The 72,089-nt window shown below is 36.3% G+C and overlaps 1 protein-coding gene across 1 annotated transcript; it reads right to left on the bottom strand.

Annotated features, from left to right (window-relative positions):
• Positions 1-12,853: 12,853 nt before the first annotated feature.
• On the bottom strand, positions 12,854-56,583 carry LOC145684946 (uncharacterized). Its single transcript, XM_081757299.1, has 2 exons — positions 56,043-56,583; positions 12,854-14,221 (listed from the first exon to the last, which is right to left on the bottom strand). Exons 1-2 carry the CDS (start codon positions 56,396-56,398, stop codon positions 13,399-13,401), a joined length of 1,179 nt encoding a protein of 392 aa, XP_081613425.1. The 5' UTR covers positions 56,399-56,583; the 3' UTR covers positions 12,854-13,398.
• Positions 56,584-72,089: the final 15,506 nt, after the last annotated feature.

Raw genomic sequence — 72,089 nt, 5'->3', positions numbered from 1 at the left:
GATAAACAATTATTCAACGTATAAGCATCCGCCCATGCAATCAAACTTGCGGTCACATGTATTAAGTTTTTTCAATGTCATGAAAATGTTATTTTGATATTAATTTTATGAGCACACATTAAAAATTCCCAACGGATGCTTGAGTCTGGGAGCCAAGGCCATACCCATGTAGTCGACACCTATGGTGTACCGTATTACCAATGTTCAATACTACATTTCAATTTAGTTTTGGAAGAAAAAAAACTACTAATATGTTTTGAAACGAAACGAAATATCTAGTTTAACGTCCCACGATTATGCATCGGGGCTAAGGGAGACGGTATTCATGAGAAATGAATGAAATAGTGGATTGAAGAAAGTAGGGGGGAACATCAAAACACCGAGAAATAGAGACCTGCACGGGCCTAAGTTTTCGGCCCGAGCCCAATCCAGCCCGAATGTACGTAGGCCCGGTCCAGCCCGGACCCGAAACGTTTTGGAGATTTTCGGCCCGAGCCCGGCCCGGCCCTATAAGTCTTTTTAAAATTCTTGGCCCAAGCCCGGCCCGGGCCCGATAAATTTTCTAAGTTTCATTTCGTAACATTTTTCACGGGCACACTTCTTCAACGTTTGCCTTTATTCTAATTATCGTTTAACGAATGTCAATAATTATTAAAGAATTGCAATTAATCGGCCCCAGCGCGGCCCGACCTGAAAAGAAATCAGTGTCGGACCGCCAAGCCCGGCCCGACCCAAAGAAATAATAGAATCTGCCCGCCCAAGCCGGGCGGGGCCGGGCTTCGGGTCTCGGGCAAGGCCCGGCCCATGCAGGTCTCTACCGAGAAAACCCACGCACACGGTGTTTGCCCACTAAAAGGTTTCCATGGCGCATGCTAGAATCCAACCAGGGACCCGTATAACCACATGTGACTGCTCTACCACCGAACCGGTACTTGTGCAAGACTCTTGCGCAAGAGTCTTGGTCTTGGTCTTGGTCTTGCAGGTGTGGTCTTGGTCTTGCACCCCTTGGTCTTGGTCTTGCACCCCTTGGTCTTGGTCTTGGTCTTGCATCGGGATTCCTTGTCTTGGTCTTGCATGCAAGACTCTTGCAACAACTGCAAGACCAAGACTCTTGCGCTCATCACTAGTTTTGTTTGATCTTTTGTTTTGAGACCGTTAATGTTTTCCACCGTAAATGAAATTCCATCATACATTTGTGCAGTTAACTTCTTGTGGATTGCGTTCGTAAAATGTTAATTTTTACCAATGTCACTTCCCTCAAGAGTCGCCTCTGTTACTGACGTTGGTTGTCATTCCGTACCAGTATACACAAAAAATATGCAGACATCATTATAATTGTTATGTTTATTATCGCTGTCTAAATCTCAAATTTTTGCGTTGTGTTAACAAACGATTCTCGCTCCCTTTTCTTGCGGAGACATTCCGACCCGGGCCCTTTTGATGAGGGGCGTTTTGATTCGGGCCTTCATTCTCGGCCCCGTTTGTTGAGGAAATATTTCGACCCGGGCCCTTTTGACGCGGGCCCGTTTGACTCCGGCTTTATTTGACCCGGGTCCGTTTGACGCAGGGCCTTTTGACTCGGGTCCCTTTGTCGTGGAACACTTTTGACTTGGGTTCTTTTTATGAGGGGCGTTTTGATTCGGCCCCTTTTGACTCCAACCCTTTAAACCAGCACCCTTTTGACGCACGGCCGTTTGACTCAGGCACTTTAGTAGGGGGACCCCTTTGGACTCGGCTCCTTTTTATGAGGGGCGTTATGATTCGGGCCCTTTTGTTGTGGAGACCTTTTGAACAGGTACCTTTTGATGTGGGGCCGATTTCACTCGGGCCCTTTTGTAGCGGGGCCCATTTCGACGCAGGCGCGTTTAATGCAGGTCCTTTTGACTCGGGTCTTTTGTCGTGAGACTCTTTTGACTATGGCCCTTTTGATGAGGGGTGTTTTGATTCGGGCCTTCTGGCTCGGGCCCTTTTGTTGAGGAGACCTTTCGACCCAGGCCCTTTAGACGCGGGGCCGTTTGACTCCGGCTTTATTTGACCCGGGTCCGTTTGACGCAGGGTCTTTTGACTCAGGTAACTTTGTCGTGGAACCCTTTTGACCCGTGCTCTTTTTATGAGGTGCGTTTTGATTTGGCCTCTTTTGACTAAGGCCTTTTTAATCCGTGACCTTTTGACTTACGGCCGTTTGACTCGGGCCATTTCGTAGCGGGGCCCCTTTTGACTCTGCTCCTTTTTATGAAGGCGTTTTGATTCGGGCCCTTTTGACTCGGGACTTATGTTGTGGAGACCTTTTGACCCGGGCCCTTTTGATGTGGGGTCGTTTTACTCGGACCCTTTTGTAGCAGAGCCCCTTTTGACCCGGGATCATTTGACGCAGGGCCTTTTGACTCGGATCCTTTTTTCGTGGGCTCCTTGTGACTATGGCTCTTTTTATGAGGGGCGTTTTGATTTGGCCACTTTTGACTCGGTCCCTTTTGTTGCGGAGACCTTTCGACCCGGGTCCTTTTTATGAGGGGTGTTTTGATTCGGGCCCTTTTCACCCGAGCCCGTTTGACGCAGGGCCTTTTGACTCGTGCTCTTTTGTTACGGAGATCTTTTGACTCGGGCCCTTTTGTAGCGGGGCCCCTCTCGACCCGGGCCCATTTGACGCAGGGCCCTTTTGACTCGGGTCTTTCTGTCTTTGCCCTTTTGTTTGGCCCTTCTGACATGGAACCATACATATAACGCAGCAGCTGAAATACCTGTGGCCTGGGGGAGTATGAGTAAATCGATGATCGATCGATCCAGGGCGCAGTAAAATTAATTACACCACTGTTCATATCTATTTCTTTCTATTCTCTCGACATCATGTCTGGAGATGAATGTTCTGACTAATAGGCTACAGTGGCGAAAGACGATATACGCTATCAATGATAAATGTTATGACTGTTAATATATATAGGGAATAAAACGAAAAATTCTATATCGGACTTCCCCTCCACCCGTTGGAAAAAATCCTGCGGGCGTTAGTGATTATGATGTTGCTTAGTTACTGTATTATATTGTTCTATACACGGAATAAATACTTATGTGTTTTATATAATAATGAGAACCTTATTTACATTTATTACGGCCCTTGCTTTACGAGAAACATTTTCACGTTCAGCGTAATCAGTTTCCATTCTAAAATAATTACAGTGAGGCGAATGAAATAATTCACGCACAGATTTAGGACTTAGAATAATGTCTTGCAAACATGTAGTAAATCCCTGAAGATTAAAAAGCGCTAGTAGCAGTAATTAGCTTAGTCGTTTCCTATAGTCCCTTAGTGAATTACATAAATCTTGCAGATGTTGTATCTCTTTCTTTCTCCTCTCTATACATCATGTCTGGAGATTAATGTATGGACAAAAATAGGCTACAGAGGCAATTTTAAAAAGTAAGATGATCTACGCTATCAGTGACAGTTGTGGTGTTTAACTTAACATATAAGGCAATAATACGAATCTTTTCAGAGATGACAGTGCACTGATGCTTCAAATCTGTGCCTTTACTCCCTATACCTACGTTATTTTCCTAGTCAAAATAAAAACTCTTCAAAATTAATCACAAATTCTTATGCAACCATCCCTTCTTTAGAGTACTGCGCCGTCACATACCCGTCACGGCGATGTAAAGGCACTTTTGGCGACGAGGATACAATGGCTGAAGGCACAGCAATGGCGGAAATAGCACTTTTTGGTACTGCTCTACAAAACACTTAATTTTACAGAACCTTCTTACTTTCGAAAACGCCTTAATTTTTAAGCGATTTTCATGACAGGGCCACAAGATCACGTTTTAATAGCCAGCTTGCAATTTCTGTTTATAGATCTACTTATTTCTAGAAGTCATACATAATTGGCGTGTCGTGATTGGAATACTTTGCAAACCTCGGTACGTGAGTCAAAGTCTCTAGCACCTTTCAAAACAGCAGTTTACAATTTATTGTTACCGAACCAGTGTTTAATCAAAACAGACAGAAGGGGCAATAGAGAAGTGCGACATAAGGAAATAAAAATCTAACATTTATTATATACTGTAACGCTACGTATTCTAGTGTAGCACTATAATAGTTGTGTGTGTGTTATGTGCGTTCACTTTTTTTTTTTTTTTTGCTATTGTAAACTATATTCTCTGAATTTTGTATGAAGTTTAGGTGGTAGATAAGGCTTCTTATAGTCTTAACCTCGACACATTAAGCAAGTCGAAATAAATAAATAAATAAAAAGTGGTTACCGATAATTGTTCTAAATATATGAATAGAAACGAGATGAGCTAAGCATGTTGATGCTAGAGCTAGTCCTCCAAATCACAAATGGAAACCATCCGTGTAAGCAGAATCCACATTTTAATTTCACTGAACTAACAAGGAGGGCATGACACGGGTAATTCTTTTTTAGGCTTCGCCACAGTTTGCGTGACGAAGAACTTTAAAAAGAAAATAATATTCTTACCATTGAATGAGAAAACAATATTAACTTATGTATCTCATTGTTTTCGTTCTTAGCAGCTTTAAAATGATATACGTATGCATTCTATGAAAAATAAGATTGTAAGAACGGAATGGCATTATATACGGGATAAAAAATACATTTGTATTTAGGGTTGTAACAGTATTAGTACACCATATAATTTCCGGTGAACTAATTTCTTAATTTTTAACATATGTTCATGTTTTCCAGGAATATTGCGTCGCTTCGAGAGAAGTTCCTTCTGCTCCTATATTTTCACAGCCAACCTTACAAAATTCAGTATGTGCTTGCAGATAATATAGAAAGGAGAATTAAATCGGGACATACGTTAACAGTTTAGGTGTTAAACAACTTTTAAGGAGACGGTATCCATCAGTAGCTTTTTGACTGATCTCTGTGATGCTAGAATAAAATGTTCTCCAGATGAAATTAATTGCTCATAAAAGGTATCTATCTATCTATATATCTATGTTTGTCTTATGTGTATACATACGAGTATATAAATAGTTATTGATTTCCGAAATGTATTGTGAAATCCGCTCTCTTACATTTTGTCTTTAAATGTGTCTTGTGAAATGTGATTTTCAACAGAACTTCTTCCACAAGTAAGACGGATAAGAGACTTCTTCTGTATGTGTACACATATGGTCCATTAATCGTGGTTTGTATTTGTATTGGTTATCAGTATTCTCGCCCGTATGTGTTAAACTGGATATTGACGACGTGATTTTTCAGTAAGTCCCTTCCCGCATTCCCCACACGGCAAATGTCTGTTACCTATACACGCTTTGTGTATTCCTACTTCTGAGCTTTTACTAATTCCCTACCTATAATCTTAACACAAATTATGTGTATCAGTTGTGTCTCTTAACATATGTGTTGTCAAATTAAAACTTTAGACTAAATTGTTTCCTTCACTCTTGGCTTCTGTGAAGTTTATCAGCTAAATGTGTTAACACCATGCAGCCAACTCTGACATTTCACTAAACGCTTTCCCTAACTATTGGTACATATGATGCTTCTAACAAGTTACACCAATGTGTTATAAAAAAATGATTCTTAAATCCTTTCGCTCATTCTTGCCGGATAATTTGTCATCTGTATTGAACTGTGGTGCTGCATGTAAACTACTTCTAAATGCATTTGCATACTCTTGGCATATAGAATATTTCTGATTTGTATGTCAACATTTGTCTTAACAAACTTGTTTTTTGAGCACATTTTCTCCCACTCTTTGGACAGCTAGGATGTTTCGCACTTGTATGTGATGCTACGTGTGCAACTCGAATACATCCTTTTCCACACTCTTGGCGCCTATGGTGTTTATCAGCTGTATATGTGTAAACATGTGTCTTGCAATAATGTAACTTCGATTTAATCCTTTTTAGCCCTCTTGGGACATATGAGGTCTCACCTAAAGAATATCATGTGTTCCCAAACATGATTTTTGAATTAAATCAAAGCCACATTAATGATATTTTAGATGTTTCTCTTCTGCATGTCTTAAAGGGCCTTGACAAATATGAAGATCGAATAAATTCAGCATATATGTTTCATTTCACGTGTATGTGTCAACATGTGCCTTGCCAAGGCTCAACTTTGACTAAATCACCTTTCACACTCTTGGCTAGTGTAAGTATTCCAACAGCATATATTGATGTGTGCTCAAAATGACTTTTCAAGAAATCCTTCCCTAAATTCATCAGTGTCGTAATATGTCTTTCCTTGTGAAATTTCACTTAATATTTTCTCACTTTTGGCAGGTATGATATTTTCACCAGTATGTGTTAACTGCGCTGCCAAACTTTGATTTTCGACTAAGTTCTTTCGCACACTCTTTTAACTGTTATGTTTTTTTGTGTGTGTGTGTGTGTGTGTGTGTATGTATGTAGTAATATCTGTGGTGCGAAATATGATTTTGCAGTAAATTTTCCCTGTCTTGGAATGTCTCCCTTTTGGAAATATAAAATTCGACCAAACTCTTTTCGACACTTAGCACACATCTCTTTCATCTGTATGGATTTACAAGTGTCTTCCTGAAATGAAACCCCTCTTCATACTCATGGAACGTGAGGTTTCTCACCTTATGTATTAATATGTGTGTTCCCAAATGTTGATTAAATTTCTTTCTACACACACATAATACGTCTTAGATTTTCCATTCATATGTAGTAATATGCTGTTCCAACGTTAGTTTTCAATACCCCTATCACCAGATGTGATACTTTTCACCTGCGTATTGACATGTTTTTCCCCAACGTACAACTTCAGCCACACCGTGCAACACGAAATCTGTCCTTTTGAAGAAAATATGTTCCTCTTTTGTATATGTATAACATACCATTTGTTTTGAAAAATTGAGAAATTTGAAGGTTTGTGTTGCGAAATACTGTGTTTTTGCGGGTGGTGATACAACACGATTAATATTTTGTTTGGTTATTGAAATTCTCAGCGATATGAGACGTGGCTCTGAAGTTTAAGGCACAATCCGAACCACCGTGTCGTTCAATGGGATTTCACCGGTTCTACTGGGAATCGAACCCGAAACCCCATGAAGCCAAGGCTTGCTGGTAAATATTACACTAGCAGAAAGGGCAGAAATGTCCTTAACATAAAAAATGTTGCATACGTAATGTGCCTTAAAAAATACGCTCATTTACACATAAAAAGTTTTTCTTTATTACACAAGGAATACCTTGTTTAAAGAGGGATACTTCTAGTTTCAGGCCCAACTTTCTCCTACTGCATGGGACTTTTTCTGCGTTATAACAGAGAACACTTGTCATATTTCTCCTCACTGTTTATATTCATTTCAGGTGGTAGCTCATTAACATCTAGTGATAAGCAAGTTCACATTTGTGTTGCCTGTTATGCCATGCTTTATAGCATTTTTGTAATTTTTTTTTCGATTTTACTACTACTTGCTAAGTGGTGTTTCGTTAGGTGTGATAGGGTTTGCCGTGTTGTGTCTTTTTCGGGTAGAGAGTGCTCTGCATGTGGGTTTCAAGAAAGTACTGAATAAGCGTTTAGTTACGTGCAACGAAATGTAATGTTCCGTGCTTCTTAAAACAAACCTGACTTATTTTGTTATGTGCGTAGTGAACTTACGTTTAAAACTCAAAAAAGCAGCATTACAAGTTTAGTTAAAAAGCTGTCCTTTTACTATAGAGTTGAGACCAAGACAAGCCTTGAACTCCATATATATATATATATATAGCACTATTTGTTCTAGGAATTTGAGAAACTGGCTACAAACATGGAAAGCGTAGTTCTATGAAATGTGCTCTTAATATGATTTGGCACTAACTAATAGATGATGTAATTGACTGCTACTTTTGCTTGACATACGTATAGGGCCTTCTCTAAACATCAGATTTAGTACCCTAATTTAAAGTTAGCTATTCGAATCATTTCACACACTGAGAATCTTCCACTACATAAAGACGAGAACATTACACTATTGATTCAGAAGAAGATACCTCACATGTTCCAGGGACAGGGAAGATTTAGTGCTTCAGCCATCCACATTCCAGTTAACGTCACCTATTTTGTGACGTAAGAGCTTAACGATCTTGTACGAGACTTAAATCTTCTTAAAGTAAACGTGGTTAAAATCTTATAACTCAAGGTGTTATAATAGTTTGTTTAGAAAATGGCAAAATTATATTGAGGACAATTTAGTTGAAAATTGAGGCGTTGTTATCTGCAAAGTTGTAGGTGCCTTATGTCAGACTTTGGGAGACATAATCTCAGTCGCATTTCTCATGGTAGCTCTAAACTAAGTACGAAGGCAGTGCTTCTCCATATTTGAAATGTTTACCTATGTGTTCCTGTAACATATACGGCTCATACAAAGGAGACGTATTAAGTTATGAGTGTGAAATTGGAATCCATTTAATTTTAAAAAAAATATGTGGAACATTTTTGCGGGAACTTGAAATGTATTGGTATTCTCACAGGAATGCAACAAGGGTATACTAAGTATTTTTGTTTTCAGTGTGAGTGGGACAGGCGTGACCAAGCAAACCACTAGTCGCGTAACTACTGGCCTTAATGAAAACATGTCATTCCTTTTAACAAGTACATATCTCGTAAACCAATTGTAAAGTCTCAAGATGTATTTTGCAACCATTACATATCAAGCCTGGGATGATGAAAATTTTTGTTAAAGAACTAGATAGAGGCATTGGTTTCACCGAAATTAAGAAGAAATTCCCAAACTTAAGTCAGGCAAAAATTAAAGAAGGAATATTTGTTGGTTCATAAATTAAAAGAGTCATGCAGGAGGAAGTCTTATAAAGTAAACTCACTGAAAATTAAAAAGGAATTATTAGTGACGTAGTAAGCACTTTTCAACCCATGGGATGCAATAAGTTATTAAGGTTACACGTCTTGCACCCATATCCTGATATTTTCCTCAAACCAAGGCGCAGTAAGTGATGAATAAGTAAATCGGTTCCATGAGGTATTGACACATTTTAAAGCATTACGGTGCAAAATGCTGAAAGTATACTTGCTGACTATTGCTAGACTATCATCAGAGATATTCTATAAGATATCTGCAAGCGTACGGGACCAAAGAAAGTAATTTAATGCGTAAGTCAACAAAATGTAATATTAGTATAATATGCCTTACTATGAAACATAAGATTATAAGTATATGTAAATATTTACGTTTTATGTGGTCTGTGCAACAAGAGTGATACGATAGATAATTTTGATTTTCACCTTGAATTCAGCATCTCATTTAGTAAAAATCATTCATTTGGGGACAAAAAAAAAAAGTGTGTATGTTGTACACTCTGTTCACTTGTTACTTTTGGAACGTGTTTCGCTTTTCAGCTCTAAGTACCAATATGTGATTTGCTATCTGTGTGCGTACGAATTCTCAATAAATAATTTGTACGCACGTTGCACTTATGAATTTTCTCATCTGTTTCTGCTAGCATGTGCATTGAGAAATGTGAAATTCGGCTAAAATCTTTTCAACATCCTTGGTATGTATGACTTTTCAAGTTTATGTATCATTCTATGTAAAGCCTGGATTCGATGGCAAAATGCCATAAGTACCATTTTGCAATTTTTTCTCTTCCACTACTCTTTATTTACTTATGAATGACAGCATACTACAGATAGGAGTCGCTCTTATCTGGCCAAGTGATCTCGGTGTCTGATAGTAACTGGTCTATTCTTGTTGGAATGTGACAAGTAAAGGGGCGGGGATGCTAGTCCGTATTCAGTTCCTGGAACTTTGAAGCAGCGTTCGGTTCTTGGAATGACAGACGAAGGTGCTTAGTTTCAAGAAATAGCCGTGTGGGCAGTTATTGTGAATCTTAGGCGTGATACAGAACTGGTAATTATGTGCGTTTCGGTATTTGAAAATGCCGAAAGTTGGTCTTTTTAGAAGTTGGAAAAATATGTGAGCTCGGACGTATTGTGTTTTTGACAGACGGTTCTGTACTGTTTTGTAAGTTATGTGAAACTGTTGTTTCCTTTGAAAAGCGTTATTTTGTAACACACCATATAAGCACTGCAAACCAATTCTGCAAGGAGACACAAATCTGATGGTGGAAAAGTTATCTTATTGGAACTGTCACGAATCGCGGTTCGCGTACTAACAGTTTTGCGAATGATCTATATGAAGCTCTAATTAATGCGGACATACCTTTATGGATGTTAGAAAATGTTTTCTTTAGAAACTTTTTCGAGAAATACACTAAACAAAAAGTTCCAAGTGAATCTTCTTTGAGATTCGTACAGCAGATCTATTGACGTTATCCGTAAAAGTGTTGCTGACAAAAATATATGGATTTCAATTGATGAAACTTGCGATATTGTACGAATTTCCATTGACAACGTTCTCATTGGAACTTTGGGAGGGGAAAAAGGCACACAAACATTTTTTATTGCATCAGTTCTGGAAAAAGTAAATGGTACGGCAATTGCACAGCTGTTTACAAAATCGCTGAGTATTCTGTGGCCATAATGTGTAAAATACAATAAGGTCCTTCTTTTTGTCACTGACGGAGCTGCATATATGAAAGGTGCAGCAAAAGACCTTAAGGCTCTATTCCCTCGTATGCTGCATGTCACCTGTTTGGCACACGCGCTAAATAGAATTGCAGAGGAATTTCTTTCTCATTTTCCTGCTGGTGACCTTCTTGTGTCAAATGTGAAAAAGGTATTTCCAAAAGCTCCCACTCGAACAAGTGAGTTTCGCGATTTGGCGCCTAAACTTCCGCTTCCACAATAGCCTGTCTTAACGAGTTGTGGTACATGGATTACCGCTGTTCTCTATTATGGTAACAAATTTGAACCAATCAAAAGAATCATTGCTACTTTTGATGAAGATGATGCGTCTTCAATTAAGGTTGCTCAAAGTTGGCTTAAGAAGAATTCCTTGAAAAAGGACTTAGTGATCATTGCTACACATTTTGCAGTTACCAAATGCTATTCCCAAGCTTAAAAAAAAAAAAAAAAAAAAAAAAAAAAAAAAAAAAAAAAAAAAAAAAAAAGAACAAACTCTCGCTAGTTCTCTGAAAATATTCAATGATACTCTCAACGATCTGAATGTTGTACCTGGTGACAAGGGCGAGTACGCTCGGCGTGTGATCGCGTTGTAAGTGCTAATCCAGGTTTGGGAAAATTGAACATTGCTAGTGTTATGGAAGGTGATGTTGACAGTGACATCTGTAGATGTGGAAAGATCATTTGCACATCTAAAGCGATTTCTTTCTGACAGGAGACAAAGTCTTTCCTTTGAATATCTTAAAAAGATGTTCATAATTTCAGAGAACAAACATATGAAAAACCTTTCGTAAATGAATATAAACTGCTAGTTTAGTGTAAAATGACACTTCATTTCAATATTTCTTGTGCCTTGAATGTTTGTGCTAATCTAACCTCGTGTGAACAAATGTGATGAATTCTTAAGTTGCAGTTTCATAGTTACTACTGGAGAATGGCGAACGAATTGTTAGATGTCGTCCCTTCACGGGTTGCGCAAGTTTCCAGAACTTTAAGTGGTAATTACAGAGTGCAAAATGAAACATCTTATTCGATTAGTAAACGAACTATAGCCTATTACAACTTTTACGTATTCTGTTGTCTATTTTTTCCCGAAGTTCGTGATTATTTGTTTTATTTTGCCAATTTACCTGACATTCTTGTGACCGTCAGCCTGGCCACAAAACAACGTTTTTGGACGAATAGTGTATTTCTTTTTTAACTTTTATTCATGCAACGAAATTATTATTTTACTCATAGAAGAGAAAAGCTATTTTTCTTTTGGTGAGAACTTCAACTTTTTCTTTGTTTGCAAGTGTTTCTCAGTCGCTTTTATCATTTCTCACGATGGAAGAAAGAACTTTTTGTTTTTCTATACTACGCTTATCGTCTAAACAAAGTGCTTCGTAGCAGCAGACTCATCTTTTTCTTTCCCTAAAAATAGTTACCAACTTATAGTTTTCGTTACCATGACTGTTCCATATATATTTTCTTCATAACGACATTTATTAAGATTGGAAATACTTTTGGACCTGAAGTTGATATTGTGTGTAAGCAAATTTTCGTCGTCTGTCATGTTCCCATGTACTCATATTACGTCATTCTTCCTACCGTAAGAACAGTGTTCATGGCTTGTAGGAGTCGTAGGTTAAGTGACTCATTCACACAATAATAGTAATGTATAAAAATGTAATTGTCATGGAAAGAATCTACTAGTTCAGACTGCACCTTTTTTAACTATCACTTCCAAGTTTCGTTCCCACGGGACCGAAATAGATGTTGCCAGTGCTCTCCATTATACCGTCGTCATATTTATATTGTGTATGAATACAGAAAACTTTAACATTTCTTTATTATTTTGTACAACGCACTACCAACCCTAAGTATAGCGAACAGGTTATTCCCCAGCAGGTCGTCGTAGGAAGAAGGAACAAATAATCAGGAAGAACGTTTTGTCACTATATTAATATAAAGAAGTACGACGAATACTTAAATATGTAAGAAGAATCTTACTTTGGTGCAAAGCTAAGAAGTGAACAATAATCTTTTGAAAATGTAGCATTTCTTCGGAGTCAAGAAACTTCATCGTCAATTAGTTTCCTATATCTCCCCATTCCCCTTGTCATAATTACGCAGTGAAAGTCTCATCTCAGTGCGAATCATAAGTTTATAGTGCAAGTGATATCAAATATAAGGGCTATGTTTCTAGTGTTTTCATATAGTGTGCGAATATCTACGTTTACTATGCAAAGTTAAGTGTTTTAATTTTCATTATTTCGTTTATTTGATTGACTCAGTGCAACTTCTTTTGTTTGAGCGTTTAAGCTCTTTAAAGTAAAAAAACAGTGTGTGTTGGTAATATGTATATTTCTCATTCTACTCCGTATCTACATATATGCATATTTAATAAATAAAAAGGAAATACTTCATCTAAGGAAATACTATCGTCTTCATTCATGTGTGTATGAATCCCTGCGAGCATTCGGCTTGCCAGTTATGTATATGTATACGTACACATAAGCAAACGTAAATATAATCCAACCTGAATCTCAAAAGCATGAACGTTGCTCATGTCAAATCACTTGTTATACTTCAATATTATCAATCTGCGGCTGAAAAGAGTATGAGCCTGGACCAAAATTGTTATCAGCTGTTTTCCTAAGTAGTTCTTCGGAAGCCAGCACCCAAGGGAAACGGTAGGTAACATTCTTGTGTGCGTATTTTGCAATCAATTTTCGGGCTTTTATTTCGCCATTAATTCCAGGCTTTTTTACACGTGTTGTCGAACTTGAAATTTAACTAAGTCCCTTTCCACATTCTGGCTCTGTTGAGGTGTTTGACCTGTATGTACTAACATGTTCTTTGCTAAACTTGATTCCACAGTAAATACCTTTGCACATTCCTAGCATACATGTCTCTTACCAGTACGTATTAACATATGTCGTGCCAAACTTGACTTTTGACTATACTCTTTTCCACATTCTCGACATATATAAGCCTTTTCTCCTGTATGTATTACCGTATGCCTTGCCAAAGTTGTCTTTTGACTAAACCCTTTTCCACACTCTTGACATATGTGAGGTTTCTCCCCTGTATGTATTAGCAAGTGTTTTCTTAAATATGAATTTCGAGTAAAACTCCTTCCACACACTTGGCATGTGTGAGACTTTTCTCCTGTGTGGACGAAAATGTGTTCTGTCAAACCTGACCTTTGACTAAATTTCTTTCCACACACATGGCACTTGTGAGGCTTTTTTCCTGTGTGTACTAACATGTGTGTTTTCAAATATGAACTTCGACTAAATCCTTTTCCACACTCTGCGCATATGTGAGATTTCTCGCCTGTGTGAATTAACATGTGCATTGCCAAATTTGAACTTCGACTAAATCTCTTTCCACATTGTTGACAGATATGCGATTTCTCACCTGTATGTAGTAACATGTGTGCCCCCAAATTTGAACTTTGACTGAATCCTCTTCCACACTCTTTGCACGTGTAAGGTTTTGCTCCTGTATGTACCAACATATGTTTTTCCAAAGTTGATCTTTGAGCAAATCCCTTAGTACATTCTTGGCATTTGTAAGGTTTTGCACCTGTATGTATTAACTTGTGTTTTGCCAAATTTGACTTTTGACTAAATCCCTTTCCGCAATCTTGGCATTTGTGTAATTTTTTGCCTGTGTTTGTTAATATGTGCCCTACTAAATATGAACCATTATGACCCCTGTAACAAATTCAATAAATTAAAAAATGCAAATCTATGTAAATAATAAACATCTAAGAAATGCAAACGTTTTTATATAAAATAAAGCAACAAATATTCCATATAAAATTTGAGTCGTTCCCAGATCCTCGTAAATTCGATTTCTTTATCAACTGTTGTTTGTTTTTGGACTATTACATGCAATCTAGTAGAAATATGGAACAGTGAACTATCGCAGAGTTCCAATAAAAGTCTATTCTTCAAATAAGATGATATCCTGAGCTTGAATATCTCGAATTATACCTACATTTATATATACCATATTAGACTTAAGAACATTAGAAAATTTGTATGTTACAATATGGAATGAACATCTTATTAAAGATTGATTGATGGATTTTGAGTTCTACGTCCCGTTCAGCAGCGAGGCTTTATGAAAACATGGGCCTACTGACTAACGTGGAATGCGAACATGAGCTCCCGCCGGGAATCGAACTCGGGACTCCAGCACCAAAGGCAGGTAGGCTAACCGCTTAGCTACGGAGAAGCTCTGAATATCCTATTATTATAGGTGAAAATCGAGGTACGTTGTCACTGAATGTGTTTATGTATTATATCATCAATTTTTGTGCCAGAAACTTCAGTGATGCGAGAACAACTTGATTACAGATATCAGAGCTGTTGCTCTGAGGACCAACGAAGAAGGGCATTTTTGCGCAGCAGTGTTTTTAATACCGCCTCAATTCTTTGATACCTTAAATTTTAATCCATATTACAATGTTCGCGTCTATTGATATATACTGCATATACTTGGTTAGATGCGATGCATATTTAGGTGCTTTTTTCAAATATAGCCTCTTGGCTAACTGCCGGTTTCCAATTCCTTGCCATCTTTCATTTATTTGTAAGAAATATTTGATATGATTGCAGAATTCGAAGCTAAGTTTAGAATGACACCCATTTTCCCGTTCGTCTCTTAGCTTATTACTGGTAGTCGCTTATAGAATTTCCAAGTCTCATGCTGTAACTTTGCTAGTTTGCGACACTCAGAAATAATTGTGCTATTTTACGTTTGTGCTTAAGGTTATTCAGAACGTCCAAACAGTTTGTGTCTAAAACGATAGATGGCGCCACCGTCACCAATGTTAACATATACAACTAATAAAATTAAAACAATCAAATATAAAATAAACAGTTCAAAAATTAAGCAAAAACGGATATAATCTGGTTAATGGACGTTACAAAATCTAGGGAATGGTACGTGTCGATTTCAGATATTGTTATTAGTTTCATTGTTAGAGGCCACCATTGTTAAGTAAACAATCAACTTTATCTGCCGTACTTTCTACCAGAAACTGACCAAACTTTGCACACCCATTTAAGATTGAGATATCTAGGGAATGGTACGTGTGGATTCCACATATTGTTGTTAGTTTCATTGTTAGAGGCCACCATTGTTAAATAAACAATCAACTTTATCTGCCACACTTTCTACCACAAACTGACCAAACTTGGCATACCCATCGGATTACAACTGAGATATCTACTGAATGGTACCAGTCGATTTCACATATTGTTGTTAGTTTCATTGTTCGAGGCCGCCATTGTTAAATAAACAATCGTTGGATTTCTCCATTGTTAGATAAACAATCAACTTTATCTGCCATACTTTCTATCACAAACTAACCAAGCTTGGCACACTCATTTACGATTGAGATATCAATGGAATGGTACGTGTCGATTTCACCTATTGTTGTTACTTTCATTGTTAGAGGCCGCCAATGTTAAATGAACAATCAACTTTATCTGCCAATCTTCCTACCAGAAACTGGCCAAACCTTGCACACACATTTAAGATTAAAATATCTAGGGAAAGATATGTGTCGTTTTCTCATATTGTTGTTAGTTTCATTGTTGAAGATCACCATTGTTAAATAAACATTCGTTGGATTTCTCTATTGTTAAATAAACGATTAACTTTATCTGTCATAATTTCTACCACAAACTAAGCAAACTTTTCACACTTATGAACGATTGAGATATCTATGGAATGGTATGTATCGATTTCACATATTGTTGTTCTTTCATTGTTGAAGGCCACCATTGTTAAATAAACAATCTTTGGATTTCTAAATTGTTACATAAACAATCAACTTTATCTTACACTCTTTCTACCAAAAACTAATCAAATTTGGCGCACTCATTTACCATTGAGATATCTATGAAACGGTACGTGTCGATTTCACTTATTTTTGTTAGTTTCATTGTTAGAGGCCACCATTGTTAAATAAAAAATCAACTTTATGTGCCACACTTTTTAACAGAAACTGACCAAACTTTGCACACCCATTTAAGATTGAAATATCTAGGGAATGGTATGTGTCGATTTTACATATTGTTGTTAGTTTCGATGTTGAAGGCCACCATTGTTAAAGAAAGAATCAAGTTTTTCTGCCACACTTTCTACAACAACCTAAACAAAATTTTCAGACTCATTTAAGATTAAGATATCTATGGAACGATATGGGTCAATTTCACATATTGCTGATAGTTTCATTGTTAGAGGCCACCATTGTTAAATAAACAATTAACTTTATCTGCCATACTTTCTACCACAAACTGGCCAAACTTGGCACACCCATTTAAGATTGAAATATCTAGGCAATGGTACGTGTGGATTCCACATATTGTTGTTAGTTTCATTGTTGAAGACCACCATTGTTAAATACACAATCATTGGATTTCTCCATTATTAAATATACAGTCAACTTTATCTGTCATATTTTCTGCCACAAACTAACCAAACTTGGCACACTCAGTTACGATTGAGATATCAATAGAATGGTTCGTGCCGATTTCACACATTGTTGTTAGTTTCATTGTTAGAGGCCACCGTTGTTAAGTAAACAATCAACTTTATCTGCCGTACTTTCTACCAGAAAGTGAAGAAACTTTGCACACCCATTTAAGATTGAGATATCTAGGGAATGGTACGTGTGGATTCCACATAGTGTTGTTAGTTTCATTGTTGAAGGCCACCATTGTTAAATATACAATCAACTTTATCTGCCACACTTTCTACCACCAACTGACCAAACTTGGCATAGCCATCGGATTACAACTGAGATATCTAGGGAATGGTACCTGCCGATTTAACAAATTGTTGTTAGTTTCATTGTTATAGGCTACCATTGTTAAATAAACAATCAACTTTGTCATACGTTCTACCAGAAACTGACGAAATTTTGCACACAAATTTAAGTTTTAAATATCTAGGGAATGCTACGTGTCGATTTCATGTATTGTTAGTTTCGTCGCTGAAGACCACCATTGTTAAATACACAATCGATGGATTTCTAAATTGTTAAATAAACAAACAACTTTACCTGCCATACTTTCTACCACAAACTAACAAAACTTGGCACACTCATTTGCGATTAAGATGTCTATGGAATGGTACGTGTCGATTTCACATATTGTTGTTAGTTTTCTTGTTAGAGGAAACCATTATTAAATAAACAATCATCTTTATCAGCCATACTTTTTAGCAGAAACTGGCCAAACTTTGCATACCCATTTAAGATTGAAATATCTATGGAATGGTATGTGTCGATTTCACATATTGTTTTTGTTTCATTGTTGAAGATCACCATTGTTAAATAAACAATCATTGGATTTCTTCTTTGTTAAATAAACAATCAACTTTATCTTACATACTTTCTACCACAAACTAACCAAACTTTGCACACTCATTTAAGATTGAAATATCTAGGAAACAGTACGTGTTGATTCCACATATTGTTGTTAGTTTCATTGTTGAAGGCCACCATCGTTAAACAAAGAATCAACTTTGCTATATTTTGTACCAGAAACTGACCAAACTTGGCACACCCATCGGATTACCACTGAGTTATCTATGAAATGGTACTTGTCGATTTGAGTTGTTGTTAGTTTCATTGTTAGAGGCCACCATTGTTAAATAAACAATCAACTTTATCTGTCATACTTTCTACCAGAAACTAACGAAACTTTGCTTACCTATTTACGATTGAAATGTCTATGGAATGGTACATGCCGATTATCAAGGGCTAACAAGCCCTAGCCAAATTGTGTGTAATACGTCATTATGCTTGGGATCAAACGATAATTATTCGTGATCAAACGAGCTGGCCAAATTCCGATTGAATTTGTTTTCATTGTGGCTGTGGTGGAGGGGCTAACAAGTCATCGGTAAATGTTATTGTTCGGAAAATGGAATAGTGCAAAAAAATAAACATATTTCATTCAGAACTTTGTTGTGCCTGCTTTGTAACCAGTGTGAATTAGTTGTGTACCGCCAGATTTCTTTTCATTCTTTTTTCTTTTTTTTTTTTGTCTCAGGTGGAGCGGGATGGCCCCCTACAGCGTTCCTAGAATTACACTCTAAAAGCCCACAGTGTTCCTAGAGCTGCACTCTAAAATTCCCTCCCATATAACTGACCTTTGTTTCACAGCAGACACCTCACATTTGAACTCTGTTGAGATTCTGTGTAAGTTTGTCGGTTGTACGCACAAATTGAGAGTATAAACATGTATTAGGGAATGAGAAGTTCTCGAAATAAATTTGCAAGCTGAATATTTTTTCGCGACATAAGTGAAGAGTAATTGTATATCCTTGAAGAGTACCCTGGAGAGTAAGAAAACTCTAAGCAAAATAATCATTGAATAAATAGCAATGTAATCACAGTAATGTACATATGGCATGTTGTATTTCTACCAGATTGTCAGAGCACTAATTCTCTCATTTTTTAATGTGAGCGGTCTCGGTATTGAATCTCCAGAAGAACATTAAAAAAAAAGATGTATTTAGGTCTATTCCATTTTAAACAAACGAAATACGTTGCGTAAAAGAACTTTCCATGTTAAAATATTTGATGGGTAGAGTAGTTTGTGTGGGATTTGATTGTTATTGCATGTATCTATTGCATGCTGATTGGGTAGCTGGGAAGGCAGCCAAGATATTCATTCTGACGGTTGCAAGCCCGTGAAAATACAGAGTAACAGTTACTCCAAGGGAGTAGATAATAGATAAAAAAAAACTACCGTGGGGGAGAGAGCCGAAAAGAGTTTATAGTATGAAATTTTGTCCGCAACTAGGGAAGTTCCGCCAGGAACGCAGGATCACCTGTATATGGCTCTCATTGTTGAGACACTAAAATTTTTCAATTAATTGTATACGGAAGATAAACATTAATAAACTATTTTTATTTATTTACTTATTCCTCGGGGGGTAGTCTATCTCAGAAGATTACGATTAGCATAATTCTATGTTTCAGGGGTGCGCTTCCAATCCACCTCCCAGAGGCGGTTTTTGGGTGGGCGAACCGGACCTTGTCCTTAGGTCCACACATTAATTAAAGTATATGTAACACACATGTACGTATGTGTGTGTGTGTACGTATGATGTGTATATGTATGTATGCTAAATGTAAAATATTTTTGAACCAATGTTTCCAATCCAAATAATAGAGCCCCACGGCTCCAACTCGCCAAAAACAAATTCCGCCTGTGTCACCTTCTACACACAGCGGCTATGCCCATAGTATATTCTATGATAACAATTGACTGAATGTGCTTTTCAAGTTTCTAGCTCATTTTCTTGGAAAGATAATGCGTAAGACTCTCTTAGTGTTGCAACGAGACGAGACAGGACTCTTTGAAGAGAGACACGATACAATACGAAACGTTTCGTAAAACGTCTTGTCTCGTGTCTCGAAAAATACCAACACAGTTTCTGAATTTGCTTAAAAATTTATTAACTCGGAATAAATTATTTGCCTTCGAAATGTATACCATCTTTTATTATTTCAAATGATCCAAATGATTCAACGTTTCAAACCCTACAAAGAACAGGGAATACCTAAAGCACTTTTTAAAAATGATTCTTACAAACAGCTTTCACTTCCATTTTTCAATCGATTCAAGTTTAATTATTTTGTGATAGTGCTCCAGATTCAAATACAAATGTAAAGCGTTCATTGAGATCAGTGTTTCAGAAGATTTTATTCCGGGGGCTGGTGGAGATATCTACGTATAAAAATCCTTTAATAGAAGTACAAGTATGCGTAGAAGTGGCAATTTTATCAGTAACTAACTATTGTTTCATGGTCTTTCTCGTTCCGAACCAAGACAGAAACGTGTCAGCCTTTCTCGACACTGAGTTTCGAAAAAGATTCTGATTTGACAATAAAATTTATCTTTTTTATCCTTTTGTGCTGTTATTCGAAGATAAACCATTTTTTAAATGGGAAAGTTACATAGGCCTCCTTATTTGTTGAAGTGGCGCCAGGGGTTCTGAAAAAAGGATATCAGAATAAATGGGGAAATCTTGCCTTTCGTCTGTACTGACGGTATTGACAAATGTTCCTATCGAAGTAATTACGGGTTCAGTCGAAACTAAGCAGTCGTTGCTGGAGGATTGCAGTCGTGTTTTGTGTTGTGCTCTGTTAACCAAACTAGGTTAAAAGTTATAATTTTAACCACTTGGTTTAACAGCTCTTTTGTGGGCCTCAGCCTTTCTGGTGTTGCCACGAGACGAGACAGAACCATTCGATACGAGACGAGACGGACACATCTTTTCTAGACGAGACGACACAGCCAGAAGTCTCGTCTTGTCTCGTTTCGTCTCGTGGCAACACTAGACTCTCTAGATATATCAGTGCAAGGTATGACAACGTTCCTCACGGAGCACATGTTAGCTCTCAGCCTCTTTCTTTCACTGATGTTTGTTTACGTAGTAGATGAATATATAGAGAGTAACAAAAGGATGAGATATGCAGATTCTCCTGAAACCACATTAAAATTGTAGCAGTATTTGGAGCTTGTTATAAATGGATTTACCGGGGAACTAAAATAATTCTGGGAACTGATCATACAGTATTGATATAAATAAACATGGAAACAAGTAAATACAAAGAACTGAAATCGTGAATTGTTTTCAAAATACAGAAATCTCGAAGGAATATCTGTTTAGGCGGCTTTAATTGTAAAGGAATTTTGAATAAATTTGCATCCCCTGAATTCTTATACATAAAAAATAGAAATCTTTCTTTTAGCGTACGAATGAGATGCTTTAGGAAATTAGGTTAAGATAATTAAAATGATACTGTCCTTTGCAAAATTTAAGAGGAATACCATGATCGAAAAAGCATGAGTCAAACTATAAAGGCCAGTGGTAGCTTTTGCCATTTCTTACGACCACTATACGCACCTTATTGCGAAAAATTTATTCGTATTATAAAACCGATATCATTCAATAAATGTCAAATTTAACAGATCTTGAGAGATGAAATGACAAAAATTGTCATTACCTCTGTCGCATAAGATATTCTAGCTTTGTGACCCATGTTATTATATGACTTTCACGATAAGTGACAAGGAGAATATAAATCCCAAGTTCAAAACGTAAGGAAAGAAACCGGCTGTTTGCGCTTCAAATTATGAAAAATGTAACAAAATGGTTGAAATTATGATTTTGTATTTCTTTACGAGAAAGAAGAATAAAAATAAAAATTGGAGCAATTCTAATCATGTATGTATAAGTCCACTATCTTCTTCAAGTTACTAAACTAACTTCAAGTGTTTCAACCATTTTTGACACATAACTCGAAAACTTTTAGTGATATAAATAGCGAGAATACGTGGTTGATAATGAGCTTTTTAATTATGTCACAATACTTTTGAACTTTACCTTATGAGAAATGGCATATTCCAAAATTAATTCAGTACCACCCTAACCTGAATTTTACCAAGTGATTAGCGAAAGTGATACGGTGTGCATCGTCCAGGGATTAATTCCCGGTGTGGCACTCAAACATTTCTGTGTTGACCAAATATCGAGAGAAAAGTTGGGAAACTAAAAGATAGCGGACTTCAATCTAGACAGCCGGCGACGTTGGGTGTGGTTGTGCTTACTACTAACATAAGCCCGCTGCAGGCTCAGATCACAAGGGACTGTTGCGCCAGGATTATCTATCTATATCTATCTATCTATCTATCTATCTATCTATCTATCTATCTATCTATCTATATATATATATATATATATATATATATATATATATATATATTGGTGTTATTATTTTACCTTACATTCTCTCAGTAGCGTAAGTAAGGACGAATGGGCCTCCCCGCAAAAATGTTAAACGGACCCCCCCTCTTTCCACATTCATGAGTCACGTAAAATTTACAGAGAACAGTTTTGACTTTCTATGTTCTATCTAGTGAGTCACAACTTGCTCATATGCAAAAAATGCACATTATTATTATTATTATTATTATTATTATTATTATTATTATTATTATTATTATTATATTGTGCTATAGTTTTTGTCTATTCTGCTATACCAAATTCGAGAGTCTACGACATCCGACATTTTTAATGAGGTGTGGTCGTCCCACTTTTTGTTGTTTGGTTCGATGCTGGTTTCACTGTTCTTTTCCCATCTTTGAAATACATAAGCACGGCAGATCGCGAAAACTCGACAAGTCGCGTTGTTTCCGAAATGAAGCTCCCAGCCACTTAGTCACCCTGATATATCGTCGTCCTTCCCCATTCAAGGCACAAGCATCACACTGACTGATCGAATGAGATTCTTGTCGTGTTTGGCGCGTGGTTGTGTTATGCCTTGTAGCTCTTATCTCAGCCAGATGATTTCGTTCAAAAAGTAGCAAGTGGTCATAATGTTTTCGCTGGTCAGTAAAAGTTTTGTTGGCATTTAATTTACTAAATAATCGCTCAGGTGTTACCGTCTTCATAGGTAAAAATGAGATATAGTTGAAACATCACATAATTTTTAACATCTTAACATTATAAAGTTTAACTTCGAAACTGAAATGGGCCTCTTTCTGTTCTGGGCCTCTCAATGTTGCGGGCCCTGCAGGCCCTTTAGTTGCGCCACATCATTCTCTCTACTCAGAAGGATAGGGACAAATAGAAAAGTCAAAATTCATTTTGTCCATTTTTCATGCATCATACACTTCAGAAAAAAAATCATATAATACTGATATGTAAGAAAATATTAGTATTGTTTGTCTGTTTTCTGTATACAAAGAACCATTTAGGTTCTTTTTATCTCATATTCTGGTAATAATCAAAAAAAGAAAAGAGTTTCATGTGATAAACGTACGAAAGATAATTTGTCAACGCGATGTGAATGACGTTCTCTGCAACATAATTCCCGTTTTTCGTACAAAACTCTATTCCTACCCGCAAAAAGAAAAAAATTATGTTACTCATCAATGGTTGAGGTTTTGCCCTGCGGCTGAACAACACTGCTTGTATAAATAGACTCTGACTAACTGCAGGTGCACGAAAAAAAAAAACTGTTGGATTCCTCTCCCCGCCCACTTCAATTGTGGATATCCTGGACACATTCAAACTGAGCGGTACGATCTTTCAGTTCTTCCCAGTAGAGGTACCAGCAGTGATTGCTAAATGAAAAAGTGAGCATCTGGTGGCGAAAAGGCGAAGTGCTCGGACAAGGGGGAGTTCACAGGAACCTTAACACACAGAATTTAAGTTTGTAATAGTTTGATGCGTTGTCATCCGGGGAAAACAAAATTCTATACTGTGTTCGGAGCCGTGTTACTGGTGAGTTTATCACACAATGTTTCCCAAGTTTATCTGGATCGTCAAAAACTTACATAGTTATCTTGTGTTATTTTAAAAGTAAAAAGGGTGTTCAAAATAAATGCTGGAAAGAAGGAAGGTTAAAAATATACATAAAAAATTGTCACCTAACGAGTCTCTCTTGTTATAGAGAAAGGAAACTTAGCACATAATTTTATTAGTTAAAATGAACTCTCACATGCACCAGTGTTTTAGGAAACACTGTATTTAAAAGAGGAGGAGGATCAATCTGCATATTATTTCTCAGTACACAAACTTGACTTTCAGCTTATTTGACATTGGCTTATGAAGCGGTTGAATCGCTTGAGTTTACATTTTGCACTCCAGTCAGCACTCTCCCTCAACGAGAACTTCCATTTTTACTTTATTGTTATTAGAATGAGGTAATATAAGTAAAGAGACAGGTTTAAATTGCACGCCTAAAACAGAGTATCTGACGAGTGGATAATGTTCGGAAAATGAAATTTGAAATATAAAATCTTTACTGAAATCCAGTGGGCAAGTGATCTACGTCTTCACAAATGAAAACGGTCAATTTAGTAGTCTTTTATATGTATAAAGTTAGCATATATCATATCATTACATAAAATTAATATATCATGTACTGTATCCATGACGCAATATGTGACGCAGTTTTCTGATCACAAGTGTGTTAGCACACAAGAAATTTTGAAAAACTACGTTTTCATCCGGATGTCATGAAATGTTATTCATCTGTGAATACATACATCTGAAACATAACACATAGTCTTCTTTCGATATTTCAACATGTACTAAGTCTTAGACTGGAGGAGGTGTCGTAGGATAGGCCTTAAAAAATTTTTTCAGGCTAAGCATTTTCATCACTTTTCTTCTAAACAATGTCATCTACCCGTTCATAAAAGAATACTTACGTAAGTGGAGCAATCTATTTCTTGGGGGAAATAGGTTATCATAAAATAAGTATCGCTGTTTAGAGAATTCTGGAGACGTAACCACTTGACAGAATTCAAACAAACTTGGTAGGAGTATATTTGGGAACATGCAGAAGAGATTGGTGTAGAAAATGAAAAATTAGTCCCAAGTTTCGCCAACAAAGGGAATTGTGGCACTGTACAACACCAAACAAGTGCAGCGTGGAAGAAAGACATTAGTGATGCGAAACGATAAGAAATGTGTGGTGCAATTACTTCTCCTGTGGGTCTCGTGGCATTGATTATCAATGCTATTAATACCGGCGTGGTCAGTGGCTACGAGAAGGGGGTTTGAGCTGAGTCGTCCCTTTGAAATTCTTGGATATCTTAAAAAACGAAATTAAGTGTTAGTCTTTCCAGTGTCCATAAAATACAAGCTCCTTCCAAAATTCCAGGAAAAGGTTAGTGTCAAATCTCGCGTCCAAAGGTTATTGTGTTTCTCTTCAGTATTAAGTACGGTAAATGTGGTATGGAAGACATGATATTATAAATATTCAATCAAAGAAAGACCTTATTTATGACCCCGTGCGACGCGTGACATTGATTTGTACTCCTATTGATAACCCCATAGTGTAGTGATGTGTTGTGGGCGATGATGACAATGTCGGGTTCTGCCCAAAACCAGGTTTTTGACCTGAAGATCCCTGGGAAGACAACCCCTGGTGACTAGTACCGTATGAGATAATGATGACGTTCTTAGCACGGCACCTACAGGTTAATATAGGATCCGACTCACGTGTTTCTTCACCCGAAAACGAACCCAGAACCTCTTGGTGAGAAGGCAAATAGCGTGGGAAGAAATAAGAAGCCAATACCGGGTAACCATTAATTCACTTCTGGCACATAGAGCGCTCAAACCCGAATCACTGAAACACATGCAGGTGTGAGTAAGGAGTTGGAGAGGTAATTACAGCCTTTCTTATCATTTCGCATCACTAATGTCATTTTTCTTCCATGCTGCACTTATTAGCGTTGTACAGCGCAACTACCTCTGGTGGCGAAAATTGAAGCTAATTTTATTTTCTACACCATTCGCTTCTGCATGTTCCCAAATATATTTCTACCAAGTTTGGTTGCATTCTGTCAAGTGGGTACTTCTCCAGAGTTCTCTGAACAGCGATACTTATTTTGTGACAACCTGCTATGTCTAAGAATCACATTTCCTTCCTGCGTAATTCACATTCATAGTAGCTGTTTCATTCCCGCGTTACTACACTAGAATATATACGTGACAAGACTTAGCGGACACTCTTCACTAACTATAGCTACGTAGTTTTAAGAGCTTTATGCATGATATAACTTTTTTAAACATATGCTGGAGGAAATAAAATTTAAATAATACTATATGCCTAACTGTTGTAATGAACATTGAACATTTATAAACCCTTACAATGCCGAAACTAGAAAAGAAATTTACATTTGAAATAAACCTTTAGGAAATATTTTCTTTTACCACCTTTACCAAGATATTCTGAAAATAGTACACATTTGTTTATATTGTCAGTTAAAATCAATTTTCTTTTTAGAAGTGCGTATTGAAACTGCTCAACATTTCATTTCAGTAACAAGTACGATCGAGAACCTGTACATATCTTGAACTATGGGAAATTACGCGTGAGTTTACTTTTACGTGTATATAGTGAATTATATTTGAAATTCAAAGTTGAAATTAAGTAGTGGTCTTCTGGACATACTCTTTCAGAGGTCGCACCCTAGTGATTTGATGTATGTTTTGCTGGTTACAAGCAGGTAAACGACTTATGGTGTATATATTCACGAAAGTATGAATGAAGGCCAAAAGGAGTTAAATATCTGCAACAGACCCGACCTTCACTTGAAGATTTCATAGTAATTTTTGCTATGTAATTTTAACAGCACATGTTAAACACTGAAGAAAATAAATTATATACTTCACCGTTAAAATTTAATATAATTCGGTAATTCGGTAATACACTCATTCACCCTACGATTAACCCAACGCGATGGTTCATAACCTCGGAAATAAAACGTCTCTACTGGGTATCATCCTGAACTAAGTCAAGCCACCCTGGATTCAAATCACCCACTTTCATAGGATCCTGTTGTATCATAATCGTTTGTCGTTTTAGACCTATCAACCGTCCTAGTTTTTTTTTTCATAAGAATTTTACGGTTCATCATGCGTATTACTGACGCAATCGATGCACCCCACCCGTCTTAGACATTTGGATTTTATTATTTGTATAATGACATGCGTTCACTTCCTATAGTAAGGATTAACTTTACTTTCTTTTAGGCCACTTGAAACTAAGTAACTTACACAAAATTAAGTTTTTGAATTCATTAGTCTTCTTTCCTGCGTGTTAACCATGCAAATAATTCGATAGCCTGGACTTGTAACAATGTTGTGTTACCCAGTTTTATTGAGGGTAACACAGGAAGGAAAGTAAAACTTTCATCAATACGGTCTTGCATGTGAATTGTTTACAGTTGAGGTGATATCTTGGAATATGATTAACAGATAATTTCTCCTTCCTAGTCAATTGCAAGATATGTTCACACCCCGCACGTCAAAAAATAAAGCCGTAGTTGCGTGATTAGTTTTTTACAATTGTTTACACCAACAATTATCACTCACATTAATTGCTTCATATCCAAAGCAAATTTCTTCTACGACGTGACATCAGTGGTATCAAATTTAGAATTTTAGAAACCAGTAAACTTTGGTGATACGAATATCAATAAAAGTTTATTGAACGGAAGGAAACTAATGATTCATGCATTAAGGAAAACATCATTTTATACCAAATAACTTTGATCCAAACGGGAATCGAACTAATAACCTTACGCTTGTATTGTTGGTACTTTAGCACTAAGCTTATAATCTTGCTTTCATTTACAGCTAGTTGCACAGGGATAGAAGCGGACAAGTATGGCATACATAGGAAAATAAGGTGACGCAAGTGTTGCAAAATATTTGTTACATTACTACAATTTTCTAATCTATGACTGATAGTTATAATCTCGTTTAATATATTACAAAAGCTATCATTACCAATACTAAAGTTAAAAAAGTGAAAGCCGTTTCATAGTGTGAAACTGACTTCCCAATTATAAGAATTCAACAACCAAATTTGAAGGAGTACATCTGTAACAACTGGATGAAGTAGAGTAACAAGATCAAAGACACAACCTGTTCCTTACACGCTGAATCCATGTCAAAAAGCTATAACTAGCTATCCCTTACTCTTTTTCTTTGGAGAAAAATGTTCAGCAAATCGTTAATTTGAAGCACTTTTCATTTGAACAGGAAGTTAAAGAAGAAGAGAGAACCCATCATTGGCACGCTGAAGCGATCCTGCCTCTAAAAAGGTTCTTCCCCTCTCTTAGTTTTTCTCTTTGAGGATCTGATATCAGAACTACTAATAAATTCAAAAACTTTCGTTTCCGATATAGTGATGTGGGCGACTGAGAAGTTGTATCCATTTTAAATACCATTTGTCAATATCTATTCCGATTTCTGTTGTGGTGATACCTCTTGAAAGCAGAATCGATAATGTGAACAGAGGGTTGGTATAAAAGATGGAACATATTCTTGTCAAACTAAATCAATTATAAACGAATTTAAATATGTTTTACCGTTTTTCCTGTATAAGAATAAGTATTGAAACTGTTAATAATAGCAACTTTGAACCCCTTTCTGTTTTGGTAGAGTGTTGTCGACAGTTACGCTATCTTGTCTTGAGATGCTGAATCGTTTCTAAAACAAAAGCTCTTCTCTATTTGTTACAGTTTCCGTTCTACATCGATAACAGTTGAAACCGGAAATGGGTATTTTAATCACTTCCGGTTTGAACAGCTTGAAAGGGAAAATAGAACGTTTCCTTGACAAGCTGACTCGATTGTAGAAAACCACATTTTGTTACCTTTTACCATTTTCGTTCTATGAAATTCAGTACTGAAACCGGAAGTAAGAGTAACTTTGAACCAGTTCTGCTTACGGTATAATGCCGAGTAGTCGTGATTTGTTGAGATGCTGAATCGTTTGCAGAAAATGCTTCTCGCTATCTATTACCGATTTTGTTCTGTGACCATAAAAACTGAAACTGGAAATGGTTAATTCTAACTTGAGTTTGAATTTCATCGGAGGAAATGACCATATTGTTTGAATGCCGACTCAATTAAAAGAAACGGCAAATTCATATTTGCTCTAAGAAAATCAGTATTGAAATTGGAAGTAATAGTAAATTTGAACTACTGATTTTGTGATAATGTCGTTGATAGTTATTATCTATTGTATTGAGACGCTCAATCGTTGGCAGAAAACTGCTTCTCCTCATACATTACCGTTTTTGTTTCATGGCAAAATCTGACAAATATGTAGGAATGGGAAGTAAGATTAATTTGAACCATGCTCGCTTCTGGCGGAGTGCTGTGGATACTCACGATATATAAATCCTGAATACTTTTCAGTAAGCCGCTTTGCGCTGCTACTATTTTCGTTTTGTTGTGATAAATGTTAAAACCGGAAATGACTAATTGGAGCAATTTACGCTTGAGTAGAGGGGTAACGGAGGAGTAACCTAATCTTAGGAATCATCTTAGGAATCTGAATTGACTGTAAGAAACCGTATCTCGATCTCTCTTTCCGTCCTTACTCTATACAAATCAGTATTGAAATCGGAAATATATTTTAACAACTTCCTGTTCTAGCAGTTTGTTAACAATAGTCATGTTGTCTTTGATGCCGAACTGCTCGTTAAAAGGAGTTTCCTTCCTATGTGTTTCCGTTCTTTAGCAATAAATGTTCAAACCGGAAATGAGTAGTTTTTACCATTATTGGTTAGAGTAAAACTTCAATGCAGAAGATTGAATTTATACTTGAAATTCTACATCGATTGCAAAACGCTACTTCCTGATATCTTTTACCGTTTTTTCTGTTCTGCGGAAATCAATATTGAAACCCGAAGTTTAAATGTGAAATGTTTCGGTATCGACGGAATAGTGTAAAAAGCAGCGGTATGTGCTCTTGAGACGCCGAATTCTTGGCAACGAATTGCTTCTTCTTATCTGTTACTGTTTTTGTTCTACGGCGATAAACGTTGAAAGTGGTATTGAAGCCGTCGGCAATAGCAAATTTGAACAGTAGTCGGTTTTGTCAGAGTTGTAGACATTCATGATGTCTACAGACAGAATCGTTTGCTTACAATCACTTCTCATTTTCCGTTACCATTTCTTTCTATGGCAATAAAGGTTGAACATAAAATGAGCAATTTCAACAAACCTTGGTTTGAGTACAAGGCTTACTGGCGAAATGGAATATCTTCTTGGAATGCTTAAATAATTATTAGAAACAAGATCTTGGAAGCATTTAATGTTTATACTCTGCAGTATCAGTTTTGAAACAGGACATGATACGTTTGAACTAGCTTTGGTTTCGGTAGAATATATCAGATAATCTTGAACGTTCTTTTAAAACAGTGAATCGTTTGCAAAAACCGCTTCTCGGAATATTAACACTTTCGTTCTATGGCGATAAACGTTGAAATTGGAAATGGCTAATTTGAACCACTTAAGGTTTGAATCGAGTTTTAACAGAAGAGGTGGAACCTATTTTTTGTACGCCGAACGGAGTGTAAGAACACGTTTCTCGATATTTTTAAAAATAATTTTAACTTTGATACTTAATTACAAACGGACGGACGGAGAAAGGTGTTCTACAAGTCTTCCGTCACTTATGCACAGGATACTCAAAAATCTAGAAACCTGCGTTAAGTTTCATACACATTATAAACAGTAACATACTACATATAGTTTAAAAAAATTAGCCGTGATATGCTAAATTCTGAACCAGTTCTTGTATGCCCGTTTTAAAATGCAATGTAAAAAATTTTTGGATGTTCAAGTGAAACTAATAAAAATTTTAACGCACACACTTTCTATTTGTTATAGAGATAATAAGAAATAGAACATTTTTGAGAAAGTTGCTAGCACATTATGACTGGCTGACACTTGATTTGACGGAGTGTTTGCGTCTAGAAAGTCTACGCCACTGGCACTGACAGTGAATAAAAGGTTTAGCTGGACATCAGAAACACGCAGTAATCTGTGCCAAAGGCAGACAATGCAATGCTGTGTAACGAACGTGCTAAAGTGTTGTTCTACCTTTTGTGCAAACCTATCTTTACCTATCCACCGCTAACACATGGTCACTAAAATTGAAAGAAATATTTTTAATAAATGTGAACAGACAGAATTTGATTTTGAAAGAAAGATACGAAAGTGTAAACATATATAATAATAATACCTGACTTTACCTAACCTACCTAAAATATGGTCATATATTCTAAGTATATACGAAAACTTTAGAAAGCAAATATTAATAATACATATGAACATATAGAAATATATTTTGAGAGGAAAACTTGCTCCTGGCGTAACTCCAACCCACGCCTTTTTATTCCAGGCGTCAACGCATTAACTGTCAGACCACCGAGTCAACATTGCAAATATTAGTTTGTCCTTGGATTCACAGAGCAAAAAGACGAAACTGTAGTAAGGTGATATCAAACCCTGTTAATTAATTCGTAAAAAAAAACTGCGTGTGAAACAAGAATAACCTCTTAAAGACCACATTCTGATTGGAGGTATAATCGACACTGTCGAAAGGAACACAAGTGAAAAGATACAAAGCCACACTTAGCCTTTACTAACCAATTATCACCAATTTAAGATAATCTACGAAAACTGCAAGAAAGTAATTACTAGTAACAAATATGAACATACAAAAATGTGTTTTCAAAGTAAGAAATAACTTGTAAAAGCCGACATTTGAATCTGGCATGTTTCATTGAACAAGCCCACACGTTACCAACGTTTTCAAGTCAGAGCTTGCAAATCGCATGTTGAAGGCTTTATTTATATTGTAGGTGGATTACTTAAACAAGCTACGAGATGTCACTCACGCGTGAATTACTGGTGCAATAGGTCTGTTAATAGTTTTGAGCCAGGTGGACACACATTTTGGGGAGTTAATAGATAGTCTGTGTTAATCATGAAATTCATTGGATATTTAAGTTATACTTCTAATATCTAACCAGTATCATTATTATCGACTATATTTGTAAAAGCTACTTCCTCTATTTCTTCCTCACGTAACAATTTAAATGCCTTATATGGTAGATCCGTAGGCCATCCATACAGATTCTTTGTGCCTAAAAATACATTATGTAGGAATCTTCTTTATTCTCATTTTAAACTTGCATATATATTATTTGCTTTTGCGTATCTTTTACAACATTAACTAATTCCACCAGTCAGAGCTCTCTATTTTCAGGCCCACATCGTAATCTGTTGATAAATTTAATTATATATTTGTAATATTTAAGATTGCATCCCAAGCTAAACGTGGTGCTGTGCCATAAGCCTTAAGGCATGTTTCTCTAAAATTCTCAAACACATCTGCTGATAACACATCAATTTTTAGATAGAAATCACGATATGAAAGTAGATTGTTAATTTTATAGTTTCCCATACTTTATTTGCGTTCTCATATTCTTCATCACAAATATCTGAGTTTGTAAGAATTTTGAACAATGCTTCTCTTGGTGGTAGATTTCCATTCGTAAACTTGTTCCGGTCATTAAGAAGTGGTAAGGATAAGCAGCAGCTTCTATTAAAAGTATAAATTACCCTACATCTGGTTAGAAATGTTCTGTACGAATTATTTGTTCCCTTGTTAGGTTTTATGATAATTTGACTAAGCTACATGCGGTAAATTTAAATGAATCTCTAAGTTTTAATTTGAGAGTTCCAACATTTTCACTGAATGATATATAACGCTGTTTATTCATTATCAGTATCAAATCTATTTTTCTTATTACTCCTAGCTCTTTACAAGTAAGTGGAAATCATATCCTTTTATGAATAACCACTAGCACAAACTTTGGTACTTTATCTTTTAAATTACAATTATTACATATTGCAGCTGCAAATTTTCCAGTTATGTGATCACGATTTTTTACTTCATGATTTTTAAAGTATATTCTACTTTGCAGTAATAACAATGTCTCGATTTATTGAATTCCTTTACCTGTTTAGGTGTTAAAAGCAATTTGCTATTTTGTTAATATATTTGATTTTTTTGGCTTCTATCTTAACTTTGTAATAAATTTTAAAGCGGCATCTATATTAATATATATAATTGGATCTGTTTTAGTTACATCAATTTTTACAACATAATAATCGAAGCCGAATGGCATATGTTGTTCTATGTTTTTGTATATGATTCATTTTCCGGATTACACTTTACAACCCACAACCTTGGGCAGCAAACTTTCAAAATCAGCATAAATCAAAAATGGCATTTCTATTTCAGCAACTACGTGAGCAGAAAAATATTTCTCATGTTTATCTTATGCATTTTGTGTTTAAAAGTATAACAAACATCTATCACATAAATCTTTTCGAGCTCTATATTTAATCATTTGCTACTAACTAATCTACTGACGTCTTTAATCCATCAAAATTGTGTTTTCTTTTCTTTTTTTAATTTTGAGTATTATATGAAATGTACACATATATTTTTCGTGTATGTAAATACATTAATACATATATATCGAGTCTTATTTCTATTTTTGGAATGCCACTTAGTTTTACAGGAAAAGCAATATCTTTTATCTTTTCTTCCTTGTCTATAAAAACATGCATATATTTTATGGTCGTTGTAGATTTTTTATACACGATGTAATGCAGAAAAAATTGAATATAAAAACGTTTTTCAACTTTGTTGTTTTCGTAAGTGAAGCTTGTTTGCTTTTAACTACATCAGATAGTTCTATATACGATGGGCCTGTAAATGATGCAAATTTATGAAGTGCTAACTCTAGAAACACATTCTAAGCATATTAAATGTAAGGCTGAATCACTCAGATTAATAAAAAGTACAGTATCGCTTTTGATAAGTGAAAAATAAACTGATTCGCTGAAGTCTTTACACAAGTGAACAGTCCTCTGCACGTTGTTTCATCACACACTTCGCTACTTTTTTCCAAAGCATTCTTCCACTGAGGGTTTTGTCGTTACACGTCAGGTGACATTGTAAGAAAGAGTGTAACGAAGCTAGCAGCGTATATCTGAATCTTTAATCTCATGTGCTTTTTTATTTTATTTTAAGGATTTTAGTGTATAAATGACGACTACTGGCGTAGTAACGACCGTTGATGTTTTTTCCCAATGTTTGAAAATCTTTGGTAATACTATAGATAAGAAAGATTATTCTAAAAATATTAACATTAATGAAAAACAATTAGAACTGTTAAAGAATTTAGACGTTGTTGCTAAAAAAAAGAATTTCATTAATATCATAGAGTTGTTTCAAATATTAGTGAGAAGAAATTAGAACTATTAAATAATTTAGACCATGTTAGCATAAGACAATATAAGAGAACCCAATTAGAAAGCAATATAAATTTCACAATGTATTAAAAACATTAGAAGACACATATATAAAGATGGTGAAAACTCGTTAAAAAATATTTTGAAATCATGAAGAAACATAGTGTTAAATTAATTATTCAGACAGAGAGTAGAAGTTTATTATATCGATTGAGAACTAAAAATGATGAAAATCCAATTTTCAGAATATTTAATTTATTTCACAGTTATAAAATTCTTTATAATGAAAAATTAAGCATATAGAATCAAGTCTGGATAGACACTGTCTAAATATATTTTTAAACAATATGCTAGTTGAACATTTTCCTATTAACATTAAAAAGAATGAAGTAATTGTTTCAAGCAGATAAAAATTAAGGTATTGAAAAAAGAAAATTATTGTATGTTATTATGTAAGTATCAAGAGAAGTCTACAAAAGTATAATATTGAATATTGCTAAGAAAGGTATTGATGTTATATGGCAAGCTGATCTTGTGGAAATGGATAGTGGTGTTGTAAAAGTTATTTCTAAAGTTGACAAAGGTTATAAATTTACTAACGATAATTTTTTTTTTCTAAATACGTGGTTGCTGTTCCTGTTAAAGATAAGAGTGGAAAAAGTGTTACAAAAGAGTTTGAATCAGCATTAAATGTTAGAAACCCTAATAATTTAAAAGTGATAAAGGTAAAGAATTTTACAAAGACTAAGGAGTTGATGAAGGAATATAATATCAATCATTACTGAACTTACCGGTATAGTGGTAAAAATAGGAAGACAGAGAAAGGAGGCAAAGGGAAACGCAGATTGTTTATCCTTACGCGTTAAAATTTCGTCCGTGTTTATGCTTTCACTGCCTCTGTATGATGCATATTTTTATATCCGTTTGTTTTGCATTAATTTCTATCTCTCAGAAGTCAGTGTGAATGGAATTTGTACTTGGTATTTTGTGTTTCTCCAAGCGATGTTGAACTATTCATTTTTCTTGCTCCAAACATAAGAATATCCTGGCATGTCATGTTTAGGGGAATGTTTGTATTATCATGTTGGATGTCGAGCTATCCGGCATACACCGAAACAATTCTACTGGAGAAGAGAACTGTTATTAATTGAAACTTCAACCTCTACAAACTTTAGTCGTTACCTGTACTAGAACAAGTAATTAAAAATTGAGGTAGAAACAAAAAACTAGCAAAAGTTTTAGAAACAATTGGAAAAATTCAATTAGTTAAAGCTGGACGCAATTGTCGAAAGAAAATGGCAAATAGACTGGGAAAATTCATCTAAAGAAGACAAATTGAAATAACGTATTCTGATAACTAAAATAAGGAAAGAAAGAAGAGAATTAAACACAGAAATTTGGTCGCTTTAAATCCTACATTATTAATTAAATATTGAATGTAATCGAACATGTTATTGCAGGCTAGACCAAAGGCAAAACAAATGACAACTTTATGATTGTTAGTAATAAACTAAAACGTAAGGCATAGGATAATATCAGAAAGAATTATATAATATTAAATACATTTCTGGACTTAGATAAACATATACTACAGAATATGTCAAGAAGAATACAACTAAAACGAGAAAGAAGTCATATTTTACCTTTTTACAAACTACAGAGCTTTATAGGTAAAAAGACGTGGGAATCTGATAGGCTTAAAATTAAGTTTCCCGGAAATAACCTGCAACAGTTAAACCGCACTTTGTTTTTGTGCTAATGATCGTTATAATATAAGTGTGTGATTGCAGATATGTTTGTGTTTAGAGTGGCAACAAATCAAATGGAAAATAGGACAAAACACAAGAAAATGATGTTTGGAATAGAGATAGAAAGCGAAGAACAAACTTTTACAAGCTATTTCTGTTGATTGTCAGCACTATCCCATTATAATCAGATTTTATCCTATCTATTTTAACTCGATACTAATGTCAATTAATCGCGAAGAATTCATTGAAACAATAACATATTTTTAAAAAAATGAAAACGAAGAGAACCTAGTTTTCTATATTGACTTCCAACTATTTTATATATTTCCATGTTTATAATGCACATCTTTTTAAAGTATTTTAAAAAAATTAAAAAAAAAACGAAATATAGAAAAAAAGAGGGAGAACAGGAATGAATTAGTTTCAAATATCATGCAAAAACTAAAATGCGTAACTATAAAATGCTGCGTTGTAGCTAACCGAAGAAGGGAGATAAAGGAAATCTAGAAAGAAAATATAAATAAAGAATATCAGGTTTGATAATGGAAAGTATTGTAACTTGTAATGCATAGGCTTAAAAGTAGCACCCAAAGAGTATTGTATGTCTTTTAAGCCACCTGCTTATGCCTATCCAACAAATATCAGCAAGCAATTTTTTCTTTCTTTTTTGTAAATTTCGAGTATTTTGGGAACCTGTAATTGCAAAACTGGCTTCGAAATCAATCTGAGCTTTCCACCTTTTTGACTCACTGGTGATACTATTTTGAATATGAAAACTAACTGCAATTTGTAAGGATCCATTTGTCAACTTGTTGATTTTATATGGAATAGGTCAGCACTTCCATCCCGCCTTTCGGATAGAAGTTTCATAATGACATGAGAAATTGCACTTCAAAGTTGCTTAGCATTCTTCGTTGCACAATGTCTATAAGGGGATGGGATGCCTCAGTGGTAGAGCATTCACATCTGGTGTATAGGGCTCTTGGCTCGACACCAGCTCGCGCCAAGTAAGCTTTGTTGTAGAGAAACACCATGTGCGTGAGTTTCCTTGGATTCTCCCATTTCCTCCCACTTTCTTCATTTTACCAGTTTATTCATTTTTCATCATTACCGTGAAATTTAGTATAGCCGGCATAATCGTGGGACGTAAAATATTTCATTTTATTTCAATGATGTTTATAAATGCATGATTTTATGAGAAAAATTAATTAATGTAAGTTGCCTATTAAAACTTATTTTCCGCTTATATTGTTTCATGCACGGGAGAATTTAAGCAATGATCCAATGAGAAGATTAGGAGCTTGAGAGTGAAAGCATCTAAGACAGACGAGCAGGTTATGAAGCCAGAAACACTATTTACAGTTTCCTTAAATATCAATTTTCTAACACACTTTATGTTTCCATATATTTTCCCGTACTTTAATTCGCAACTTTTCACGATTCCATATATTTTTCACACTATTTTCAATAATATACCGCCAACATATGTTTTTTCTAGCATCAACTAGTACTGTCATGTAACTGACACTTGACATATTTTATACTGCCTTTCTATACTGGTCCATGTTTTGTGCACGTGAAGATGAAAACGCTGAGGTGTTCTATGTAAAACAAACCTCTAGGAAATGGACCCTTACATAATTAATAAATTTGTACTGATAATATTCTTAATCTGAACTGTAGAGGGGCAAATTAAAAACAAACAAACAACGCTTCGCTGATATTTTATGAGAAAAGTTAGCACCGCATAATTAAAATTGAGATTAAGTTTGCTTAAATATCGATTTATAGTGATCGTTTCTCTTAAAACGAAACCTGCACAGAAGAATATAGTATGGTGTATAATATACCGTTTTTAAAGGTACTAATATTCTTTCTCGAAAAGATACTTTATGGTTATTTTTTAAATCTGAATCTACAGGGTGGCGCGTATTGTATCTACCAACTTCAAATGAAAATACAAAGGTGTGTTATGCAAGTTTTAATGCAAAACTGTTATGGAATATAAGTATATGGACTGGCAATTTGTACACTGTACAACACTTGTCGAAGGAGCTCACTAAACTTTAAAAATAACGTCCTGTAAATGTCCGCCTTTTTCCTGGATGCACTGCTGCAGGCGACGTGGGAAGGCATTCATCACACGCATTAACGTATACTGTGGAATGGAACTTATCACATGACGAATGGCAGTCTTCAGTTCGTCAATTGTCTTCACGCGATTGGCAAAGACCCTTTCCTTAACATATCCCCAGAGGAAGTAATCAGGAGCTGTTAAATCTGGGGAACGGGATGGCCATGAGACATCGCCAAATCGGGATATCACGCGGTTTGGAAATGTTTCTCTGAGTATAGACATACTTTGGCGTGCCGTGTGTGCCGTAGCACCGTCTTGCTGGAAATAAACGTTATTGATCACACCCCTTTCCTGCAATTCCGGAATGAGAAACGTCTGTAACATATGGCAGTAGCGGTCGGAATTTACAGTTGTTGCATGTCCGGCGTCATCCTCAAAAAAATAGGGACCAATAATGCCACACATTCCAACTGCACACCATACCACAACTTTTGGGCTACCTTGAGGCTTTTCATGTAATGAACGAGGATTCTCCTGAGACCAATACCGGAAGTTTTGCTTATTAACATACCCAGTCAGGTGGAAGATTGCTTCATCGGACATCAAAAGTTGTTGGAGGAACAGTGGATCTCGGTTAATCAACTCAAGAATGTTCTGGCAGTTATTGAGTCTGTTTTCCTTATCAATGGCTCTCAACTCTTGTACCACCTGCAGTTTATACGGATGGAACTTCAAATCACCCAGCAAACGACCCAATGAACGTCGTGTCAAATGTAATGTTCGTGCATGTCGCCGTGCTGAACGTTTGGGACTGCGTTCCATCGCTACGCGCACTCGTTCCAAGTTTACATTTGTTCGAACACTTCGTCCACGACCTGGTGATTTCCGGTTCACAACACTACCTGTGGCCCGCCACTGTCTCACCCATCTCAGAATACTGTGTCTCTCGGGTATAGCAACATGGCGATCATCACTGTTTCGTCGCAGTGCCCGCTGAGCCTCACTGACAGAACCGGTTCGGATAAAGGCTTCCACCGCCGCAATTCGCGTCTGCACAGACCACCGCTCCATGGTAAACTAATTGCCAGAGGCCCTGCTATTCAGTGCCGTAAGCATGCGCAGCATTCGTACGCGCATTTGATCAGGGTTGCCAACTGCAACTGGTAGATACAATACGCGCCACCCTGTATTTTTAATCTACTGTAGGTAACACTGTTAAACTTGGTTTTTGTCATAAGTATCTGAACAGTGAATCAGAGTATCTGAATAGTGTTCTCAGGAAAGTCGAGGGTGCTAAATTCGAAAATGAAATTAGTCTTTGTCTATCGGGCTCTGTTTTTTAGTGACAGGTTACCTCTATATTGAGTCGTTGAAAATCGGTAAAAACGCTGCATGTGGTTTCATTCTGCCATGCCTGAATTTAAGTAACTTGCAGATTTATAGTTTGAAATGAAGTTCAGGAAAAAGTGAGATAAAATGGAGAAAATTGCAAGAAACTCCGATGCGTGCCCTTGAGGTCAAAAAACACCCTTCAGGAAATGAGTGAGCTTTGGCAAAATTGCCGATGAATCACATTCAATCACATAGAATTGCACTGTGGTTCTTGCCACCTGTGTCGCAGCATTGTGAGTTTTGGTTGAAAATGAAATGAAGCGAAATCTTTAAGTTTTACGTCCCACGGTTATGCCGGGTAGGCTAAAGGAGACGGTGATGATGAGAGATGAGTGAAATGAAGAAAGTGGGAGGAAACAGGAGAACCAAGAGAAAACTCACGAGCACGTTGTTTGTAAACCACAGTCCACACGGGGCGAGCTGAGATCGAACCAGGGACCCCAAGCACCGGAGGACAACGCTCTACCACTGAGCCACCGCGTCTCCCCTGAGTTTTGGTTGAGTGGGAAGTGGTTGCATATTTTTCTAGGTTAGTGAAATTTGAGTGCCGTTTTCATTCAGAAGAAAATGCGTCGTACCTGTGCCAATAATGCAAGTTCTGTTACTTATAACTGTGGAGGTGAGTCCCAGGTCGCAAAAACGACAATTGACCAAGCTCGTAAAGTGCAACAATCTTTATTTCGGGTGTAAGTTTGGCGACAAAGACAAGAAATGATCCTCTGCATATGTGTTTGACATGTGATAGACACCTAACAGGCTAAGAAAACGGTCCACAACATATTACGTTCGCTGTTCCCATCATTTAGCGGGAAAAACGGATCACACATCACTACTATTTTTGTCTAACAAAAACAGCTGGAATCAGGTAGAAAACAGTGTGCAATACCGGATTTATCATCTACTATAAGACCTGTATGCGACAGTGAGGAATTACCGGTACCAGTAACTGCAGAAAATGTGATAGTGGGTGACGATGAATCTGGTAATGAGCATGAATAAGGTTTAAAAGACTTATGCCGACCCAATATTTGAATTGCCTTGCGAATCAAATAACCCCACAGTTTCACAGAAGGGGATCTCAACGATCTTGTTCGCGATTGAAATTATAAGCAGGAATCTGATCTTTTAGCTTCGCGACTGAAAGGATGGAATATTCTCTCTCTCGATGCAAAATGAGTCTTTCTTGTGACCGCCATGCTGTTATCTGATTATTTCTCGAAGGAATGTGACGCTTTTTTAAAAAAACAGTACCGAAACCGTTATGGATACTCTTGACCATGCATACAGTGTAAATAAGTGGCGTTGGTTTATAGATTTTTGGAAGTGGATTCTTAATGTAGTCCTTCTCCACAACGGAAACAAATTTCCTTCTGTTCCGATTGCTCATGCAGTTAACCTTCAGGAGACTTATGAGACTTTCAAACTACTTTTCACTCTTATCCAATATGACAAATACGAATGCAATATCTGGAAAGATCTAAAGCAATTGCTATTCTGCTTAGCATGCAGCTAGGGTACACAAAGTACTGCTGCTTTCAATGCGAGCGATAGAAAAATCAATATTGTGAAAAAAATGGCCTGCTCGCAATGAACTACTGCCTGGACATAAAAATGTGGCGAACGTTTCTCTTGTTGCCTCTAAAAATTATGTATTTAACTGTTGTGCACATTAAATTGGGACTTATCAAAACTTCGCGAAAGATATGGAGCAAACATTACGTCCATTCATGTTCTTGCGACAGAAGTTTGCAAAGATCAGTGATTCTAAAATAAAAGAAGGAATATTTCAGGGACTCCAAATTAGGGATTTAATGAATGATGAGAATTTGTTTAGTGGTGTTGAGGAGATAGCATCGCTGTCCTTTGTATGTATTTGCAAGTTTTCAGGCAACCATAAAGCAGATAATTATGATGATATTGTACATGAACTAGTGACATCACAACATCGTATGGGGTGTAACATGTCACTTAAACTGCATTTCCTGAACAACTATTTAAACTTCTTCCCGGATAACCTTGGTGCCATTAGTGACGAGAATGGTGAACGCTTCTACCAGGATATTTGTCAAATCGAAAAGAGCTATCAAGGAAAGTGCACTGCTGCAATGTTATCTGAGTATTGCTGAACCTTACGACGGAACTTCGCTGAGGGAAATGTACGCAGAAAAACGAGTAGAACACATTTTTAGGCAAGTTTCTTAATTTTCAATTACTTCTATGTTGGTATACCTTTGTGAACTAATACCGATTTTTAGAAACTATATGTAAGAAACCATTGTTTCGAGACAATGTCTTTATGGCAATACACATAATACATAAGCTGCCATAGGCATGCACAAAAATTACAAACGTATGAAAACTGAGGACGCTGGAGAAATTCTGCAATTTGCTCTGGATTATAGACTAAATTATCTTCCAAAAACAGTTTGTTTTTTTCTTGTGACAAACTTTATTTTCCTTCTATAAAAGTGTAACCTGATACATACAGCTGTAGATAACTATTGTGTGTAACAGATGTGAAGCATCACGAGCTGTAGCCATTGGTGCGCGATATTCCAAGCGGTGTTGCTCATTGCAGACTCCACTCTGCCTTTTCGCTCTTCCTCCAGTTGCGATTATGACATGCATTGGCAACATTATTCATAATGTAAATATACTATTCCAGCACACTCAGAAATTTTGACTGTGCATTCTAGAAGTATATATAGCAACTAAATTACTTACCTATTAATTTTCCAGTGGATATGCTAAACACTCGTTTTCAACACTACTTTCACTATCGTCTATGTTAGTTAATATTTCGTCATTGTCTGAATATGAGTCTTGAAAATTTATCATTGGCTAAAAAAATTGTAAACAAAAAAAAAATAATTCTTCGAGCTTGACTTCGTAATGCTCTTTCTTAAAAAAAAGAAGAAGAAAACTCCGCAACTGTACTCCGTTTGCTTAAATATATTGTCAACTATAATTTTGGAGAACAAACGAACTACCACGAAAGAAAGCAACCCAGACACTAATGAATTCTGTTCATGCTAGAAGAGAAGTTGCGTTCCTACACAACTAGCTCCTTTGTTTCCGTATCTGTTCTTATAATAACACATTCTTATACTTGGCCCAGGTCTCACAACGATACTCCATCTGATTACTATGCAACTCGATATACTGGAGTTACGAAAATTTATGACAGCATTCAGACGCCTGGTGCTTTTGAATCCCTTCTAGAGGAGGGAGGAAATAAAAGTCGCACATAATAAGGTAGTGAAACGTGAAAGAAAAAAGAAACAGAAAATATACTGCGTTTCTTCTGTCGAATAAGGAACAATCTACCTTGAAGTAAATTTCAAAACAATTTTACGAACTTCCCATACTTTGTTCTTAGGATGTTAGGCACATATATACGAATCAAATTTCAAAGGCGTGTAGCCACGTAGGAAAAGGGGAACCTGTCTTTCCAAACTATTTCCAACTCCAAAATCAGGTTTGTCTGGTATATGTTTAATAAACTTATTTAATAGTTAATGCAAATGGGGGACGTTTATAATAAAATATGAGAATTAAAAAAAATCAAACATCATTAATACGGTTTCTGTACCTAATTAAAACCCTAAATTTAATCATATGCTTTATATTCTCATTTTCCTAACTGGGCGCACACCGTATGAACTCACTACTATATTATTGCGTTGATATTTTTTCGAGTTTTTTTTTCCTTTACTATTTTAATCCACATAAACACAAAGTCAAATAAACAGACTGCTATAAATAGCATTTGCTTTCTTATGAATAGCTTATTGATTCATCTCCTACAATCCGGTTTTCAACTTCAGTACTTTCAAGATCCGTCTTTTGATAAGGCAGCATCGTGAAAATGTATGTATAGTATGTATGGTGAGTTAAAATGCTTTCATATTTTGAAAGAGATCTTTTGTTCGCTTTTAAATGTGTGAAAAGCTTTCATCCCCCTGAAAGTAATGTTTCTCTAGAACAACCTGGTGGTTACACCCCTGATTATCCTGTAATAGAAGTTGAGTTATATTTCCAAATTGAAGAAAAATCCACTGGAAATTAGACGCGAAACTCATCGCTCGTTTTACTAATTGTTTTTATGGAAACCTTTAAAAGCGCGTATCATAACAACCAGTTGACATAAAAAGACGCAGTTTTCACGTACTGTATGTGTTCGTAGTTCTTTTCTCTTCTTCGTTCAGTGATCAGTTGATGTGCTAATACAATATTTCTAATAAGCGCCTCTGGTATTGCCAAGATTCGCAGTAGCGCGAGGAGTCAGAGTGCAGAACTGCTTGTCGCGAATTGTCAACACCGCTCAAAGCCAATTGGACGCCGCGTGAAGCCAACTCAAGGCCATGCCGATTGTCATTTGAAACACAAAATATTTATAACATTTTCTTAGTTAAAAAATACTATGGGCAATTTTTACACAATTATATCATGTAGTTAATTAATAGCTTAAACAATTCGTTACCATACTCATATAAAAGCGGCAGAAATACATGCTCACTCAAAATTTTAAGTTAGTGAAGTTATGGACAATTTATCTCGAGTAAACTAGTCACGAACCCAACGGAACAGTATCATATCAGATTAGCTCACAAAAAAGCAACAGAAAAATTTCAACAAAAATAGCATTATAATACATTACAGGAGAGGAAATGAAATAAAAAAAGACAGCTGTGTATGATAAAATACAAATATGTACAGTATAATAATTATAATTTAAAGAGCCGAAATGAAATAAAAATCCTTGACTCACAATGTATTTTCAAATAAAATATACGAAATTCATTTCTACAAAATGTAAAGTGTGATTCATTCACCCATAAGAGTTCACAAAAATATTTATTTAACTCCTATAATAAAGCTACGATAAGGTGAAACTTCATTCTGAGAAGCGACTGTGGCACAATTTATACGAATAATTTCATCACACTTTTGAAATGAAATTAATAAAATATATTGCGTAGTTCGTATCTACGGCCATTCTCACTTACACATACAATCTAAAAAGAAAGTAACTCATAATTTACTTCATTGATCTCCTAAGATAGACTTGATCTCAGATTAATCCCTCTGCAGTTATAAGCAAAATAATTCAGAATAGCTGGTCCAAGTTTGAAGCAATTTCAAGTATAACTGTTGGGAATGTTTTCACGACTTGTACCTAGGGATATTCTTAGATTCCATTAAATCCTTAAAATAGCATCTTAATTTAATTCGCCTGAAAGAAATGACACGACCTCAAGTTTTACCATAACCAGCCAGAAGCAGAACAGGAGAACGTCAGATGCGAAAGTATGGAAAATGTTTAAATACGATCGAGAACTTTTCCGTTGGTTGTCAGTAGAGAATCTTTCTTCATTATAGTTAAACAAGAGAGGATTTACTTCACTCTGCTACTAGGGAAATCATGATGTTAAATACATACTTTTACGATAGCGTCTAGAGCGACGCGAACAGGAGTTTCAAATTCAGAATGTGTTTCAAATAGAACGAATGGAACTACATTCGTGGTTTGTAGCTAGGAAACTTCTTACTATTTCCTAAATTTTAGGAAACTAAAACTAGAAATCTTTTGCACTTATTAAATAAAAATGACAAGATCTTACATCCCGCAGTTAGAAGTAGAATAGTTGCAATAAAAAAATACAAGTCAGAAAATATTACAAAAAGAATTTCCAATCTTCCTATTTGAAATATTATCGAACTTGAAACTAGTAATTGTATCTTTTCTGCTTCTCAACGCAAAGGATGTAATTTGAAATTTTATCATCTTTATTAGCTGAGTGAGATAAATTATTTATAATTATTTTCAGCAACCTAATTGATGTAAAAATGTAGATACTAGCAATGAAACGCAGCCAATTCCTTCTACTCTTAACTTATTCTAAAGTTTGACCTATTATTTACGCTGCTCTGAGAAGCTAACTAGGAAGTTTCTGATTACAAATCATGTTATCGATACACGACGAGTTAGATAAATTATGAGTTATTTTCCAGAATCCCCTAGTTGTCAGTCATAAAAAAAAATCTCAATCGTTGTATTTGTAAAGTTTTGAATTTTGACCTACTAATAGCGGATATTCTCTAACAAGAGGGTACAATTTGATGTCATGTCATTCCTAAAAAACAAGTAAACTAAGTGATTATTATTTTCAAATTTAAAAGAAGGTATGTATGGATATAGATGTAATTCTCGAGCTATTTCCTACTTTTTCTATTTCAATCGTGTTTCAAAATAGTGCGGATTATTGGTGCCACAGTGAATTTTAAAGAGGGATAGTGTTCCTGTGATTGTTTTGTTTTTTACTATACCAGTGAATAAACTATATGCTGTATTTTCCTGGATTACCCAAAACAAAACCAGTTATGAATATACGTATATTTTGGAGCTATATTTGTCGTATGCCTTGGTCAATTCGACAATTCGCAAAAGAATTTCTATTACACTTGATTCGCTAAATTATTATTATTATATTGAACAAGCTGTTATTTAATCATGTACCAATTCAAACACCAGCAGCTGCGTGGGAAAAGAAATGTTTATGAACAATATTTTGAAGTAAGAGACGATGAGAATCAAGAAAAATAGGCAAAATTCTTGGGTCCTCCCTGAACATTCCGGTACATTTACCATTTCATAATTATAATAATTATTAATATTATTACTATTAAAACAGAGTAAATTAAATATTACTGAGCTACTACGAGGCAAACTAAGAAGTGTTCTTGACTTATCTGGGTCTTAATGTTATGGATCTGAACAATTTAAATCAGTGATCCTTAAGATGAGGATTCGACCCTAGAAGCGGCCCTTTTGTATTATTTTCACATCTCTTCCCTTCGAATTACATTAAATGCAAAATCCATCTTCCAGAGTGTAAAGTCATATCTGTATGTCAAATTGTTCTTAGAGAGAGTAAAGTTTTAAGTACTTGTTTGACGCTCCCTTTTCAAAATTTAAGATTAGAAAGAAATAATATGTATAGCCTATGATTTCTTCTAAATTATGGTGGTTTCAATAAAAATTCCTGAAAGTTTACAAACTTTAAAGTGCGACTTTCTATAGCATAGCAACCAACACGAAAACATTCAGTAGTGCAGATTTACTGTAAATTTTACACAGCAATACCTACTGATACGTATTGCTACGTAATGATATTAGACTAGTGTGTAAAGATTCTAAATATGTTGTGTTCTTGCCTACAACATGCCTATCTACGTAGAAATAAATTAACGAAGATCGGTGTTACGCACGTTTTCGTCCACAAAGTAGCTATAACAATTGCAAGTGAAATGAAGTTAAGTTTTAAAAGGAAACTGCTAAGGTATGACGAGCAACTATAGAAATATCCGAGAGTTATGGATTCCAGAAGATTACGAAATTTAAGTTAGCAATGTGCTATGTATAACACAAGTATGTAAAAAATGAAAACATATTAGGATATAACCTATACCAACTTTAATAGTGTACAAATACATATTTTACACGTAGGGTAAGTAATTTTATGTAATATACATTGTTTCGTGCTACCCTCATTTACATGTATACTCAGCTTCGGTGACGCACCTGTTCCCAACACACCCCTTCGCTTTCGCTCGGCTCACCATGTTGCGCTTCTGCCCTGACTCACTCAGACAACATTTGTGCTTTTAGGGGCAACCTAGCACAAGTAGGTTAGTGTCTTTTGCACAATAGTTCTTATCGTGTACCTACACTGCAGCACCCTTAAGTAAAGCTATACAGGGTGAGTCAAAATAAGTGGTACAAGCCATTATCTCGCGAACTATACACCATATAAGAAAAATATTAAGAGACAATGTACAATACAGAGGGGCCTAAGAAATGAGTAAAATATTAGGTTTCACCCGCCCCCCATTTTGGGGGGAGGGGGGTGAACGTGAAATTTTCAAATAAGAACATAGGTCGAGTGATACCTCGTTCGAAAGAGCTTGAAAAATTGAACAATTGTTGTAGGAAACAATTTTTGATATGGGGCACCGTTTTCAAGATGGGCCCCAAAAATGGTCCTGTATCTGATAAAATTTCCAGTACTTATAAATAAGTGTTACAAGCCAATATATCGCGAACTATACATCATATAAGAAAAATATTAAGAGACAATGTACAATACAGAGGGACCTAAGAAATGAGTCAAACACTAGGTTTTCCCCGCCCCCCATTTTGGGGGGAGGGGGGCAAACGTGAAATTTTCAAATGGAAACATAGGTCGGGTGATACCTCGTTCGAAAGAGCTTGAAAAATTGAACAATTTTTGTAGGAAACAATTTTTGATATGGGGCACCGTTTTCAAGATGGGCCCCAAAAATGGTCCTGTATCCGATAAAATTCCCAGTACTTATAAATCGGAAACGGCTAAGTAGAGAGACATGAAACAAAAAATGAAAAAGGTGAACGCCGTAGGCAACGTGGAATGGTGTTGTCGTGTTGCCCCAGGACCCCATCATGGGGCCCCGGGACGAATTGTAAAATTTCAAATCTGAATATTGGTCGAGTGATACCTTGTTTGATAGATTATGGAAAACCAAACAGCTTATTAAAAAAATATTTTGATTTCGGGCTGGCCTGTTTCAAAATGGCCGTCGGAAATGGTTCCACATTCAGATAGAAAGTGCAGTGTTCAAACTGAGTGTTACAAGCCAATATCCCGCGAATTATTGCATCTAATAAAAAGTGTTAAGAGTAAATGTACAATACAAACAGGCCTAAAAATATGTCGAACATGAGGTTCCATCATCATACTGTAACTGAAAGACAAGTAAAATGTTCGGGGGCAAAATCGACCTATATGGGTTAACGTAATAATAATAATAAAATAATAATAATAATAATAATAATAATAAGAAGAAGAAGAAGAAGAAGTAGTAGGAGGAGGAGGATACTACAACGAAAAATAATAATAAAACTAGTAATAATAATAATAATATGAATGAAAATAATAATATTAATACCAATTTAAGAAAATTGTAAATTGTGTTTGTCACGTAGTTTAAGAACCGGGATACAATCTAGATACTACGTAGAAATAAATGTAGTAAAATGTGTATTGTCTCAACTCCAGAAAATAGACATTTTAACGTATTATAAATTGGTGCCGGAAACCCGAAAATAGACATTAGAAACGTAGCAATAGGTAGTACTCTACCTCCTTAATAATGGCTGGTATACACAAGTGTCAATAGAGCCGATCACACAGGGGACGGGGAATGTGATTTTTTACTGTTCTACTGAGAACATTTGACTGTACCTGTGTGTTGTTAGTTCATGCAGTGTGAATAGTATGGTATTATTTTTTTCTTGTTGAGTAGTAGTGTTCAACGTAAAATCATTGATGTTACATTGCCTAGCTGTTAGTGAGAGTGTTAGTGACTTAAAGGGAAGTGGCAGTGTGGATATTGTAGTAGGGACTGTAGTTGTGTGTTGAACGGTTCAAAAGCGTAGAAAGAACGGGATATCAACTTTGGTGATAAGTTTTCCGTACAAGGAGACGAACACTATCGCATTAATATTATTAGTTTGGGTAGCGTTTGAATAGAGCAATGGCGGTGTTTGATCATTGTGTAGATATGTTGCTGGTGTTGGGCGAATGTAGAAGAAACTATCGTAACGCGGAACTAATGTATGCAATGCGCTATACCCAACGCCAACAAACATCTCACATGGCATTTCTGCGATTGGAGAGACGTTTGCGGCAACATGGTAGTCTTGTCCGGGGACGAGGTAGGGGTAGTTACCGCTCTGCAACCAATGAAGAACGTGCAACAGGAATATTGGCAGCAGTGCATGTAGACCCACATGTTACCACGAGACACCTCGCTCAGGCCAGTGGAGTTAGCCAAAGATCTGTAGTGCGTATTTTGCACGAGTACATGTTTCATCCGTATCATATCATCTTACATCAGGAACTATCTGGCAATGATTTTCATGCCAGATTGAAATTTTGTCTATGGTTGGAAAGTATGGAAAACAGACAGCGCAACTTCATATCCACCATCTTGTTTAGCGATGAAGCTACATTTACAAACACAGGACACGTAAACTGACACAATATGCATTATTCGGCTAGGGAAAATCCACTATGGCAGAGACAAGTTGCTCATCAGCATCGGTGGTCTCTTAATGTATGGTGTGGCATCCTTGGTAACCATATCATTGGGCCATATTTTTTTGATGGACGTCTTATTGGTGATACCTATGCCGCATTTATCAGTGATGTACTATACCCGGAGTTGTTAGAGAATATTCCTTTCGCTGAACTATAAGAATTTTGTATCAACATGATGGTGCTCCAGCACACAACGCACGCCAGGTCAGAGCCTTATTGGACCACCGTATGGCGAATAAATGGATTGGGCGTCGAGGTCCTATTCACTGGCCTCCACGATCTCCTGACCTAACCCCACTTGATTTTTTCCTCTGGGGTTATGTTAAGGATCGGGTAATGTCCAACGTACCAACAACTACTGATGATACGAAGGCTCGTATCCAAGGTGTGTGTGCATCTATCACTCCAGAGATGCTACATGATGTACGAACATCCCTATGCCGCCGGTGTGTGGAGCAGGATGGAGGACATATCGAGCATCATTTGTAACATGGTACGTGTTGAAATTATTTGCTTTACAGTGATTGAAATTACAATTTTTAACATCGCACATACCCGTAGAATTACTAAACGTTATTCTACTACTTTACAGGATATTAGGTTGTGGTAATGCTGTTGTGACAGGCTTGCCTGAAATCAAAACAACTTTTGTAGTAAGCTGTTTGGTATTTCACGATCTATCAAAGAGGTATCACTCGCCCTATGTTGCGATTTGAAAATTCCATGTACACCCCTCCATACAAATGCGGGGCGAGGGAACTTTAACACAAATTTCAGGCTTTCTGTATTGTACATTGACTCTTAACACTTTTCTTATTTGATGCGTAGTTCGCTTGATATTGGCGTGTAATACTCAATTTGAACACTGCACTTTCTATCTGAATGTGGAACCATTTTTGGCGGCCATTTTGAAACAGGCTTGCCCAAAATGAAAACAAATTTTGTACGAAGCTGTTTGGCTTTTCGCGATCTATCAAACAAGGTATCACTCAACCTACAGGTATATTCCCATTTGAAATTTTGAAATTGGTCCCGGGGCCCCATGATTAGGGCCCTGGGGACACCACGACAACATCATTCCACATTACCTATGATGTTTTCGTTCTTCATTTTTTGTTTAATCGTTTCCTACTCATACGTTTCCGATTTAGAAATACTGGAAATTTTATCTGATACAGGACCAATTTTGGGGCCCATTTTGAAAACGGTGCCCCATATCAAAAATTGTTTCCTACAAAAATTGTTCAGTTTTTCAAGCTCTTTCGAACGAGGTACCACTCGACCTACGTTCCCATTTGAAAATTTCACGTTCACCCCCTCCCCCAAAATGGAGGGAGAGGGAAACCTAATGTTTGACTCATTTCTTAGGCCCCTCCGTATTGTACATTGTCTCTTAATATTTTTCTTATATGATGTATAGTTCGCGATATATTGGCTTGTAACACTATTTATAAGTACTGGAAATTTTATCGGATACAGGACCATTTTTGGGGCCCATCTTGGAAACGGTGCTCCATATCAAAAATTGTTTCCTACAAAAATTGTTCAATTTTTCAAGCTCTTTCGAACGAGGTATCACTCGACCTATGTTCTCATTTGAAAATTTCACGTTCACCCCTTCCCCCCAAAATGGGGGCGGGGGAAACCTAGTGTTTGACTCATTGCTGAGGCCCCTCTGTATTGTACATTGTCTCTTAATATTTTTCTTATATGGTGTATAGTTCGCGAGATATTGGCTTGTAACACTTATTTTGACTCACCCTGTATATAGGAATGCTGTCTGCACCGCACAAATGATTGTTGATTACACAGAAAAATGGAAACAAATTCTTTAAGTTTTGCGCCCCACTCGTATGCCCTCTAGGTTAAATGAGACACTGATAATAAGAAATAACTTTAATAAAATAATTTTCGTGAAGGAATGAGAGTTTAAATATAAGTGATTATTCTCAGTGCAAAGTAAACTGAAATGAACTCTGAGTGATGGTGAAAGTATTATTTGTATTGTGTTCTCTTCCACCATCCCCTCGTATATGAACCTACCTCCCGTCTCTGACACGCCTGATTCCTACGGACGCACGCTGTCGCTATCGTTCGGCCACTGTGACTCGCTTAGCTAGCATTTGTGCATTTCAGTGACCACCTAACACAAATTGCTCCGTGTTTTATGCACTATAAAATTTTATTTTAGTAGTCCACACCGTCTTTATACTGAACCCTCTTGAAGTTAGTGTCCAAGTAGAGCTTAACTGCTGTATTGCCGGACTAACTTTAGAAAATTTACCAGCTGAATTAGAGAATTTATTTTGGTTTGTGAGGAAAAGTGAAAGTAAGTCAGGTGAGGGGGATGGTTGAGGTTAAGAAAATACTTGTTTTAGTTAACAATTTTTCATGTTGTAAGTGGCACTATATATAGAGGCGGAATGGACTGTTAGGCGGAGGAGTATACTTGTTATGGTTTAAGGGATACGGCAGGGTGGAAATGGTGCATAAATAACAAGATCGTCCATATCGTGTTTGACATTTATCGAGTTGGACAAAAGTGAGAAGTGTAAGTTGTTAAAATGATGTGACAGGCATACTCTACTAAACAAGCAAAAATTTTGTCGTAAGTGTAGAAACGAATTGAAACTACAGAAAAGATAAGGAACCTCTAACCAAACCTAATATAATCTAACGTAACTAAGTACATTTTGGACTGTATTTAATACCTTTCCCAAAGCTGTGCAACACATAATTCATGCATATTGTGACGTTTAAAGTGTTTATTCCATTATCCTCTATTATGCTGCTGATGTGCCTGCTCTCTACGAACTCATCCCTTTCCTGTCGCTCGGGTCCCCGTGCTGCGCTTCTTCTCTGATTCGGTTAGAAAGCAGTCATGCTTTTAGTGCAAATCAAACACTAGTTTGTCTGTATTTTATGCACTTGTTTTTATGAGATACGTCTAACTGTATTTCGAGTAACAATCACAGTCAAGTAAGCTGGAGTTACAGCCCACTATTTTGCGGGAGAAAAAAATAAAATTCACTTCTTTTTCGATTTTCCCGTGGTCCGACAATACAGCAGCAAAGCCGTAAGTAGCAATGAATTTCATCTTTTATTGCGCGCTCTGCTGAAGCAAATAAAAAGCTCAAACCTAACCTGGAATTATAAGAAAATGTTTCAAAATTTGGTAGAAACGGGTCTGCTCGAGTAATGGCAAACAGAAAAATAATAATAATAAAAAAAGGTTTTACGTACCATTCTAAGGCAGAATCCGCTAAAAGACACTGTGGTAATGAGAAATCAATGAAATGGGAATGAAGAAAGTGGGAGGAACAGGAGAACCACGAGAAAACCCACACATAGAATGTTTGTCTACCACGAAATTCGCTTGGGGTGAGCTAAGATGGAACCAAGGACCGGATGTGCCAGAGGTGAACGATCAACCTCTGAGCCCCGTCACCCCGAAAATACAGAAACCTAATTCCTTAAAAGGAAATAAATATGCAACGAATTTATGCACGAATCCTATAACGATATTGTTATATGTACTTTTTAACGAGTCCTCGTATTTTCAATGTTAATTCTTGGAACTAACGCCTAGTCGATATTCGCAGAAGAGCGAAACAATGGAATTTTCTACCCAGAAGGTGCCTCTTTCCTCAAGACATTTCAGCACCTCTCGTCGAACCGTATTTGGGAAGGTATTTGTTCGTTCCCTCACTCACACCCACGTAAAGCTGAATTTTCAAGCAACAGCAGTGGATCATACGTCATAATGTGCATTTTCGATAATAAGTATTAATTATTTACACTACTATGTGCTTCAATATGATTAATGTACTCTCAATCACATGATAATTAATTAATTACTTCTTACTATCGAAGCAGTTATATAAAAACTAAATGTTTTGTGCGAACTATTTTTTATTCCACTAACGTATCAATGAACCTCCATTGTGTCAACGAAGAGAGCAGGCATGACTTGGAGCGGGAAGTGCAAGTTGGACAACGGAAGAGGTTAGAGCACTCGACGAACGACTCCAATTTTAGTGCTAAATGCAACCGCCAAAAGTTGCAATACAATTTTTGTTTGGTTCATCAGTAACATTTTAACTAAAAATGTAGTATGAGGGGAAAATGGAACAATCATGTAGGAGGAGTCTTTTGTTGGAAATTGCAAGAAATATTTTTTTTTAGTAATAGTGGAAGAAGAAAAGTACTGTCTTCAGAATCCTTATGAAATTCTTTGAATTTCTGAAACCGTGATGTCCGTGCATTTCCGTCGACATCGTTTCGCTCGCGTCCGAATCGATTTCTAGGAGCCAAAATCTATTTTATGTGAAGTGTATAAATGTGCTTCTAATTGCCAAAAAATTAAAAATATATACATATATCAAATATATCCGTTCAGTGTTATCATTTTAAATTTGGCAACAGCTACTAAATAGTGTTTTTGTGTATATTTTCTCGTGCTATTTTCTATTGTGAAAAAGGATAAGTATTAGTATGTAGTACATGCATGCTTTCATATTTTATTAGCTTACAGATAAAGTACATTGAAAGTGGCGCAGTGCAAAGGTAATTTCTTTCTCACTCTGCAACCATCCGGTCTCAGCATTGTCCCTTATCCCTTCCACAAACGTTTTTTGAAATTATCAATAAGAAATGTATTGTCGATATAGCTGTAAGGTGCTTGACTCACCAGTGACAGTGGGCACACGACTCAGCCTTCTTGTGGTTATTTAATGCACCCGAACCTGATGACCGTGAGTGTGGATTCTTCCCTATAATAATTGGTGTTCGATCTCATCATTACTTGACTTTTCTCTATAGGCTGTTAGGAACGAACCCAGGATCACAATAAATTGCTTATCCCAAACCGGGACATACAAGATTAAAGCTCATAGAATGGCTTTTCCCAAACATGGACCAGCAAGGGTCTAATCCAGGACCATCACAGAATGGCTTTTCCCAAACAGGGACCACCAAGGGTCGAACATAGGACCATCATAGAATGGCTATTCCCAAACAGCAACAGGTAAAGAACGAACCCAAAACACTCATAATCCTTACAATATCTGCACCCATTCTTGGTTAGAATCCAGTACAACACATTTCACGTTTGGATGTCGGAAATTTTCGGTTCCCTTCAGTCACGCTATATTTTACATAAGGCTCTATATATGGAGCACCTAAAATGTAAAAATGTACAAGAATTGGTGACAAATCTGTAATCAGTAATAAATTAATCACTACTTTATGGAGATATAATCTATATAAGATTTGTATGTGGGGTATCAATCGCTTTTGTCTTTGTGTACAGGTAAACTATTATGACAGACCACTTAAAAAATGTAATGATTAATTTGCGTGGGGGAATCCCTGGCAAGGTTCTAGATTACTGGTCCCCTTTCTCTGGATGCGGGTCAGTGATATAGGTGATCCAGAAGAGCCGAAAAACTGTATTAATAGATGACCAGAAGAAAATAATACACTTTCTCGGATGTTCCGGGTCACCTATACCACGGACCCGCATCTCCCTAACCGCCCCTTCCCACAACAACACAATTTTCTATAAAATTATAGCAGGATAACCTTCGACTATTTAAAAAAACCTAAAATATTATTATTTTGAAAAAAGTTAAATAGTTCTTCAAAGCATTGGGGGGCAAGCCCCTCTAACCCCTCCGACAACAATAAACATTTTTACACACGTATGGAGCAAAACCCTCTAACCCAAAAAACTAACATATCCTTATTTTTAAAACGTAGGATGTTAATAATGTGACTGACTAGTGTTGTTCCATAAACAGAAATGGTGGAAGAACAACCACATGAAGTTATGACTTGACAAAACAATTAATATAATTGATAATAAATAGTGTTCACATCAACTAAAGAAACATCATCATCGCAAACATAAAGAAGGAGGAGCATGTATCAGGTAAGCAAATACGGGGTTTGTTTAGTACAAGGGGTCCAGAAGCACGTAAAAAACACAAAATTTACAGAAGAAATGAATGTTGCAAGTAAGACGTAACAGAACGTAAGCAAATCTAACCTAACCTAACCTAAAATAACTTAAGCTAACCTGAACGTAAACTAACCTAATATTAGTAGAAATAAGCGAAATTCTATCATTTTTTGGAAAATTATGATGGACCCATACACTAATATAACATAAACTAACCAAACCTAACCTAAACTTATCTAAACTAACCTAACCTACCGTAAACTAACCTAATGTGAACAGAAATTACCAAAATTGTAACAATTTTTATAGAAAAAAGCTGGACCCCTTCTGCTAAACAGAGGCCGCAAATACTTCTATCTATGAAAAATATAGGGTGACCAGTAATCTAGAACCTTTCCGGAATCCCTCATACGTAACTATTTCTTTCGAAGGAACGGTATTGATCTTTACTTATAAAATTCCCGAACGCATGCAACTGCATTATCAATCTGAACCACGTATTGTATACAAAATATAACCTTACCTTTCTCGCTGAACTAAACCTTTTTTTATTAATTGTTTGTAGTCATTAGAGTACGACCCAGAAATCTCCTTAACCACTATTTTTGTTAGCGTTTCTTTATTACTTTCACAAGCAGGATCTTCGACTCGAATTTCTGCTTTCACTGTATCGATGTTTAATTCCACATCGGAAGAATACATTGCTACATCGTTATCCCTTATTTGTTCTTCTTCCGATGTTGATAATATTAATTCTTTGTTGTCAGTCATCAGTTCATATGTCCACGCATTCCCTTCGTGTAAATCTTCCTCAGGAAAGTCATTCTCGATTTCTTCTTTGCAGATCATTTCCAACTTAATAGAAGCCTCACCATCCATTACAACTACAAATTTAATACGAAGATGGAACTGAGCTCGATACTTTTAATTTATTTTACACTGGCAGTGTTAATCAAATTACTTACAAGAACGTTCATAGAAGCAACTTAATACTTGCAATCAAAAATAAGGTCAGATTTTATTAAAAAAGAATATTTGCTCTCTGAAAACACCGTATTTGTTTATCTTCGTTGCAGTGATGCCAATTCCTTCAGAGCCATTTTCCCTTCACAAGCTTCAGAATTTCCCTTTTCCGGACAAAATTTCCCTTCATCCAAAACGTTCAAGTACTGTATTTAGTAAACGTATTTTTAATCGTTTTCGCTTCCACCCCCTCACCGCAATCTTATAACACATACAAGCAGATACCTGACAACCTTCCTTTGAGCTTACGTAGAATTTGAACTTGGTTTGTTGTTTAGGCATCTAAGGCGTCACTATAGAGGAGGGGAAAGGATATGGAAAGGTGTAGGCCAGGACCTATGTTAAAGGTGCAATCTCTGCATTTGCCTGGTGTGATTGAGGAAAAACCCTATAAATACCTCGGTCAGGACGGACAACCTAAATAAATAATAAAAAATATAAAATAAATATTACGTAACTAATTTTTATTATAGATATCATGATAGATTTTAATATTAATGTAACCTAACGTACAAAGAAATTATTAAGTATATATTTGGTATGTACTTACATAAGAACAGAACTCCCATATTTACAGAAACGAATACGAACAGTTACAAAGAAAACTCTAGCTGCTACTGTCTTTGGCTGTACACGAGGAATGTTCGTAAGCACAATACAAAGTTTAGAGATGCGGAATTCTTAAGAATTTATAATTCTGTGCACACAGTCACCAGGAAATCTGTAAACTTACACAAACACACATACACTAATGACCCAGCATTCGCCCATATATACATATTTACATTCACGACACGCAGATTTTCTTCTCTTACATTGATTAATCCTCTTCAGAATCAATTTTTTGGTTGGAAAAACATCTTCTCATTGGGAAAACCAAACTGTTATAATAGTTGGAGTGATAATTTAATTGAGAAATATTTAATCTTATTGCTTTGCATTTAATTCAACAATGGGAAGATTAATTTTGATAAAAGATTTTAAATAAGCATTGTTGTAATGTTTCGAATTTAACTGAATATGTTGATCGGCGTGTAATATTGATAAATATTAACGAATGCAAAGCAAGATAACTTGTGAGAATTTATGTGAAATATGTGCAACGGATTGTGTTTGAACAAATAGGATGTTGAATTTATACTGAATTTTAATTAGATTAATTAGATACGAAAATACATTCAATCTAAAAATGATTGAAGAGAGGTTCAAATTTCCCTGCAATATTGAGATAATACAAGCAATTTCCCTTTTTCCCTTTTCTCTAAAATTTACTCAAAATTTCCCTGCGTCAAGGGAAATTTCCCTTCAATTGGCATCACTGCTTCGTTGCCGGATTCGAGGAGGAACCAGCGTTGCCAGAATGAACATTAAAAAGTAGCATGGCTGTGCTTCAAAAATATTGGATTTGAATATGTAGAACAAAAAAAAAAAACTACATTTAATCGCATTTAAATACTAATTAATGTAGAGCAGCCTAGGCCTTAGTCTAAACACAGTTTGGCGTGGGTAAAAGTATAAAAATGGCGTGTTTGGTTGTGCTGCGTGGAAAATTCAGAAGTTGAAGAACTGCAACTATACAAGATTAACACTGATTTTTACGGTCAAGTGATTCAAGAATTAATAAAAATGTTCAGTCGCGTTGATGGAAAAATGTTATATATATATATATATATATATATATATATATATATATATATATATATATATATATATATATATAATATTTCTCCCTCAAAGAAGCCACTAAATTGTAAACACGAACGAGTTAGGACAATTTGCCCGTTTGGTGTCAAATAATACTAGATATAAGGAATTTGTAATGGTAGTTTAAAATTTAATTCCTACTGTAAAATTAAAGTGCTATAGTACCGTTAAAATAAGTAAGTGCATATAAAACGTATGGCATTACTCGAACACACTTTTCTACCTAAATTTTACGCATTTCGTACACTTTCAGATTAGGTTATAACTTTGTATTTCTTTTATCCAAGCATGAGCTATATGAGAAACTCAAGTCCTACTTGCAGATTGGCTTCAGGAAGGCTCAGTACAGTGTGGACCAATGCTAAAAACTCTCTCATAAAACACGAACCATATTTTGGGGACGACATGGGCAATGGGGACCAGTTATCGACAGGGACGAGATAGGTATCATTCAATTCGTATTAACAAGTAGATCAATAATTGGTATGCCATTTTCCCGAAAATTCAATTTTAACCCGTGCAATTAATAAAAATTCGGGATTTTGGGCAATGGGGACCTGTTCTTGACTTGGACGAGAAGGGTATCATTCGATTCCTATTAACAAGTAGATCATTAATAATATGCCATTTTCCCGAAATTTCAATTTGTACTCGGGAAATTAATAAAAGTTCGGGATTTTGGGCAATGGAGACAAGTTGTCGACCAGGACGAATGGACATCAGTCGATTCGTATTAAGAACCACGTGATAATTACATGTTATTTTCTCAAAAATTTCTCTTTACCCGGGAAATTAATAAAAATAGGTGAACTAGGGCAATGAGGACCAGTTTTCGACAAGGACGACAAGGGTATTATTCGATTCGCATTAACAAGTAGATAAATAATTGGTATGCCATTTTCACGAAAATTCAATTTTAACCCGGGAAATTAAGAAAATTCGGGATTTTGGGCAATTGGGACCAGTTGTCGACAGGGACGAGATGAGTATCATTCGATTCGAATTAGCAAGTAGATGAAAAATTAGTATGCTATTTTGCCGAAAAATTAATAAAAATTCGGTATTTTGGGCAATGGGGACCAGTTGTCGACAGGGACAAAATGGGTATCATTCAATTCGTATTAACAAGTAGACCAGTAATTGGTATGCCATTTTCACGAAAATTTAAGTTTAAACCAGGAAATTAATAAAAATTAGCGATATTGGGCAATGAGGACCAGTTGTCGACAGGGACGAGATGAGTATCGTTCGATTCGTATTAATGAGTAGATCAAAATTTGGTATGCCATTTTCCCGAAAATTCAATTTTAAACCAGGAAATTATTAAAAACTTGGGATTTTGGGCAATGGGCATCAATTGTCGACAGGGAAGAGAGATGCATCATTCGATTAATATTAACAAGTAGATAAATAATTAGTATGCCATTTTCCCAAAAATTCAATATTTACCCGGGAAATTGATAAAATTTCGGAATTTTGGGCAATGGGGACAATTTGTCGAAAGGGACGAGATGGGCATCAGTCGATTCGTATTAACAACCAGATGATAATTGGTATGCCATTTTCCCAAAACTTCCATTTTTAGCCGGGAAATTAATAAAAACAGGGGAATTTGGACAATGTTGAGAACCAGTTGTCGACAAGGACGAGAAGGGTATTATACGATTCGCACTAAGAAGTAGATAAATAATTGGAATGACATTTTCTCAAAAATTCAATTTTAATCCGGAAAATTAATAAAAAATCGGGAGTTTAGGCAACGTCGACCAGTTGTCGACAGGGACGATATGGGTATCAATCGATTCGTATTCACAAGTAGATCAATAATCGGTATGCCATTTTCCGGAAAATTCATTTTTAACCGGGAAAATCATTAAATTTCTGGATTTTTGGCAATGGGGACCTGTTGTCGACAGGGACGAGATGGGTGTCATTCAATTCCTATTAACTAGTAGAACAATAATTCGTATGTCATTTTCCCGAAAATTCAATTTTTACCCGGGAAATTAATAAAAATTCTGGATTTTGGGCAATGGGGACCTGTTGTCAACCGGGACGAGATGGGCATCAGTCGATTCGTATTAGCAACCAGATGATAATTGGTGTGTCATTTTCCCAAAAATTTCATTTCTACCCGGGAAATTAATAAAAATAGGGGAATTAGGGCAATGAGGACCACTTGTCGACAAGGACGAGAAGGGTATTATTCGATCCGCATTAACAAGTAGATAAATAAATTGTATGACATTTTCCCGAAAATTCAATTTTAATCCGGGAAATTAATAAAATTCGCGATTTTGGGCAATGCGCACCAGTTGTCGGCAGGGACTAGATAAGTATCATTCGATTCATATTAACAAGTAGATCAAAAATTGGTATGCCATATTTTCGAAAATTCAATTTTAACCCGAAAAATTAATAGAAATTCGGAATCTTGGTCAATGGGGACCATTTGTCGACAGGGACGAGATGATAATCATTCTATTCATGTTAATAAGTAGATCTATAATTAGCATGCCCTTTTCAGGAAATTTCAATTTCAAATTAATAAATTATTGATCAACTTGTTAATACGAATCGAATAATACTCTTCTCGTCCCTGTCGACAACTGGTCCCCATTGCCCTAAATCCCGAATTTTTATTAATTTCCTGGGTTAAAATTGAATTCTCGGGACAATGAAATTCCAATTATTCATCTACTTGTTAATAGAAATCGAATAATACCCATCTCATTCCTCTCGAGAACAGGTGTCCATTGCTCATAATCCCGAATTTTTTAATTACCCGGCTTAAAATTGAATTTTCGGGAAAAGGACATACCAATATTTGATCTATATGTTAATACGAATCGAATGATACCCATCTCGTCCCTGTCGACAACTGGTCTCCATTGTCAAAAATTCCGAATTTTTATTAATTTCCCAGGTAAGTTTGCATTTTCGGGAAAATGGCATACCAATTATTGATCTACTTACCAATAGGAATCGAATGATACCCATCTTGTCTGTGTCGACAACAGGTCTGCATTGTTGAAAATGCCGAATTTTCTTAATTTCCCGGTTTAAAATTCAATTTTCGGCATAATGGCATACCAATTATTGATGTACTTGTTAATACGAATCGAATGATACCCATCACGTTCCTGTCGACAAGTGGTCCCCATTTCCGGAAATCCCGAATTTTAAATAATTTTTCGGGTCAAAATGGAATTTTTTGAAACAATGGCAACCCATTTTTGATATACTTGTTAATACGAATAGAATGATATCCATCTTGTCCCTGTCGACAACAAGTCATCATTCCTCATAATCCCGAATTTGTATTAATTTCCCTTGATTAAATTGAATTTTCGGGAAAATGGCATACCAATTCTTGATCTACATGTTAATAGGAATCGAACGATACCCATCTCTTCCCTGTCGACAACTGGTCCCCATTGTCAAAAATCCAGAATATATTAATTTTTCGGGTTAAAATTGAATTTTCGGGAAAATGATATACCAATTATCGATCTATTTGTTAATAGAAATCGAATGATTCATCTCGTCCCTGTCGACAACAGGCGTCCATTGTTCAAAATCCCGAATTTTTATCAATTTCCCGGGTTAAAATTGCATTTTCGGGAAAGCGGCATACCAATTAACGATCTACTTGTTAATAGGAATCGAATGATATCCATCATGTCCCTGTCGACAAGTGCTAGCCATTTCCGATAATCCCGAATTATTAATAATTTTTCGGGTTAAAATGGAATTTTTTGAAAAAATGGCAACCAAATATTGATATACTTGTTAATTGGAATCGAATGATACCCATCTCGTCCCTGTCGACAAGAAGTCATCATTGCTCAAAATCCCGAATTTTTTTTAATTTCTCGGCTTAAAATTGAGTTTTCGGGAAAATGGCATACCAATTATTGATCTACATGTAAATACGAATAGAGTGATACCCATCTCGTCCCTGGCGACAACTAGTCCCCATTGCCCAAAAATCACGAATTTTAATTAATTTCCCGGATTAAAATTGTATTTTCGGGACAATGTCATACCAATTATTGATCTACTTGTTAATACGAATCAACTGTTGCCCACCCGTCTCTGTTGTAGCTTGTCCCCATTGCTTAAAATACCTGAATTTTCTTAATTTACCGGGTTAAAAATGAATTCTCGGGAAAATGGCATACGAACTATTGATGTACTTGTTAATACAAATCGAATGATACCCAACTCGTCGCGGTCGACAAGTGGTCCTAATTGCCCAAATTTTCGAATTTTCCTGATTTCCCGGGTTAAAATAGAATTTTCGGAAAAATGTCATACCAATTATTGATCTAATTGTTAATGCGAATCGAATGATACCCATCTCGTCCCTGTTGACAACTGGTCCCAATTGCCCAAAATCCTGAATTTTCTTAATTTCCCGGTTTAAAATTGGATTTTCTTGACAACGAAATACCAATTATTGGTCTACTTGTTAATAGGAATCGAATGATACCCATCTCGTTCTTGTCGAGAACAGGTCTGCATTGCCCAAAATCCCAAATTTTCTTAATTTCCCGGGTTAAAAGTCAATTTCCGTCAAAATGACATATCGATTATTGATCTACTTGTTAATTCAAATTGAATGATACCCATCTCGTCCCTGTCGACTACTGATCCCCATTGCCTGAAATCCCGAATATTTATTAATTTCCCGGATTAAAATTCAATTTTGGGGAAAATGAGATACCAATTATCGATCTTCTTGTTAATAGAAATCGAATGACTCATCTCGTCTCTGTCGACAACAGGTGTCCATTGCTCAAAATGCCGAATTTTCTTAATTTCCCGGGTAAGAATTGAATTTTCGGTAAAATGGCATACCAATTAATGATCTACTTGTTAATACGAATCGAATGATACCTATCTCGTTTCTGTCGACAACTGGTCCCCATTGTCAATAATCCCGAATTTTTATTAATTTCCCGAGTTAAAATTGCATTTTCGGGAAAATGGCATACCAATTATTGATCTACTTGTTAATAGAAATCGAATGATACCATCTCGTTTCTCTCGACAACTGGTCCCCATTTCCCAAAATCCCGAATTTTTAATAATTTTTCGGCTTAAAATGGAATTTTCGGGAAAATGTCAAATCAATTATTGATCTACTTGTTAATACGAATCGACTGATGCCCACGCGACTCTGTCGTATCTTGTCCACATTGCCCAAAGTCCCGAATTTTCTTAATTTCCCGGGTTAAAATTAAATTTTCGGGAAAATGTCATACCAATTATTGATGTACTTGTTAATAAAAATCGAATGATACCCATCTCGCCCCTTCGACAAGTTGTCCCCATTGTCCAAAATCGCGAATTTTCTTAATTTTTCCGGGTTAAAATAGAATTTTCGGGAAAATGTCAAACCAATTATTGATCTACTTGTTAATACGAATCGAATGACACCCATCTCGTCCCTGGCAACAACTGGTCCCCATTGCCCAAAATTCCGAATTTTTATTGATTTCCCGGGTTAAAATTTAATTTTTGGGAAAGTGGCATACCAATTACTGTTCTACTTGTTAAGAGGAATCGAATGATGTTCATCTCGTCCCTGTCGACAACAGGTGTCCATTGCTAAAAATCGCGAATTCTCTTAATTTCCCGGGTTAAATTTGAATTTTCGGGAAAATGGGATACCAATTATTGATCTACTTGTTAATACGAATCGAATGACACTCATCTCGTCCCTGGCGATAACTGGTCCCCATTGCCCAAAATCCCGAATTTTTAATAATTTTTCTGGTTAAAATGTAATTTTCTGAAAAAAATGGCATACAAATTATTGATCTACTTGTTAATACGAATCGAATGATATCCATCTCGTCCCTGTCGACAACTGGTCCTCATTGCCCAAGTCGTCCCAAATCCCAACTTTTATTAGGTGACCACTAAAGAAACGAGGTAAGAGTGTACTTTGTGCAGAACATTTATAAGAACCAATATTTAATTAACCCCTAAGTAATTGTGCGGGGTGTACACAGATCACCAAACAGGTAAATTTTGTGATGCTAGCCAGAAGTCCGCTTCTCTCGCTGAGCTATGTTTTCTGAAAGAAGCGATACTGGAAATATTATATTTGCAAGATTGTGGGAGAAACTAAACATACACAAAATCACTTGTTCCGCACAGAGTGCTCTATTACCAACCATGAATATTATGTAACCGAAATGAAATGAAATCTTTGAGTTTTACGTCCCAGGAATATGCTGTCTAGGCTACAGGCAGTAGCGTGTTACCAAATAATCCCACTAGGCAGGTACCTAGGGGCGGCAAATATTTTCTCCAGAATATAGGTCTATAGAAAAAATGTCTTACGTACACAGTAAGAATTTAGGACTTTGAAACCATGTTTCAAATCAATAGTTTGCAACACTTTCGCTTCATACGAAAGAAACCTTGGTGTAACATATTTATGTGTTTTCGAGAAATGTTTCGTCTCCTCTGCCTCCCTTTGTTTCGGATTGAGGCCTCAATCACTTTGTTTTTTAATCCATGCTGTGACTTTTATCGTTTATAATGACAATAATCCAAGCCGTCCACCCCATCTTGCTGGTTTGTTTTTGTAAATAAACCGTGGATCTCTCACCACCCTTACGAAGCCAATGGCCAGGCGACAAACAATACTGATTGTTTGAAACTCGCACAGTCGCATTGCCTGTACAATGTGAGTTTGAAAAATAAAATAAATTAAAATACAAACAGACAGACCAAAAGAAAATTCAATCGGTCATTTTTGACACTGATGTTAAGTGAATGAGTGTACCTTTCGCATGGGCTGCAAAAGTGGTTGTTTTGAACTGTGTTATTTATCTACTCGGAGTCACTTCTGTTATACGCAGACGAGTATAAGTTTTATATATATATATATATATATATATATATATATATATATATATATATATATATATATATATATATATCCAGCAGCATGAAGCGAACAGAATAGAGTGGTGGCTTATGGTAAACTTGCAAACGAAAAGTGTGAAAAAGAAGCAACCTTACAGAAAAAGCTTGGTACAGTGGATACATTTTTCAGGCGAAAGGAACAAGTGATTTCAGGGAGCAGTTCAGTAACTGAAGTAGAAGCGGTTACAACGGGTGAACTCTGTGAAACAAAAAATGTTGACAATATTGTGGGTTTAGTGGAGGAAGAAAGTACACTTAAAATAGTATCTCCTCAGTTCGTAGGAGTTAGTGATTCTGACAGTGAGAGTGCAATTTCGTTAGTGACGTTCCTGCCGAGTGGTGTTTGAATGAGTCTACAATTGACATTCTTCTAAGACGTGGAATTAATCAAAACACTGAAAACGATTTTTCTAAAAATCGCAAAGATTCATAGCAGGTAAGACAAGGTTTTTAACTAAGAGCGCTTTTTTTCGTAAAGTTGTACATGGCGAATCGATTTTACGGAATTATTTGACATAATCGTGTAGCACTGGTGCTGTTTATTGTGCATCTTGTAGGTTATTCAAAGGCAACACAAAGATCGCAACTTACGGCCAGTGCCGGATTTACATATAAGCTAAACAAGCTATAGGTTGTGGTCCCACTCTTTTGGGGGGGGGGATATTTTAAAGACAAAACTAGCTGTAATATAATTTCCAAACAATAAGAGAAGGAAATAAGATAAGAAGAGCATACAACAACGGCATTTTTATTGTTATCCACTAGGCTCTTATGAAGCAGGTAATGAGAGTCTCGCTTGTAATGAGTTTCCCTTGTACCCAGCTTTACTTCTAATGGAACCCCCAGCCCTGCTTGAAATGGGTTTCCTGTTTCCTAGCCCCGCTTGTAATGGAGCCCTTGTTTTAGAGCTCCGCTTTTAATGGGGGCCCTGTTCTCCAGCTCCGTTTATAATGGGACCCCGTTTCCCAGCCCTGTATGCAGTGATCCACCTGTTTTCCATTCCTGCATGTAATGGGGCATGTGTTTCCAGTCCCGCTTTTAATGGGTCCCTTGTTTCAGAGTCCTGCTTGTAATGAGCACCTTGTTTCCCTGCCATTACATTACGTTACTTTAATAAGACTTCACACTATAAGTGTTATGGTGCCTTCTATACTGATAGAACTCTAGTGGTGCCCTTTCTCGTACTCTTTTAGTACGACAAAAAAAATCGGGCTGGTAAGAGTGAGTTCATTAAGAAGAAGACTTGAAACGACAAGCATGCGAAATAATAGTAAAATATCAAGAAATTACATCCCTAAGCGGCGATATTTTAATATCGCGAAGTTATAGATATTTCATTGTACATATTAGAAGTAGTGTCCGAAGTATTTTCATAATATTCAGAATTACTATCCTTGCCACTCATTTTGATAGTGATCTGTAGTGTGTCAATAATGGTTCACCAAGGGAAAGGAGAGGAGCACGAATTATTCAATTTAGACATGAATAGTGCGTTTTTATATAAACAGCGCATTGTATTTTGTTATGTACTATTATGTTCAGAACTGCACAAGCGAATTTGTCTTCTGCACAAGTTAATATGCAGCAGCCTGAATGTGTTAGGCCTATCGGCACTAGTTATTACATAAGAAGGTAAAACACCTAAATCTTTTAACAGCAGTAGAATAAAAAGGTTTTTTAATCATTTTAGTCTAACAGTGACGTTTTTTAACGATATTTTGATCAGCGAATTTGCGTCGTACTACACCTCGTGTAATTTCCGGTGGTTGTATTACATTTTGGCCTGGGCTACTCTAGTAACTTGACTTTAAAAAACTCACACGATTGGTTGAAAGTGTAGTTGAGCTTCAGGCAATACTTATTAACCTTGGGTGATATTCAGACTGTATTTATCTACATTGGATCTCTGGAAAGTTTTGAATTTTTAACAAAAAACCTGAATAGAAAAAATTTTAAATTACACGGTAGTTGCGACTTCTACATATTAAAGCATGGAGTGAAGCTTTGATCATAGTTGACGCAGAAGGAAGCAGAGAAGATCTACAAGGAACTTAATTAGGACTAAATTAAACTACAGCCAATTTTACAGTTTTCCTGTAATATCTTCGAAATATACAAAAGTAATCGAAAAGTCAAACATAATATTATTTTCGAAAAGTGACTGGGTAATATTATTTTGCATGATATACCGTTACTATGATCCATTAATCTGCTTTCGTTCTGCAATTATTTCTAGATTCGGGATTTATTTGCGGGTCCATAAAAGTCTGTTGTCCGAATGAACAGAGTGAACTACTATGATGATATTGTATAAGTACATTCTATTAATTACAATTGTATTTTGTGTAGGTTATGACATAATGTCATATTAATTATGCTCTGTACAGGAAAAGTGAAAATGATGGACCCGATTTCAGAAATTTATTGTGTGAAATCTAAAAGCTCATGTTATTATGAAACATGTGCTAAGAAAGGTTTCTTGGAACATTCACAAATGCTCTATGTGAGCACCTCGCGTAACACGGCACACATCAAGCCGATAGTCTATCTCCTGCCAAACCTTTTCCAGCATTCTTGAGGTCACTATACGCTGGTGAAGTCGTCTGCTGTGAATTTTACTGGGCGCAGCCATATTGGTTACAAACAACCTGTTGCTAAGGTGGTTGCTAAGGCAGTTTCAATGGCGTTGTATGTATCACCTGTGAGTCCTGTGAAAGACGAACTTAAAATTATGAAAAATAGGCTACATTTTTCACGAATAGCAGTGAATATATTTACTCTATGAGTAGAGGAGGCCTATATTTATCATAATATGAAATAAAATTACTCTACATTTTAATTACTGCGATCGCCAATAACTTGCTGGACACAAGTGAGTGAGAATCCCGAGGCACGTATATGAGCACCCCTTAGTAATAATTTGAGATTGAGTTTAATTAAAATTATTGAAAATAGTTATGCTATATACTTTTAACATTTCTTTTTTTCTTTTTTTTAGCTTCAGTGCAATTGTTTATTATGGAAGAGAAACTTGATTTTATTTAAAATTAGTGATCAGATATTTCGAACAAAGGAGTACAGTGCTAAAATAACGAATGCATTTTAGAATATACAATTACGAACACTTGATCTTAAAACTTATCATCTCTTCGTGGAAATAATTTCTTAATTTATTCTTCATTCTTTTCTTAGCGGGTGTACATTCTCTGCTTGGCACTGGTAAAGTTGAAATGCGTCACCAGAAATAATTATTTAAAAGGTATAACTCTCTAAGTATTCTATATATATCTTAATATCCTAATGTTATCTGAATTATTTTCTTTCGTCTGCCACAAACGGCGTACAGATTTGTAATATGCCAGCATATACATGTATTAAAAGTCATAAGGAAAACACGTACCAACTTACGCTCGGTGGTCACTTCACGTTAACACTACATCTATGATTATTAAGGGCAGGTTGAAGCTCGAGCGCATGTAAGGATTCATCTGGAGGGAGCAGGCTGATCAGTGAAGGTGGGTATGCATGGAAAGAAAGACAGGTACGAAAAGCGTACGCTAGCCTGGGCTAGTAATCACTACAAGTGAATTTGCATTTCAATTTCTTAGTAACCATGACACATTTTTAACGCTGTTTCTATGTTCTCCCTCTACACAAATAATTTTCTTGCACAGAACTGTTTTCGTAGATTAAACATAAATATATATAAAAAATATCCCGTATTTTTCATGCGTACTTAGCGTAGATGGATAGGATGGAGCAATTATAGTTTATGTAAAACGAGATGAACTATATTTCCTGTACTATTGTCGCCGTCGGTAGATGAAAGTTACAGCCCGTGAAGGTCACGTGCTACAACATGAGTAAATCAACGTATGAATAGACTGCAGCAGGTACACGCTGTTATACTCACCTTTTGCGCGTGATTAGCGTGTGATAATCTGTTATGGTAGTTCAGTGTAGAAACACCACTTACCTTGTTATAAATTACTGACTGTGTTTGTTGTAATAAATTATGTACATTCCTCTACACATTTGATTTATTGGAATGACACAGTTAGCTTACACAAGTGCATGTGCCATGAACTACTTGCACACTGTTCCCACTGTCACAAAAGTTTTACTCACAATCTTTACACTACTATATATTTGACAGACCATATATCTGACACAATCTACGTTGTCTATATTTACTTTCCACAATAACACAGTCTTCGTTATAGCCCGGAGAACTTAATACTTTCAATTTGCCTTTTTGCACATCAGTCGGCCGAAAAACCTACCATTCCTCTCTTCTTCTTCTTCTTTCTCTTTTTTCTACTCGGTTAGTTTTTATTCTCTTGTTACCGACTGAGTATTGTCCTCACCTACGGGTGTAGGTGTACTGCGACAAATGGTGCCCAGCGGGCTATCCCACGATGATCAATAAATCCTCGTGGATTCGAACCCATACTCCTTACTGTGGATAAACACCTTTCTATATCTTTACTTTAGTGACACCCTTTATGAAACATAATGAAATACTGCTAAACTAATATATGAACATACTAACGTAAATGAACAAAAAACAAAGAAAAGACAAGCAAGGTACACGAAAAATCACTAATAACACACTTTACATACAACTTATTATTTTCTGGACTGTCCGAACAATTACTATTTACACACGTCCATTGTGGTTCTGCTCACTCCGCTCCAACCATTTTTTTTTAACTTCTGGGGTTGGGTTCCAAATTTTCACATTGTCCATGGATTCAAGTGGTAAGGTTTGTCCATTCTGTGGATCTTCCAGAAGAAGAACTTTATCATTTAAAATATCTCTACATATATAAGGACCTTTGAAAATGTTGAAGAATTTCTTGATCTTCAATTGAGGTAAGTTGCTTAAGTTATGCTGCCGGACAAAAACAAGGTCTCCTCTATGGACTATGGGTCTATGCGTTTGCTGGCTGTTATGGCGATCGTTGTCCCGGTTTATCTTATACTTCTTTCTCATGCTGGCCATTAATAACTTTCCTTTCCAGTCTCTCTGATACACTTCGTGATCAATAATCTGGTCTTGCATTCCGAAGTAGCGATTGGCTGCTGCATTGTCATCTATATTCAGCATCAGGGCAGCTGGCGACGTCCCCAGTGAACTAGAAATCGCGTGGTTCATCAGCCTGACGCACTGTTGGAGATGATAATACCACTTGTCATGATGGCTGCTACACAAGTTTCGTATCAACTTAACCAGGTCTCCGTGGTTCCTTTCACCGTAGTTACTTTGGGGATGGTATCTAGTGGTATAGTGAACTTTGATGTTCCATTGGTCCATTCTATCTACGAATTTCTTGCTTTTGAATACCATGCCATTATCACATACTACTGCTTCAGGGATATCTAAATGTTTAAAGTAATCTTCCAGACTACGTAGGACTGCGTTCGTGTTTGCATTTCTGACAGGATAAGTTACCAAATAACCTGTGAATCCTTCTGTTACAGTTAGGACGTATTTATAGCCATTATAACTTGTAGGCCACGGACCTAAGAAATCTAAACAAATCCATTGTCGCACTCTGTCAGGGTGCATGGGTTTCAACAAACGAGCCGTAGGGTGATAGTCAGGTTTTATCCTCATGCAATGATCACAATTAGCTATATGGTTCTTCACGTCAACTCTGCAACTCTTCCAGTAGAACGATTCTTGGATTTTGGCCAATGTTCTATCAAATCCCCAATGTCCAGCGTTATCATGGTATGCCTTCACTACACATGGCACCAACACCTTAGGTATGCATATTCTCCACTTGTCAGGAAAGTGATAGTCCCTTATCCTTAGTATTCCATGGTCGATTTGATAGTGTGCTTTATATTTCCTGAGTTCATCTTCTGAGTCGTTGTCTCCTTCCAAAGCCTGAATAATAGGTAAGAGTCGTTCGTCCTTTCTCTGTGCATCTTGTAGTTCACGTGGTTTGACAGCAAGAACTTCATTTCTAAACGTCTGGTATGTATGGATATGGTATTTTTGTTCATCTTTGGCTGCTACTCGGGAGAGGGCATCTAGTCCTATATTGTGTGTCCCTTTCACATGAACAACTTCATAATCATATTGCTGCAGTTCCACGCTCCATCTGAGTAATCTCGAATTCCATTTCTTAGCATTTCACAACCAGGACAAGGCTTGGTTGTCACATAAAATTTTAAATTTATGTCCTAGCAGTAATTTGGACCACTTTCGAACTGCAAACATTATTGCCAGGCATTCAAGTTCCGAAGAGCAGTAATTCTTCTCAGCCGGTGTTAGTGTACGACTAGCATAGTGTATCACCTTCATTTTTCCACTCTGAACCTGTTGGAGGGATGCTGCTAGCGAAACATATGAATCATCCGTTCTAATAATAAATTCACTATTCAAATCAGGATGGGCTAACATGACATCTTCGCCTACCATCTGCTTCAACTTCTCGAAAGACTGCTCACATTCTTCATTCCATCTCCATTTCTTGCCTTTCTTCAGGAGAGTGTACAGAGGTGCGGCTACTTCAGCTAAATTCTCTAGGAACCGATGTTGGTACTGCAGGAACCCCAAGAAGCGTTGTAACATCTTTATACTGGTGGGCCGAGGATATTGAAGTATTGGCTTGATGGCTTCCGGATCCTTCTTGATCCCTTTCGGTGTTACAAGATACCCTAGGAAACGCCTAACCATTCGACAAAAACTTGATTTCCTTAAATTCAGGTTGAGATTGGCTTCACGAATAGCTTGGAATAATATCCTGAGGTGTTTTAGATGTTCATCAAAGCTGTCGTCTGCAATTTGAAGGTCGTCTATATACCTGACAAATGATGAACCAAGTTGTTGGATCGGTAGCACGTGTTGCAATGCCAAAGCCAGAGCTGATGATCCATTAAT

Source organism: Thermobia domestica, chromosome 5 (assembly GCF_964235325.1).
Source record: "Thermobia domestica chromosome 5, izTheDome1.hap1.1, whole genome shotgun sequence".
NCBI classification, from domain to species: Eukaryota; Metazoa; Arthropoda; class Insecta; order Zygentoma; family Lepismatidae; genus Thermobia; species Thermobia domestica.
Note: the sequence above shows the minus strand (reverse complement) of the source record. Positions and strands in the feature narration are given on the sequence as shown.

What these genes read in the sequence shown, in the direction of transcription:
- LOC145684946 (XM_081757299.1), bottom strand. Translation starts at nt 56,398, where the DNA reads ATGGATGGTGAGGCTTCTATTAAGTTGGAAATGATCTGCAAAGAAGAA. An exon ending in GGTTTAGTTCAGCGAGAAAG is followed by an intron (nt 14,222 to 56,042) that starts GTAAGGTTATAT and finishes AATTTGTTACAG; the next exon opens with GGGTCATAATGGTTCATATT.